A 72,089-nucleotide genomic window follows, 5' to 3' on the forward strand; every position below is an offset into this window, starting at 1 on the left:
AACATGTCTGAGGAACAGGGCAGCGCGTCACTACAGTCACGTGACTTCACGCTCGAGCCGGAAGAGAAGACAATGCTGAATAAAGTCGTAATTCTGCAATTTTTGGACCAAACTGTATTTTCGATGCATCAACACAATCTTACTGACCCACTGATGTCACATGGACTACTTTGATGATGTTTTTATTAACTTTCTGGACATGGAAACCATACATAGGTTTTCAATGAAGGGGAAAGCTCTCGGACTAAATCTAACGATAAAACATCTTAAACTGTGTTCCGAAGATGAACGGAGGTCTTCCGAGTTTAGAACGACATAAGGGTGAGTCATTAATTACATTATTTTCATTTTTTGGCGAACTATCCTTATTTAGTAGTCACGCTGTTCCCTTTGGAGGCGGAGGCGAAAACACAAGCTTATACAGTATGTAAATATACACACAGACAATGACGCCCCCCGCTGCAAGCTAGAATCTCCGGAAAAACAAGCCTATTTTAACCGCAAAATGTACGCTTTTAAATATACAAAAACTGCTATCTCAAACATGGAGAGGCTTCTTCGTGATCTCAACTAACAGATTCTGCAATAAAACGAAAATCACAAATTTCGAAAAAAAAACTTTGTTTCTCATTTTCTCGAAACTTGTGCTGCCGACTTGAGTCCCTGGTTTCCGTGACGGGTCACAAATGGTGTGCTTGGTTGCTGTATTGTTGTGCTGTGTTCTGTTGGTGGTATCATGTTGTGCTGTTTCTGCTGTCGTTACCACGGAGGAATTGTAGAAGAACTGGGTGAAGGAATATCGCTAAAGTGAGTAATTTGGTCAGCTCAGTGAAGACGTTTGCTGTTTTTGAAGCGGACAGCCGGGAAACCTCAGCAAGTGTGAGTAAACGAACCCAACCACTTGTTGTGAGAAGTCACGTAGCATTGCGGCCCCACCGGAGAGAGAGAGAGACGTGGGCGAGCCGAGGATCTATTCTGGAAGAAACGCATATACGTGAGTAGCATTGAAGCCTGTGGTGTGTATTGTGAATGCAAAGGTATCACCTGATCCTGTGTTGTGAGTTGCCACGTAGCGTTGCGGCCCCACTGGAGAGGGAAGCGTGGGCGAGCCGGGAAGTATCACTGGGAGTAGAGAACATACGTGAGTAGCATTGAAGTCTGTGGTATCTTGTGAATGTAAAAGTATTAACTGATCCTGTGTTGAGAGTTGCCACGTAGCGTTGCGGCCCCACTGGAGAAAGGAGCGTGGGCGAGCCGGGGAGCCACACTGGAAGTGGAGAACATATGTGAGTAGCATCAAAGTTTGTATTGTGGATTGTGAACGTAAAGTATTACCTGATCTTGTGTTGAGGGCTACCCTGTAGTGTTGCGGCCCCGCTGGAGAGAAGGAAGCGTGGGCGAGTCGGGAAGCATCAGAATCATCACAAGGGGGTCCTGTGTTCCTATCCATTTCATCCCCGCCACCAAGAAAAAGCCACCCAACCACACGGCGGGCCCGGGTTGAGTTCTGGCTTTGTCCGTAATTCACAAAGTGTGTGTGTAGTGCCGTGGGTGAGTCTTTGTCTTCATTTGTGTGTGTACACTTAATCGCTTGCAGTGTCGTGCTGTGTCCATGTTGATAGAAGCCACTTCGAGACCAGAGGAGTCGTGAGGAGGTTCTAGCTGTTGAGGTCTATGTAGTGTGGGTTGAAGAAACTTGTAAGTTGGGATTTCCTTGAGTGTGCAGCAGCGAAGTCTTTCCCTCAACGAGTGGATGGGCAGTGGTGAAGCATCTGGACGGTCAAAGTGAGTAGACCGATTTACAATTTATTGTGCCGAAGGGTCGTGGGGTTGACGGTTGCGAGAAATAACTGCTTCTGTGTGGAGCCTCTTCAAAGGTTCGCCCCTGTCCTGTGTTTCCGACACCGTGAGTGAAGGAAGAACCAGGGAAGCGTTCGGCTCTACACTGTTGATCTCCACGTCCTGTTTCACTTACCCTTGGAGGCCGTGAGTTGAAGTACATCGTGTAGGTCTCCTCGTTAAGTCCACTGCCCTCGAGTGAAGGGGAAGTAAAGAAAGAAGGCTCCAACTTTGAGTAATACTTACCTTTGGTTGGAGCACAAACCTAGAGGAAAGCGAAGAGTCCCAGTCTTGTGTAACACTTACCTTTGCTTACAGCACGGACCTAGAAGGAAGAAACGTTCCAGTTTTGCGTAACACTTACCTTTGCTTACAGCACGAACCTAGAAGAAAGAGATAAGTCCCAGTCTTGTGTAACACTTACCTTTGTGTATAGCACAAACCTAGAAGGAAGGAAAGTCCCCGTCTTGTGTAACACTTACCTTTGCTTACAGCACGAACTTAGTAGGAAGAGCGTGTCCTCACTCGTGTTATATTCACCTCCACCAAGAGCCTAAGGAGAGAGAGAGAGGAAGATTAGACATTTCGTCGACATCAGCCGTTGGAGTACCCCCGGCACAAAGTAAGATACCTTTAAGTAAATACCTTTTTCTTGAGATTGCCTTCAGGAGAAGAGGAGCGCGCCACAGGTACAAGAGAGCAAAGTCCAAGGACCCTGGCCCCCTGCCCCAGTGGAAGCCCCGCCTGGAGGCCAAGAGGAATCATTGTTTTAAATTGGCCCTTTCCCTTTTTCCCCTTATTTTAAGTAATTTAATAAAGATTTGTTTTAATTATAACTTATTCCTCGTGTGTCTGGTCATTGGGGTGGCTTTGGGACCTCCTCGAGGTGGAAACTAGTGGTCCCGACCTGTGACACTTTCATCTAGCAAAAAGATCACATTTCTTGTAATGTGTACTCTGGCACAAAGATATGATGTTAAGCAGAATGAATCATTGACCTTGATTTTACAATCTGACAGCTTGCATTATTTTAGAGTAATTTACCCTGCCATTTGACCTTTTTGTCTTTTGCAGTTGGACTGCAGTGTTTTTGCAGTATCCAAGTGCTGAATATTCACACATTTAGTAGTATTTCAATATTCAGTACAATACTATACTTGCAGTAGCCTACATAACAGTATACAGCAGAGGCGATTCTAGGGTTAGAGCTTTAGGGGTGCTGAGCACCCAATGAGCTCCGCTGCCACCACCCGCTCTTTTTTCCTACAGAAACCAATTGTCACAGTGTCAAACTGTGTTCTGTGTTTGTAATATGTATTAGTGTTGTTCCCCGAGTTAGCCACCAGATGTCTCTTGTCTTCACTGTCACATGTGCCATGAACTGCATATCCCATAATCGTGTCTGTCTTCATTGATCATTGTTCTCAGCTGTTCCCACTCACCTTGTTAGTGTCTGTGTATTTAAGCCCTGTCTGTTCAGTCTTTGTTGTGGATTCCTTGTTGTAGTTACATTGCCTTCTGTGTTTGTGTTCTGGATTGTTTCTATGGATTTTGACCTTCGCTTGTACGGATTATGATTTTTGGATCACCCTTATTAAACTGCTTATGGATCTAACTTTTTGTGTGAGCGAGTCGTGACAGAAGAAATCCACCATGAAAAGATCCAGCGGATTGGGGATCCGGATCAGTCCGCCCGCTACTGCTAGGGAGAGAGGAGAGCGGATAGCCAACATAAAGGCCCTATGCCAGCAGGGTCAACCGGTGGGATGTCTGGCCCAAATGTTTTGGACCTTGTCTCGGGGCCTGAACTATAATGATGCAGCACTGAAGGACCTGTTTAATACCTGCCTGGATGACCCTTTACCTAGGTGGGAGATAAACGGACTGGAGATTTTGGATTTCTGGGGGTTCACCCGTTACTTAGAGCATCGTAGCCAGTGGGATGACACTGCCACACCTGCGATGCCCGACAAGATGGCCGCTACTAAGCCAGCGGCTGTCCCTAAGGTGGCTGTCTGCAAGGCAGCACCTATTTTTGAGACCGCCACTATTATACCCGCCCCTGTTCATCAGAAGGTCTCAATTGTACAGGAGACTGTGTTCGACAGGGCCAGGATTATGCCGGCACCTGTTCTCAAAATGGCCACCCCTGACCCAGCAGCTGTTCCCAAAAGGGCCGTCACATTGCCTCACAGTCACCTGCTCTCAGGAGAGCCATCATCAGACCCGCACCTGTGCTCAGAGAGGCACCAGAGGTATGTGCTTTAAACTCAGTGCTTTCCGTGTTTGCCATGGCTCTGTGGTGCGGGTGGTCTGTCTTCTGCTCTTTTGTTCAGCACGACCCCGAGCCGAGTGAGTCATCTGAGCCGAGTGAGTCATCTGAGCCGAGTGAGTCATCTGAGCCCCCTGTGTCTCGTTGGCCAGTTAGGGTGGTCACCCCAAGGGCCAGAGACTTTTTAATGTCACTAAGACTATGGCCAGTATTGAACTTTATGCCTGTCTTAAGATGGCTGTTCCCAAGCTCCCTGCCCTCACTGCCTGGTCCAAGATGGCTAGTTTCGAGCGCTCTGCCCTATTTAACCTGGCCCAGAGGGCCTCTTTCTATTGTCTCCCTCTACCCAGGTTCCTGACACCACCAGTACCACCCTGGGTTCCGGTCCAGCCGGCTCCGCCCTGGCTTCCTGCCCTGTGTTGGTTCCTGCCTCCCCCCGCGGCTCCGCCCTGGCTCCGGCCTCCGCCCGCGGCTCCGCCCTGGCTCCGTGGCCTCCTGCTCTGCCGGCCCCGCCCTGGCCTCCTGCTCTGCCGGCCCCGCCCTGGCCTCCTGCTCTGCCGGCCCCGCCCTGGCCTCCTGCTCTGCCGGCCCCGCCCTGGCCTCCTGCTCTGCCGGCCCCGCCCTGGCCTCCTGCTCTGCCGGCCCCGCCCTGGCCTCCTGCTCTGCCGGCCCCGCCCTGGGGGTACTGTCACAGTGTCAAACTGTGTTCTGTGTTTGTAATATGTATTAGTGTTGTTCCCCGAGTTAGCCACCAGATGTCTCTTGTCTTCACTGTCACATGTGCCATGAACTGCATATCCCATAATCCTGTCTGTCATCATTGATCATTGTTCTCAGCTGTTCCCACTCACCTTGTTAGTGTCTGTGTATTTAAGCCCTGTCTGTTCAGTCTTTGTTGTGGATTCCTTGTTGTAGTTACATCGCCTTCTGTGTTTGTGTTTGTATTTATGTTCTGGATTGTTTCTATGGATTTTGACCTTCGCTTGTACGGATTATGATTTTTGGATCACCCTTATTAAACTGCTTATGGATCTAACTTTTTGTGTGAACGAGTCGTGACACCAATATTATGTCTATTGTAAAATAGCTATCATTTTAACATTGGTTCAACTAACTCCAAAATAAAGATTTTTTTGGAGACCTTTCAGGCATGAAAATGGGTCAGGGGTGAAAAAGATGAGAAGAATATTACCCCTCTAGGGTCCGGGAGCATGCTCCGCCTTAGAATTTTTTTAAATAACATATTTTAAAGCATCAATCAGATGAGTTTTCAGATGCATTTTTTTTTTGCCAACCTTTTTATTTCTAATTAATGTAGAGCTAGCACATTTTTGCCATTAATGCCATATTAAAGTCTCAGGACAAAAGGTGGGCTACACCAGCAGTGTGGGTATGGTTTTATGTGAATATACAGTGTATCGTTTTAAGCCTTTGTCAAAATGACAAATCTCCTAATTTATAACTTGCCTACAACATATGGTAGGTTTATTAATAGTTTGTTAATTTGTAGCTTTTCTTTTAACAGTCCTTTAATTGAACCATTACCTTTACTCGATGTCTAAAACGAAACACTTGTGACTCCTGCACTAAGGGTTAAAAACGTTATCCCCTTCATATTAGTCTATATGTGACAAACTAAAAAAATATTTATTGTCTAGTTTGATAGTCAGACAGTTAGTGATTTCACATATAACTTACCGGTAGCCTACTGGTGGTATACAGTGATATGTAGTTTGTTTTCACTCTGTTCCAAACGCCATGTTTTCATGACGACTGACCAGAAAAGACGCACGTGATGTCATGTTTACATGACTCCCGATTTTTAAAATAAGCCTCAAATTAACAATAAATCATACAATAAACTTTAACAACGGAGACACACGCATGCAACTACCCACTGAGACGCACTGCATGCGTCTTGCGGAAGAACATTGTAACCGGCGCTACTTCTCTCCGTTTAAGTCTATGGACGAGTCACCCAGGTACTTTGCTACTCCGCAGCGCGCGGGTACCCGCCGGACTAAAATAATCCGAAAATAAACACTTATTATACGTGTACCATGGTGATTCACTATAAGACAAAAACACGGCTTGAAAGATTGATTCGTGATGTACTCGCTCATTATAAACATAACGTAAACATTTTGTAAGATTTAAACAAAAAACTTGCATCACAACACTTTTAACTGATTCTCACTCTGATTCTCAGTGTTTCGCACTGAATGGTCGGGCTAAGCGATGCAGGTACAGAGAAGTAGAAGAAGAGGATGACACCATTTGCTAAGCGGGAGGTTTTCATTTTCTACCTTATTATTCATTTTAAACCACAAACTACGGAGTATGTTTTGGACATTATTTAACCTGGTCAAAGACGAACGAACATTTTAGAATAATTACATTTCTTGCCCCAAGTTTTAGGGGTGCTGAGCTCCTTTTTAGGGGTGCTGAAGCACCCCTAAAAAGGGGCTAGCCTCGCCCATGGTATACAGTATACTTACATTATTTGCACTTACTATACTTTTTTAACACAATTGCTTATATACTTTTTTCAGCGTATGTGATCTGAAAGCATTGTTTCATTTTAAAGCTCCCATTCTTTCTATGTTTTTGAAGCTTTGATTGTAGTTATAGTGGGCAATATAATGTGTTTATGTTTCACGTGTAAAAAACACGGTATTTTTCACACAATCTACTTATCTGTATAGCACTGTTTTCACTGTCCTTAAAACAGGCTGATGTCGTCTTTGTTCTATGAAGTTCTGATTGTGTAGTTTGTTTAGTGTTAGCAGAGCCGTTTGAGCCAAAACTGGTGACTGACGTATTCCTGTGGGCGGAGGTTAGTCAAAAAACTGTTTTACTGACGTCATTAAAGCAGGAAATAGAGGGCTGAAGTCCAAACCGGCCGTTCGCTGTAGGCTTTAAAAGAGAAATTCTATTAAAGAAAATAAATCGCCTGGCAGTAAACTTTCAGCTTTATGATTTTACAGGTATTATTTATGCTATTATAGCAACATTACACACTAACTAGGGTTTAAAAAATGGGATCAGGAAGAACGTGACCTTTAAGTGCAAGTGAGATGGTTTTAAGTGATTGTTTGATTTTGATAGAGTCAGAGGTTCTGTGAATCTAGTTTGGATATTTTGGAATTTTGTTTAATGTTGTGATAAATTGTGTGAGGGTTTCACACAAAGGAAATGTGCCTTAGCAATTTTGAGAAACTGTAACGTAAATAACGTATATAAAATGCAAATTTCCTGAAAATATACTGCTCCTCAGGCCATCCATCATATAGATGAGTTGATATAGATGTTTCTTTATCAGAACAGAGGAGGTGGTCTGTGGGGAGTCCCTCTGCTTTTGTTTAAATGTGAGAGTTGTGTGGATTACGTTAATTAGTGTGATGTTTTTATAAGCTGTTTAGACACTCATTTTGACAAAAAAACAATTCTTTTTAGAGGGTCTTGGATGGTCTGAGGGAGTCATTTTTTTTTAGGAGAACTCCCCCTATAATAACTACATACAAACTTTGATAGCAACTGTTTACAATTCTAGGAATCAAACATGGAATCAGGAATATCAACAAGGAGTGACAGTGGAGTTAATCACCAAATATTAGAAGAATTGAGGGAAATCAAAAGTGTTCTTAAAGGACAAGTTTGGTATTTTACACTTAAAGCCCTGTTTTCAGATTGAGATTTATCGGGTGTTTGTTTTCACCTCCCACCTCTACAATGGGTGTATAGGTGCACTGGAACAATCCTTCCTAAAATGCATTAAACTTCCGTTTACAAAGACGTGAAACTCACCGAGTGGTCAGGGGTGTTCACTGATATGCTCACACAAAAATCGCTGCAAAAGATGCTTTCTAACAGGTGTTTTAGCATTTGTTGTAAACTTATGGACCTGTTTTCCAAACGCCTCACACCCGTACATTCTTCCGCAGAGAGCTTGAATAATAAATACTCCAGCCCAGTTGGTGGCGATAATCCGCCTTTGCCAGTTGCAAGAATAGAAACAAAGTTCCCGACACGGAGTAATACTACGATAAAACCTGTTGGAATGCATCTTTTGCAGCGATTTTTGTGTGAGCATATCAGTGAACACCCCTGCCCACTCGGTGAGTTTCACATCTTTGTAAATGAAAGTTTAATGCATTTTAGTAAGGATTGTTCCTGTGCACCTATAAAGCCATTATAGAGGTGGGAGGTGATACAAGAAACACCCAAAAATTCTCGGGCCAGCATGTCGAAATTTCAGTCAAAACCGTTCTATTTCATCATAAACAATCTGAAAACAGGGCTTTAAGTGTAAAATACCGAACTTTTTTTAAAGAAACTCTAACACTTTAAAAAAAATGGTAACCTGTCTAAAGCTTTTTATTTTACTAAATAATTGCTTCAAATGCTATATAAAGTTATTTTGTTGTAGGCTGCTCTGCATCAATGACAGCACCAGTCCAGACATCACTGGTAACTCCCCCTGGAACTACTTCAGATGAGCGACCACCACAGTCTTCCCTAGTGGTACAAGCCACAAGTTCCACAGCCTATCCACAGTCTCTGCATGTAAAAGAGGTAAAAATGTTAAGTAACATTATTGTTTCCTCTAGGATTATTTTTCAGCTGTGGTGGCATGGGGCATCTTTCATTGTAATTTTAATGTTGTGTGCAAGTTTGTGCTCATTTTTAGCATTAGGTTACTGTTCCCTGTTGCAGAGTCATCTACGGATCCTGTTTGATAACCCACAGTGATTCCATACCCAGCCCATATAAAGACCATGACCCTGACGCACCGCAAATCGCACAATAAGTAGAAACATTAGATAGAACACACAGGGCCATTAAAAAACAGCTGCTATCAGCATGGACAGAATCTAGTCGAAATGGTCTTGGATGTTAGACCTGCAGTCTGATTCCAGAGTCCAGACCCACATCCGCACCAAAAATGACACGTTAATATTATTCCACCTATTACATCAAATATTATGCGGGTACATGCCTGTGTGCAGGACTCTGCCCTGCTATTTCATCTGAAAACAGATAAAACACAGTCTCACCGTCTGCCTCAAGTTTAATATTACCAAACTTCCTTCTCTTCCCAAAGGAATAATGTAGGTTTCCTCTGAAACAGATTAATGTAGACTATTTTACTATTAGTATTAGTGGTTTCTTTTATAGGTTTATTTTTATTTTTTATTAATTTAATGATTATATGCTGGCCCATTGCCTACAAAATCAGCTGTCCTCGATTAAGAGATAATCATTTCAACTTGATTAAAAAAGCCAAAAGTAACAATTGAATTGAATAATATATTTACCACATGAAAGGGTACATGGTAATATGTATCAAAAACTACAAACAGTGAGTTTTGATCAATATTTACTATTATTTTGTGATTGCTCAAAATGTGACCCACATATTCGTCACCACCGTCAGATATTTATAAAAAGCAATAAAATCAGACTACAGGGTCTTTTCTGTCAAGTTTTATGTATTTTAGGAAGTTATGATTTGATATTTGTTCATCACAGTGCTCAGGATTGTTATTTTTTGGACCAAATATTTACATAAAGTTTAAGCAAGAAGCCATTGACTTGAGTGGTATACATTTTGGAATAATGAGGCAAATGTCACCACTGTCAGATTAGTGTCACCACCGTCAGACAGAGTTTTATTTGTTTTAAATGAATATGCTTACAATATGTTTCTTCAGTGCTGTTGAGTTAATGGTTACACCAATAAATTGCTGAACATCCAAGACCTTGGTCTTTAATGATATACCTTCAGATTTTGTAATTTAACTAACTTTTTTTTCAAAATTTAAACCTGTTTTATCCAAATTCCCAAGAATCACTGATGTGTAACATTGGGTCCGGACTTTGCTCTTAAAGGGGAAGTTACCTAATTTTGCTCCTGTCTGTCACTCATGTTTATTATAATCTCTCACTGCTCTTGTCTAAATCACTTTTCTACCTTAAATAAGAAAAATATATACATACATACATACATGTTTGTTTATTATCATTCCTTTATCATTGACTGTTTATCTTCAGAGAGCTTGAGTTTTGTTTGTTTTTATCTTCTTTTTTTGCTTGTATAAGGTTTTTCTGAGAATTATGAACATTTCTATGTTATTAAAGATTTTAATAACAGAAAAACCTTATAAAAACATAAAAAACCTCTACTGTGATACATATCGTTACCATGATATAAATTGAATCCTACCGTGATAGAAGATTTTGGTCATATCGCCCACCCCTAGTTAAACAGAAAGCACACAGCACGAGTACCGCCACTAATAGTCCGTCCAATCTCATATACTCTACAGTAGGGCTGAAACGATTCATCGAGTTACACGATTAACTCGATTTAAAAAATTCCTTGAGGCAAAAATTCTGCCTCAAAGCCTCATTAAATTCTTATGACGCGCACTATACGCGCCATGGATCTGAATCACACGGACCGTTGTTCAATGTTCAGGAAGCACATCATAGCGGGTGATACATTTTGAATATAGTTGCTGCGGTGGCGGAGATGTCCATAAACGGCAGAGAATGTCTAAAGTTTGGGATCATTACATTCTTATCATTACATTACATTAAGCATCTGAACCGACAACATCCACTCCATGCTGTTTCACCATGCGTCGTTGAAACAAGGTAACGTAGCCGCCTAAGCCTATTGATGTTCGCTGATTTTAATCCCATACTGTTTTTGTAGCGATTTCGTTGGGTGTGACTAGATATGATGTTTAGCTTTGATGTTTTTAAGTAGTAAACGTATTCACGTTCAATTGCAAGAGAGTATAGCCAAAAAAAGAACCCCTTTACACACACACACACACACACACACACACAAACACACGCATGCACCCTCGTCTCTGTCACACGAGTCAGATCAATCGCGCAATGCATCACATATGCTTAAACTTTTATGTAGCCACGCAACAATAATTTCAACATGCATTCGCTGTATACACCGGGATTAGGGGTGTCACGGTTCTCAATTCGATTACATTTTCGATTCTAAGGTCAGGATTCGATTCTCGATTTAAAAAAAATTTTTTTTTTTTGAAAGACAAACAATTATTTGCCTTTATTATTTTTATTATTATAGTTTCACATTAACATGCACATTGCGTGCTTTTCCTCGCATGGGGGTTTGTGGGCTTTATTTTACACGAGAGAGCTTGTAGAGAGAGGATTCCTTCTTGCACGCACATGGACTTAATGCGCGCGTGTTAGACTCCTCCTAGCATCTGAAATAAAACCGGTGCGTCATAAGCAGCTGCGCTTCTCTCTGTCTCACGTGCATGCGCTCTCGCATCTGTCCAAAGTCTAAACATAAACTAAAGTAGTCATCCTTACGTATTTGTTCAGTTTTATGAGTTTCATGCGAGCTGAGGCAAAATCCCTTTTGTTTAAAATATAACCCGCTACATCTTGGAGCCTCTCTCACTCTCGCGTACGTGCAGAGAGCTGGGCTCTGTCCGAAAGCAGATCACTAGGTAGTAATCCTGTTTATGATATGCATTACAAGGAGTTGTATCAATACATCCCTTGTGTTTAAAATATAAATTGCGTTCCACTGGACCTATGTTTTTAAAGGCTCCTCTGAGAGGTTTATTTTCCCCCGCTTGACAATCCGACCGGACGTGACATGGGGCGTGGCAGCATCGATGATCCCATTTTTTAATTCGAAGTTTGAGGTTGTGACTTAATTTCGATCAATTTGATTTAAAATCGAAATCGTGACACCCTTAACCGGGACGTGATGTTGTGATTTTTCAAACAGATGCTTCACCTAAAATCCACCGCAATGCAAGTGATGCAAACCAAATGCAGGGTTCTATTGAAAATTAGTGTATGTATTTCTGCCGTGCCAAACTGCAATGAAGCAACTGGTCTGACTGGGGTTTCACTCTTCCTCACAGAAACATACGTGGACACACACACACACACACACACACACACACACACACACACACACACACACACACACGTATCATAGCAAAAAGGTTCACCCAGAAATTATATATTATTTGTTAGTAGCCTAATGGTAAATGCTGCAGGTGTAGAAATGTACATAAACCATATTTACTTTGATGTCAGGGCTAGATTCCAGCATGAAACCTGCTGTGCATATTAATAAATTAAATTGCTTAATTGTTAGCACTGGCACTTAGTGTTGTCACGATACAAAAAAATATATATATATTGTTTCAGTGCCGATACCACGTCAAGAATCGCTGTTGCGATACCTTTCTTGAAAAGAGAGAAACACTCTCAAATCTCATTGCTGTGCTTTATTTTAAAACCAGGACAACATTCTAATAATATAACACACTAATAAATTAACATATGAACAGCAGATATTAAACATTTGAACAAAATATGTAAAACATCTCTATATGCAGTGGATATAGTGATAACTGCTAACATTCACTTAACCATAACATTACCAATTAATAGGAAATAATGAGCCTTAATAATAACCATATGTTATTTAAACTGTGATATATGGATTAATATAGACTAATGTTTCCTGTACTTCAATGTCTGATTTATCTGTGGTTAACTTTATATTTGAGTCCATAATTTCTTACAATGCTTTTCACACATGAAATACACCTCCTTTGTGTAGGTCTGTGCTCTTTAAATGCTTTAATATAATAACCTAATTTAAATAAATCACTGAAAAACATGCACATTCTCTGATTATAATCATATAGATCATTTTAGCTGATGTTTTGTATGCTTTATTTTAGCAGCTTGCAAATTATTAACGTTATTTATGAAAGTTGCGTTTTTAGAGATGTTGAATTAGCCATTTACTAATTACTCTATTCTTTTTGAGGAGTTTAAAAAAAATCATTGAGTGTATGTCGAGTATTCGTTAAAATAGCGGAGATACGGTTTAGTGAAACAAACTGAAAGAAAATGACAACAGTATATCAGAAGCATATAAATACGTGCCCCGTTGCACGCGCACCATGCACGTGGATCATCTCTTTATGACGCACGCGCGATCAGTGGAAGCTCACGTTGCGGACCAAAGAGCGAGAATTAAAAAAAGCTTGAAGGCAAGAGAACGCATCCTGTTGAATTTCAGAAGTTAGACTGAGCTGCAGCGGGCAGTATCACTTAGTGCTCGCACATGCAGCCATCTCGCTGTTGTGTTTGTCACATGACAGCTGCAGTTTTGGCTGCGTGTGTGAGGATATAAAACACAGACGTCCACAGGAAGGCAATGGAAACGTGCGTTGCACGCACCAACATGAAATGTGTCATTTACAGATCTGGGACGCGTTCATTTTTAAAAGTATCGATACTAATACATTTGGGAACCGTGTCATTTTTTATTCCTGAGAATCGCGGTACTTTTGAAGTATCAATGCATCATGCAACTCTACTGGCACTTATAAACACTAAATGGGTAAAAATTGAAATAAATAGGCTTATTTTACCTCTGTTTTTTAGAAATAAAAGCCAAATGCTTGATCATTTTACAGCCACGTCATTTTCGTTATGCATTATTGGTTTTGGTTGTTTAAAAACACACAAAATTTTTATCCGATTAATCGATCGATTCAGTGCTAGATTACTCAATTACAAAAAGAATCGATCGCTACAGCCCTTCTCCACAGCGCGTCTGCTCGTAAGCCGAAACACGTCTGTGAAATAAACACGTCCAAACACGCACAAAGTAGCTGTCTTGCCTGGAAACATTAACCAAACAAACGTCCATATCCTTATCTGATGCAGAAATGTTATAAAGAAAGCACACAGCGAGAGTATAAGCAGTAGTCCGTCAAGCTCATGCCAGTCCGGGCTTCTCTACGCAGCAGAGGCCGAGGGTTGCGGTGTCTTCCCCAGGCTCCCGGCCTACTCCTCCGGCTTCTCTTCCTCCTATTGCCTCAGCTCTTTGCTGTATTGTGGCTCATAAAGGGGCAATGAACAGCGGATTAGAGCATCACGCTTGCAAAATCACCCTCTTCCATATCATATTGATTACCTTCCGCTGTTATTGTAACATGAAGTCTGGCTCGTTCCACAACGTCTGTTTAGCTTAGCTTAGCATAAAGATGGCGGCTGATCATTTTTTTTTTGTCTGTTATCGTATATTTTCGTAAGTCCCACCAACTGATCTGTAATAGCGTGAGTGGATCCCACCCATAGCCCCCACCTTGGAAAAATAAGGAATGAGAGTCTGTGGTCTTTCACCCTTGACAAAGACATTTCCTTTGTTTTGCCTCAAAAAGTAATGTTTTTAGTAAGGCATGTTTGTTAAAACAAGTTTTATTTCCTAATAAAACTAAGAACTAATCCTGTCTTAAGCTAATCCCTGTCTGGGAAACCACCCCTTAAAGTTTTCAAAAGAAGCCAATTTTGGCTTCTGTTTCGGTTTTCGGCCAAGTGAATCCTACATTTTCAATTTCGGACCAGATTTTTTTTATATTGGTGCATCACTAATAGAAGCCAAATGGGGTTAAGGCTAGCTTAATATGCTTAACCGAGGTTGCTGAGCTGAATACTGAAAAATTAAAGGTAGCATGCCATATAGCCTACAATAAATAAAAAATAATGTGGAAAACAACTAATGCAATATAACTGGTTTATCATGGAATCATGCATAGATTTGCTACCAAACTTGGAGGCTGGCAAATATTAATGTTAACAGACTGGTTAGTGTTTGCTAACTTTATTAATTAATGTTGTGTGTGTATTAATGTGTGTATGCCATATTTGTACTTTTTAAATTTCAAATTGTGAATTAATTTTTTTGTGGGGGGCGCCAAAATTGTTGCTGCGTACCCCTCTGGCACTGAATAGTTGCGCCCCTGGTTATTGGTCTACTCGATCTGTAATAAACGGTATTGACATTGGACCTGAAAAACACATAGTGGTCGAACTCTAAATTGAAGGCAAATGACATCACTGGGCTGCAACAAAGGCTGTCCCAATTCGAAGGGTCCTTCACATACAAGCCTCCAAATAGCCTTTTTCCCCTCCATATATGTATTCTTCACAGCGGGTGCATCCCAATTCATGGTCTGGATCCTTTTAAGGTGGACTTGGAAGGGAACGAAGCAAACTGAAATGTGACGGTCTAGCCTACGGGGGGGAGTTGCGTCACTTGTTTGTACCGCCCACTACGCTTGTCATCATGACAAAACAAATGAGACATATCAGACTTTTAAAAATAAATATGGAGGGAGATATTTTTTGTTGTATTTTAGAAAATATAAAACAATGAAGTAGATTAAACTACCCAACAGTGTGTATAATTCACCAACCTTAAAAAAATATACAAAATGTAACACGCACAATATTGCAGCAATAATATTAATTCAAATCACTAAAACATAATTTTTTAATAGTGATGCCTGAAACACAAGGACCTTTAATTTGCAAAATATACACTTTTATTTAACTACAGTTTTGATATTTATTTCAAAATACCCCGAGTCAGACGTCACAGGCGCACATTGAATCTTGGTATAGCCAAGGCTGTGAAAGATACATCTATATATCCTTGGTTTTAGGGGAAAAAAGGCCACATTTGGAAGCTTGTATAGACGGTTTCAGCAGTAACAACATAAACAAGCGGCTGTCGTAGTCCGAATATAACTTCCGGTAAACTCCGCTAAGAATAAATAACAACAAAGTTCTTTAAACATAGTTTATTTAAATAACAAGCAAAAGAACAACACAAAGATTACCTAGGAAACCATTTGTTATTTTTGACGAGGAATTTGTTCAATAGGGCTGTCAAATTTTAATTCGAATTTCGAATATTCGTCGAATGTAAAAAAAATATACATATTCGAACGTAAAACTTTGCATTCTAATTTTACCTGTGTCAGGAAGCTCACGCAACGTGATGATGACGTAACTGACGCGGATTGTTATACAGAGCGCGGCTCAGCCAACTATGCGGAGCAAGCCAGCGTTATTCATTTGAAAAATAGCAAGAAATGACAGTGGGGCAGTAGCGTAATGAGCCAACACCGGGCCCCTAAGCAGGATTATCAAGGCAGGCCCTTTACTACAGCACGTGATGACGCAATGTCCACAAGCAGGCTACAATGAATGGGACAGGACAGGATCATAGAGACATGAGATGACTGACAAAATCAGAAATAGCCTACGCGCACCACAACAAAAACATAACATCGGTGACAGCGCACCTAACCACACTGCTGGTGATAACACACTATAACATTTTGAGAGAGTTGCAATGTAACGCCGCGGTGGTTTTTTTTTTTTTAACTGACTGGAAACTTGACTTTCACCTGGACATTTGATATGCAAGTTTTTCATCAACATTATTTGCGTGAAATATAAACATGACGATCATCTGCCAACTCGACTATTTCAGCACGTCCTCTATTAATTACGGAGAGTCTGCTTTATTAACGGCTTTGCTCTGCGCGTAAGTTAAAAATTTTTGTTCTGTACTTTATTACTCGCATATATTTCTACATATTTTCAACCAAGGAACACACAAAATATAATATAAGTTGCTGTGAATAGCGTTTAAGCTTGACAAAATTTAAATGACTAATGATCTTTCCCACTTATTTTGGCTTAAATAAAGATTCATTCATTTTCATACTTTATTAGAAACACGTAAATTTATCTACTTATATATTATATAAAATGCCCTATATTAATATGTGTTGTCTATGTATGGCATTCGTTTTGTACATTTACAGGTGCACAAATATACTGGTTAATTTTGATTTCATTAAGACACCGTGTGCTCTGCATTGACTGAGGCTCTGTACATTTTTTAGTAAATTGAATTAATGTATGGTACATAAAATTATTTGTAAATGTATTCATGGATAGTTTCTTGACTATGTTTGTGTTAATAGCCTACACACGCTGGCTGTTGAGGCATTTTGCACTTTTGTTCCTTTGCATATGAATTTAAGAAATTATGTTTAATTTATTAGTGTTTATAACATTAGTTTTAACAAAAAATATTCTGTGCATGATTTGTTTATATTATTGGGGCTTTGTGCTGCGCCCTCTTGTTGGCTCTTAGGAGTATTTTCTCCAAGATAAAGTAGGTCTTTATAATTCGAATATAATTCGAATTTTATTATTTTTCAAGGACGAATTTCGAATTTACTTGTTCAGCCATTTTGACAGCCCTATTGTTCAAGAGATCAGTTTAGCAACTAGGCAGACCATAAAAAAAAAAAACGAAACCAGAAGTAAAGTTCGGATCCAGACGTGTATCGCGTCAGCGCACGTGCGTCTATGAAACCGTCTATATGAAGAAGGCTTAGAATTGGGACAGCCTTCGCCGTGGCCCGGTGACGTCATTTGCCTTCAAATACAGCATTGGAAGGCCGCAGCCCCTGTATTGGGATGCGCCAAGCCTTGGCTATCCCAAGATGCAATGTATAAACATTCTAAATAAACATTCAAAACTGAAGTTAAATTAAAGTGTATATTTTGCAAATAAAAGGTCCTTGTGACTGTTTTACTATTATAATTGATGTCCCACCCAGCAAAATCTGGTTGAAAAGACGTCGAAACGACGACTTCTCCAGACGTCTTAATGACGTGAAATTCTGGTTGAAAAGTGAAAGGTGAAAAGACGTCTTTTCATGGTCGTTGAAAAGACGTCTATAAATCGACGTCTAGAAAAAGGCTAAATTTGGTTGAAAAGTGAAAGGCTAAAAGACGTCTTTTCATGGTCGTTGAAAAGACGTCTAGAAATCGACGTCTAGAAAAAGGCTAAATTTGGTTGAAAAGTGAAAGGCTAAAAGACGTCTTTTCATGGTCGTTGAAAAGACGTCTATAAATGGGCTAAATTTCGATATTATTTCCTATGTCTTTCCAAGGGTTTAACCTCGTTTCAAGAATGTATTATATAATATTAATTATACTATTATTATTATTATTAGGCTAATAATTATCTCAAAATAGGACAGCTAACAAAAAGGTAATACGCATTTATATGTCAAACACACATATGACATGAATATTTCATTAATTGGTTTATTGTTTTTTTCAGCCATAATATATCCCTCACCTGGCATGGTTAAGATTCTTACCTTCATGATCTATTTATACCAGAAACTGCCTTTCACATGCATATGATCTGAGATAGCCATACATACATGGAATTGTTTTAAAATTCAAATTACTATCACAAATTCAGATATCACAAATACAAAATACTGTGTGGAAAAATTTATTTAAATACAAATACGTGGGAAAAATGTGGGCATACTGCGGGAAAATTGTGGGACACCACTGGGCATTCTATGGGCAAACTGTGAGCACATGTCTGTGTCTTAAAACCCATAAAAGCTGTTCATTTCTTAAAGTACAAAATAAGCTTGGCTGAATAATTAGTCTTGTTAAAAGTAGCAGTAACAAAAAAAGACAAACTAAAAATGTTTAACATATACATTTCTTTTACCCCTGGGTAGGGATGTGACCGAAGCCGAATACGTTATTCGGAAGGGCACGGATAATAGCTTCAAAACGAACAACGAATTCATCCGAATAACAGAGAAAATATTCGGCCAGACATAATCACATGTTTACTGGAACAGCTCTAAATTATAAACCCCTTAAAGCAAGAATAATATGTGTGTGAAGTGAATGAGTGCAATCTATAAAATGACATTTTCGGCGCAACCCTTATTTAGAAACGCGAGCTGTTTTGGAATTAGTTTAAAATCTTAAAAACGCTGCTAATATCAAACTTCTTTTAACCCAACTTTAAAAAAAAAAAATCCGTTTTATTTAATTAGGACAGAAAACCTTGATAAAATGCTGCACTCTGATAATAAAATATTCGTTAATAACTCTGTATCTCTGTGGCACCGGTAGATGATATTTTAATTACTTCTAGTCGAAGCAAGCTTTATTGTCAATCTAGGTGAATATAAAATAAATAAGTAAATAGATAAAAATATGAAAATGTAACATTTTAAAAGCAAAATTTAAACTGAAGAATACTATGACATGAATTGCAATTAACATAAAAATAAAGTAAGCAAATAACAACTGAAACATTTGAATTAAATATTTCTAATTACATTATTGTTTTAAATCATGTTGCTGGTTTTGAACTAAGTCAAAACAGATTTTTAATAGAGCATACTGTTATTTAAAAATTTAAACAACTATCTGATTATATATTTATTTAGATGAAGATTAATAAGAAAGTTTTTTTTAAACAATTCGTTATATTCGCGCAAACGCTATATGGACATAGATAAAAATGAGCTCAGCAAGTTTGTTCTAATGCTTATTATGCTTTCGTAAATTCTTATCAAAACAGATGTTTTTGAACTATTCTGTGCATATACTGCGCCACTTGCGTGTCCCTGCGTTGCATTTCGGATCTGTCAGTCAGCGCGAGTTTGTCGATCTTAATAACTTTTTAACATAAATCAGTTCCCGAACTTTATCTCCCTTAATAACTCTTTAAGCATCAAGCAAGTCCTGCATTTTATTTTCAAATTCCTGCATGTTTTTAAACTAAAACCAAGATGTCAGACATGGATATGAGTAGTATTAGGTTATATTTCACTCTTTTAGAAAACTTACAAATAACGATAACTTTAGATGTTTAATTACTATATTTAAATCGCTAGACTAGGGATTAATGTAGGCTACTTATTTTTTTCTGAAAACATCGCACTCATTTAGAAAGAATGGGTCTCATGGAACTGTGCTGACAGGCACAATAAACATTTAAAGGTGATCTAGCCTACAGTTTTGTCAACGTGCTTTCAAGTTTGTTATTTTAATGCTACAATACAATGATGCATAGCACAAGCTGTATGAGGCTTTAAAAATGAGTTGTTTGCTTTCCATGAGTATTACTAACGAGAATCAAGTTATTTGTCTTTTTGATTAAAATTTTGTATTATTATTTTGAATAAATATTTACAGTTATTTAAGTTATAATTATAATAAAAAGCAAAAATGCATTTAAAATGCCATTTTAATGTAATATGAGTTGTCAACCCACCCACTTCCGGTTTAATCCGAATACAAATACAGATACAAATAATTTTGAGACTGTTACAGATACAAATACTGACTCCGCTGCACACCCCTACCCCTGTGTATAAAAATGTTAAAGGGGTACTTCACCCAAAAATGAAAATTATGTCATTTACACACTCTCTAGTTGTTACAAACCCGCATACATTTCTTTGTTCTGATAAACAGGAAGGCAGATATTGTGAGAAATGTTTGTAACCAAACTGTTTGTGTAAATGACAGAATTTTCCTTTTTGGGTCAACTACCCTTTTAAGAAAATGTAGGAAATTTAGCTTGTGGATTGAATATTAAATTACTTTTATGTAACCACATAAAACCACTTATTACTAAACAGAAAAAGCAGGTCCAAGAACAATATGTCTCCTCATGGGCACCAGTTGATATTTTCTCGTCCGATTCTTTCTTCATCCTGCTCTCGGTCACTCCAGGTGTGTTGTCCTGGTTGCTTTATGGTTACAGCATCTAAGTGAGAACATAAAAAAAATTAAATGTTAACATTAAAAACAGGGGTTGTCTTAACAAAAAGTAAAGCATGATCAATCCAATTAGGTACACTAATATTAAAAGGAATTTATATTTTATTTTTCCTTTGTTATTTAGTCCCAATTATGTATTGCTATACTCCATTTAAATATTTAAAGCAATGCTTCAGACAGATTTTAAAATTACCCCGTGATGTACTCACACTCAGTAACTCGACATACACATGTTCAGACGAACACATTGAGTTATTTTAGTAAATGTCCTTGCTTTTCCGAGCTTAATATGGGAAAAAACATGGATCAGGGTACATTTTCCCAAAGAAGTGCAGCCTTTAAAGAAGTAATCCACACCGCTCCAAGGGGTTAATAAAGTTCTTCTGTGGGTAATCGATGCTATATAGTAAGAAAAGATAATGTTTTAAACTTTATAAACTATAATAACTAGTTTGCGGTAAACATTTGAATATGGATTACCTCTGTGAAGGATGAATGCACTTTATTGAGGTTTGAAGTCAGAAGTTGTTCCCTAATTTATATTTTCTGCCATTATAAAGCTTGGAAGCGCAAGTAAAAAATGGGCTATTTTCACTTGGTATTAAGATGTGCTGTTGTCGATCGGATCACAAGTGGACGATGCTAAAGACATGTGTAAATGATGTTCAAAACATCTTGAGGTTGTCCACTTTTGACCACATTCAGAGGTAGTTGAAAACACTTTTAATCGGATTGCTTATGTAGTGTAAGCGTGCATGTGGTAGAATGTGTTCCAACACCCACAAGAGAATATCAAAGAAATATCAAAGAAAGCTTTTACATATAAATGTACAAAACACTGTGCCACATGTTTACTTACAAGCAGCAGACTCTGGCATAATATTAGCTTCGTCCATTTAAATCCCGTCATTACTCCTGCTCATGTTTAAATGACAGCAGAAGGAATCGCCCACAGTCTCCACAGACCATCCCCTAAAAGTATTCAGAACAGAAGAGGTTGAAAGGGGACAAAACTGACGGATTTAAATACCAGGTGTAACAGAATGTGTCCTTCTCATCCGCTTATGATCCGATCGACAAAAAAAAAACACACACATCTTAAAGACACACTATGCAGTTATTTTACCTTAATGTAACAACTTCAAAGTTATTTCGGTGGTAAACAAAGTCATAGTAGGGCGAATCATCCTCCTGTTGAAGCTCGGGGAGGACGGCGCTACCAAAACCAGCAATGCAAGCTTGAGAGAACCGCCCCTGACAAATCTCGCGAGATCACGACTTGCTTTACGGCAACGACGTCACACACGTTAGGCTTGTTCGACGTTGTGTGGCGCTACAAGAACCGACCGCTGGATGACGTCAAAGTACCGCGAGAATGATCCGAGACGGCACTTTGACGTCATCCGGCTGTCGGTTCTTGCAGCGCCGCATAAAGTTGATCAAGCCTATGACAACAACTGCACGCGCGAATTTGAGACGTGAGGCTAAACAATTTAAAAGTTAAGAAAGCGCTTTCGGAAGAGAGTTGGAAAAGGAAAAGAGAATCTGACCGCGTTAGTAACCGGACAAGAGTCCCACTCGGTCAGGTTTTTACTCGTTGGCGTGAGCTAAAAGACAGCACTGGATGGGTTGCTGATTTGGCGATCTTGTTGATGGACTAGTAAGTAAATCTCTTATTTGTAAACTTGTTTGCGGTCTATGTTGTATGTTGTTGCGCTTGCTTGTAGTATGTCATGCGATTATCATGACAACAGTTGTCAATATCTCACATAATTATCAGGACATAAATAAGCCTAGAGGTTGTAAATAGTGTGAACATGCACAATTTGCAAACTATTATGATAGATAGCAATAATCATGTATAGTGACATTATAGCGAACAATGTTAAGAAATAATGCAACGTACACAATTAACTTTGTCATGGCATTTTGTAATGTTTACTTGTGATTTAGCTGCAATCATGTAAAACGTTACAAGCTAGCAAACGCGGTACTTTATTATTATATGCACTCTACACTTGGAATAAACTTCTTATTATCCTATTACCATCATCTGTAGTTTAGTAGACTATGCAGTAGCCTAATATTTGTATGAAATTGTGAAACATTACCTGGTCATTACCTTTGGAGTACTAGAGTGGAAAATTACGACAGTTGCAAGTATTCTCCAGCGACTCTAGGGGTCGCTGTTTGACAAAAACGCCGAAATGCATAGAGCGGCTTTAATACCAAGTTTAAACAGCCCCAAAAACACAATCACTTCACCAAAGTGTGTCATTCTGCTTATAAAAGAAATGTGCATGCAGTGAGCAAAGACGTTTCTCATGATGATGACGACTCACCTTTATGGATTCAGTCTTGCATAAGCCATTTGACACGGAACAGGAATTTGCAGAAATACTGATAGGAAAGGAAAGAAACTGAAGTAAGTTTTAAGTTGGACTACTGTTCCCATATTTATCAAGCTTCTGAAAGTGCCATTTTTGTCTTAAGTACTAAGAATTCATGAAATATACTCCTACTTTCAATCTTAAGTATAAAAGCAAGTTGTCAAATTTCTTAAAGCTAAGAATCACTCTTAGTGGCCAATCACACCAAACGCATTTATGGCAGTTGCAGGCGCCTTTTTTAATTATATTCTATGGGCAGGGAGTATTTGCGCACTGTTTATGCGCGCCGAACGCCTTGCGTTTTTTGTCACCAGCCGCAGCACACGCTTTTGAAGGAGCACTGAGAGCGGAAAACCAGCCGACGTCATTCGCATCTTTCTATTGTCCAATCGAATGGGGGGAGAGGCGGGCCTTACGGTGTGGTGAGGGAAGTTTACAGTTGCTTTGAAGAACCGGACTCCACTCGCTCACTCTCCTACGTGTTTGTGCACCTCTCACCCTCAAACAAGGTCAGAGCAAGCGTCCTCTTTATAAAGTTTCTGCTAATATGACAGTTTATAGCAAAATAATATCACGCTTCAATATTTGATTGACAAGACAGCTGACTCGTTGGTTGCTAGCAATATGAAAAGTCGCGTCACACTGCTCTTTTTTAAAAAGCGTTTGGTGTGATTATTTGAGAAAAATAAAACTGAATTCGGGACAAAAATGTAATGGATTTCATAGGGTCCTGCTAGATGCCGCTCCTCCATGACTTTAAAGAATGATTCTACAGCCCTAGAAATATGACATCAAACACGGAACAGGAAAGGAGATTCCTGTGGCAGACACCCTCTCCAGAAAGACCATAGCAACAAAAAATGACAATCTCATCAAAGATATGGACATGTAGATTCACTTAATTATAAAAACTTACTAGTCAGTGACACAAAGCTCCAACAGATCCGTACCGAGGCAGTTTTCAGCAGCTCAGATAGATGATCTTGGATGGATGGCCTGCAAAGAGGAGACAATTTCCCACATACATTATTGAATTTTAAGACAAACTTTTATTGACCAGTGAAGATAAGAAAATAGTCATAATATCTGACCTGAGATATGCGCACACGCTGAGAAGTCTAAGCTAAGAGCACGAAATGTTATTCTGGCTAGAAATGTGTAAGCAGATAGAACACATGATCGAAAGATGGAGTACTTGCCTGGTTCAACATAATTCAAATACCAAGGAACCCATGATTCCTAATGAAATACCAATCAGACAGTGGCAGGTATTAGCTTCAGACCTCTTCACCTCGAACAATGAATAAATGGTTAATGTAGATTACTATAACCATTTCTTCCAATTAGACAAACTCAACACTACTATGGCTGCCACTGTCATCAGCAAGCTTAGTCACTTTCGCGAGACATGGCATACCAGTGAAATTAAAAGGTCCACAATATCAACACAAAGAGTTTGAAGACTTTGCAAAAACATTAAGTTTCACACACATTGGCCCACATGACTAATCCCTATCTCATTTTGGTAGAGAGAGTACAGGAACACACCTGTTAACAACCTCTTCATGTCTCCAGCCCAGCTCCTCATGAGTCGCAGACTGTGATCCATACTGCCAACCACAAACCAGCAGCTCCTACCTGAGATTGGCAGTTTCACAGAGACATGCTACAATGGAGTAAACAGCAGCATCAGAAAAAGTATTATTATCGTAGTTATACGCGCAAGTTTGGTGGTACAAAATAAAACGTAGCGCTTTTCTAAGCAGATTTAAAAGAGGAACTATATTTTATGGCGGAATAGCACTTTTGGGAGTACTTTGACTCGGCGCAGTAACACCCTCCCTCTCCCATTATGAGAGAGAGAAGGGGAGCAGAATTTTCAGGCGAGTCCAAGTACTCCCAAAAGTGCTATTCCGCCATAAAATATAGTTCCTCTTTTAAATCGGCTTAGAAAAGCGCTACGTTTTATTTTGTGCCACCAAACTGGCTCGTATAACTACTCGTCTTAAATAGGAAAACTGTTGATGTGTTTGGTCTCTTCTAACTTTATCTCTGTTTGGTACCATTGAATGAATGAGGCTAAGCTAAATGCCATCGAAGTGTCGCAGCGCGCCCCAGCGATTACGTGCACGCACTAAGATGATACAGGGATGTATCAACTCTTCTTAGTTAAGGTAATAACATATGGATAGACTATTCCTTTAAGTATTCATACCACTTTCATTCAAAGTGTCTGTTATTTCTTTCAAACGAATGGCGATGTAATATTCACGTCAGTACTAAAAGCTCAATTTGTACTTACTCTAAGTCTCCTTATTTGCACTACAAAAAATGAAGAACAAGACAGAAGCAATAAGAAGAGAAGTGCTTAGGATACCATAGTTCATATCTACACTGTACTAGTTTTTCTTACCCCATAACAAGTATGTTTACTGCTGTAACTGTAGATGTTTTACTGGCTCCTAAAGGATTATCTTATAGTTGTCTTTGCTTTATATATCGCTATGCTTTTATTGCTATAAAAAAGAAAGCAGACATATAGCCAGTGTCACTGTTTGATTTGTATGAATGAGCTGTGTTTTGACCTCGAGCAAACTGTACATAAAGTCAAAGTGAGATATGACTATTTAATTAGTTATAACTATTTTATTTATCATTGCATTGAAGAGACCAACATGCTATTTCACTTTTGAGCACTTGACTTGAGTCTGATTCTGGTGGCTGTAAAAATATGAACAAAGTAATACTTACTCTTTAGCCAATAGAAAACATCAAGACACACCAAGAAAAGGATCTGAAAGAAGTAACAATAAATATACAACAGTTATTTATTCAGAATGGCCTTTAACATTTAAAGTAGAGTAGTTAATGTAATTTTGATAGGGAGCTGAACAAAGCACACATATATTGCAATACATGGAGTAAACTTGCGATATAATTTGTTTAATACACTTAAGAAAAAAACGTTTCAAAACACGTTTTTATAAAAGATATAAAACAAATATCCACTAACGTTAACTGTTAGCTCACAGCTGTGCCACGGGCTCAATCAGGCTAGCCGTAAACTGAAAAAAGCCCACACTACATGGAGTAAACTTATTATAATTAACTAAACAATTTAAAATACATTTAAAAACAAGCATAACACGATTATATAGAAGATATAAAGACAAATAAAAGATGTCCATTAGCTCACACCTGCGCGACGAGCTCAGTCAAGCTGACAGCGCTCGAGCTAACATTACTAACAAACGATAAACATTCAAATTGATCATTTATTAGTCGTATCGACATACTGACAACTGAATTAACATCCCTGTGAACTAATTTCAATAAAGTAACAACGAATTTAAGGAAACTTACCCCAGAATCGACCACAAAACAGAAACACTGGTCTGAGGAGAAAATCCCTAACGCGCGTCTCCGGTTGAATAATCACGTGACCACAAAGCATGAGATGGTCGCGCGCCTCTGCCAATAATATCATATTAAAAGAAAATAAAGATATTTGTTAAAAGATGAAAATGAAGTGCTTCTATCAGTGCTGTAGTGGACCAAAATGACCTGTTTAGAGCACATTTAACATATTTATTTAATTAAAATAAACAGAAATATTAATAGACTTTAAACAAAGCATTTCATTATCGTTCAATGTGCTCAGTATTTATTTTTTCTGCGTATACATTCATGCATATTTTGTCTGGATTATTATTGAATGGAGACACGTTGAAAAGTGGTCCGAAAAAGACGTCTAATTTTAGGCTAAATTTGGACTGAATTAGACGGACCAAACAAAGACCAGTTTTCAACGTCTTTTTTTGGACTAAATGAAGGTCATGACGGGCCGACGTGATTTAGCCCAAAAAACAACGTCTAAATGACGTCTTGTGCTGGGTGGGGTTTTAGTGATGTGAATTAATATCATAACGCAAGTGACGCAACTCCCCCATAGGCTAGACCGTCTCATTTCAGTTCGCTTTGTGGCCTTTAGAGACTGCCACCTTGAAATATTAAGCCTTGCGTTCAAAGTTTAAGGCCGCAGCCCCTGAATTGGGATGCACCCGAGGTGTATTGTCGTAATTGTGTCCCCTCACAGAATTAATGAATTAATTGTGCCTAAAAAAATAGTGTTTTTTCCATGGTATTGATAACTTCTGCTCTTGGGTAATTCTAAATCTAGACTCAAAGGTTTTATAATAACAAATAAAATATTACTAAGTTTTTATTGTTTCACTGATTTTAGGTGAGAATTGGCCCCAACACTTTGATCATGGGAGAATAATTTGCCCATGTTAAATGGACAGACCCCAAAAAAGCCACAAAAGATCTCCTAATGGCAGTGTTTGGAAGAAAAACACTTGCAACACACTGCTACACAGGAAGATGCTCAAATGCATTTAAAGACAAAGCCGCTAAGCCATCATTGGACTCTGAAAAAGTGTCTGACATCATTAGTAAGTAATTATTATTATTATTGTCAAGATGGTCATATTTAAGAGATAACAACAGGATACAAACACATTTAACAATATACTTTTTCAATTTCTGAATGATTCCGACACTTAGATAGAGGTTACTATGACTACAATATATACTAGTACACGTACAGGGATTCTAATGTACAAAATGTATTTAAAAAAACCTGTAAATATAGATTAAGTAAAGAATAATCCATGGCTAGCTTTGCATGTTAATGCCTAACGTGAACCAAATTTGTTAACATTGTTTTATGCCTGGATAGTTGTGTATTGTTCTGCACATACCATGTTCATTTGCCAGCACTTAACCCTATGGGGTCCGACCACTTTGGGACACTATCAGAGGTTCTGACATGCTCTTACATTTGGTCTTTTTTCGGTTGATTTAAAACATAATAATGGCAAGTGTCTCATACCACTGTGTTCCGCACAAACTGGGCTAAAATATTATATGAGCTACATGTATGTACATGTTTGTATTTTTGAGAGAAAAAGGTTTATGCGTGGTTTTTAAAAAAGCAAACATTTTAAGTCACTGATATAAGTCCACAAAACCTTTTCCTTTAAAATGATGTGAAAATCATCCTGCCTACTCATTCACATAAACCAATATATTGATTTAGAAATTGTAAGACACTTTTTGTTTAAAGGGGCCGTGTGCGAGAAGGATTGATTGACAGCTAGCAAACAATGAGCTGCATAATGAGACAGTAATGTGAGAGGGTACTACAGTAAAGAATGTGAGGACAAATAAATACATGTTTGTTTGAGGTTTATTAAGAAGTTAACAATATAATCAAAATAGAAATGAAGGTCAGTAGGACATTTTCAGTTTATTTGGAAACGAACCCTATTCAAAAACTTAACTTGTATAAGAAACTGATAAACAACAGAGCTGTAAACTTCACGTGGCTCATGTTACCATATAACTTTATGTCCAGAAGTGTGAATTTGTTTTTCCACTTCATAGTTTTGTACTGATGAGAGGGATGCAGACCTGTAAGAGAGTTATGAACAGCTGGTAGCATAAATTGTCCACAGAAATACCCTTACATACATAACTGATGGGTAAATGATAGCACTACATTCAGATAAATGATCATGTACATAAACTAAATTAGTATCTCAGATAAACATCTGCAATGATTAGTTATATAAAAAGCTGTTTTCAGTTGACTGTTTTCAGATGCCTATCTCCTTATTGTCTAGCTTCTGTTTTAAACGCGTTTCTGTAAGCGAGTATGAACTTTAAAAACACATCGCATATGGCGTCCATGTGCGCGAGCTCGCATCTCCGTGGAAACAACACGGCGCTCATAATAAAACGGTGTCGCGTGTAAAGCGCAATGTATGGAATGCATTGCATGTAAACAATGTCATATTACAGCAGGTCCCGCAGTGCAGCATTACTCAAAGTTGCCATGAAGGATACGAAAGTGAATAACTGTATCTAACACTGTACAGCATCTAACAATGAAATCCGCCATTACGTGATCACGCGAAGTCGTTTGTAAATAATCATGTAAACATGGAATCATATTACAGCACACACTTAAAAGATACAGCAGTGCAGCATTACTCAAAGTTGCCATGAAGGATACAAAAGTGAATAACTGTGTCTAACACTGTACAGCATGTAACAATGAAATCCGCCATTAACGCATACTCGTTTGTAAACAATGCGAAAGTTTTTCAATCCGAAACGTGCAGTCTGCTGAGGTTGCTTATGTAGGCTGAACTGCACAAACCATAACATATTACATGATAGCAAATATAAATGAAGACAAATGACTTACCGTTTCTTCAGGAATACATCCTCCTCCATTGTGTCTTCCATTGTTCTTCTTCTTAGGTAACGTTAAAGATAAACGCTTCTCTTCCTCAATGTCCAGACATAAATGAAGATATTCCTCACGTGTGTGTATAAAGTTTATAATCCAAACATGCGGTTAAGTCTTTAAATCTGATAAAACTTTACGCTTTGTTTATTATTGTTGGAACTGCTGGTCTCTTCATTACCATGTCAACAGCCTGTGGGTGTGACCGCATTAGAGATATTGAGCTCAGCCAGGAAAAACTGTACTCTCTTTACTTCAATGCAGATTATATAAACAGGAAATATTTGTTTTTGATTATAATTAGCTTGTTTAAAAGAAGACATTTCAGGCTTTCTTTGGACATGTGTATCATTGTGTGACGAGTATTCGCGGAGTTTCAACTGATTTTTGTAACGTGATTTGAGAGATAGCTGGCGGAGACAGAAATGTCTGAATGCGCACCCTGTTTATTTTCTTTATTTGACAAAAACACAAAGATCTCTTGTTATTGTGAATGTAAACTTATTAAAGAGGACCCTTCAGAGTTTCAAATGATGTCAAACACGTGAGTGTATGATTATTAATGATGGAGTATTTTAAGTTGATTCTGCTATGATAAGGAGAAAACACGTCAAAACGTGTTAGAGCTAGCATTCTGTCCACTTTGAATCAGACACAGAGTTAAAGTAGTGCACATTGGTTACATTTAAAGAATAGTTAAAGAATGTATTTAAATTATTGAGAGAGAGAGAGAGAGAGAGAGAGAGAGAGAGAGAGAGAGAGAGAGAGGTGTACCTGCATCTGTTTAGCATCTTTCTCTGCATAAAATAGCATTTTAATCCCCTCTTTGCTAAGAAATAGAAAGTAAAGATTCTGTAGTGAACTTTTTTTTTACAAAACATCACAGGAAACATCTTTCCAAAAGTTGTTTGTGTGTACATCTACAGTGTGATCTTTTTTTTTAGTTGCCACCCAGTTTTAGTTTATTGCCTTCAAGAAAAATGTTCTTCTTTATGTCAGTCAATGTCAATGTCACCTTTATTTGTATAGCACTATTCACACAACACATGTTGACCAATGTGCTTTACATCGTTTCATTATATAAAAAAGATAAAATACATTATAGATTAAAAACAGTATTACATGCATAAAAAACATCAACAGGAAGGATAAGCCATGGCAAACAGATGTGTCTTAAGTTGTTTCTTAAAAATGTGTACCGTGTCAGCATCTCTGATATCAGTGGGTAAACTATTCCACAGTCTGGGCGCTACTGCAGCAAATGCACGATCCCCTTTCTGGCTTAATTTAGTCCTAGGAGTTTTCAGTAGGTTTTGGGTTGTTGATCTCAATGTTCTTTCCATTTGATGTTTAATTAGTAACTCAGATAAGTAAAAGGGTGCAAGGCCATGGAGAGATTTATATACTAATAAAAGTAACTTAAAATCAATTCTGTGCTCTACAGGGAGCCAGTGTAGGGATACCAAAGACGGAGTGATATGTTCGTATTTCTTAACATTCATTAATAATCTCGCAGCAGCATTTTGAACCTTCTGCAACCGTAGGATTGAGGCTTGACTAATTCCTTTATATAACGAATTACAATAGTCCAGTCTTGATGATATGAGGGCATGAATTGCAATTTCGAGACTCTTAAATGTCAAACAGGATTTCATCTTGGCTAAATTCCTCAGATGAAAGAAGCTTGACTTCACCACATAATTTATCCGTTTGTCCATCTTCAATGAGCTGTCAATTAAAATACCCAGGTTTTTAACACAGTCTTTAACGTTTATTGACAGTGGTCCAAAATTTAAATCTGTAACACCCTTTACTCCTTTGGAGCCGAACACTACAATCTCTGTTTTATTTTCATTAAGGTATAGGAGATTAGAAGCCAACCATACTTTGATATCAGAGAGGCAAGACATTAAAGGTTCTAAGCAATTTCCATTTATTAAGGGTAAGTATACTTGGATGTCATCCGCGTAGCAGTGGAATGCTATATTATGGTTTCTAAAAATATCCCCCACTGGGAGCATGTAAAGTGAAAAAAGCGTAGGGGCTAAAATGGAGCCTTGAGGCATACCGCATGCAAGCGATATCCTTCTCGATGTATATGGTCCCAATCGTACTGCCATGCCTCCATCAGTTAAATATGATTTGAACCAATTTAAGGCCTGACCCTGCATCCCTACATACTGTTCTAGCCGTGAAAGCAGCACTGTGTGGTCTATTGTATCGAAGGCTGCTGTTAGGTCTAATAAAACTAACACTGCTGAATCCCCGGCATCCACTGTCATCAATAAATCATTAAAAACTTTTACAAGGGCTGTCTCCGTAGAGTGGTACTTCCTAAAACCAGACTGGTAAAGTTCATTAATCTTATTCTGTTCAAGAAAAGCATGTAGCTGATTAAACACTACTTTTTCAAAAAAATTTGACAGAAAGGATAAGTGCGAAACAGGTCTAAAATTTGTTAAGTCAGTTGGGTCTAAGTTAGGTTTCTTTAGTACAGGTCTCACATAGGCCTGTTTAAGCATGTTAGGAAAAACCCCTGTACTTAAACTTTTATTTACAATTTGGAGAATACTGGGTCCAACGGCCTCAAAGTTTTCCTTTAAAAACCATGAAGGGACCATATCAACGTCTGACCCAGTAGGTTTCAACCTTTTTACAATTTCCCTTAACTGCTGGAATGTGATAAGTTCAAATCGATTAAAAGTAGAGGTCCGTATAACAGTACCTAATGGGTCACAGCTCGGTAGTGGTATTGTCTTTCTCAGATTCTCAATTTTATTTTTAAATGAATTTAAAAATTTCTCACATATTATAGGGGATGAATCTACATTTGTATTTGGAGGATTAATTACTGTATTTATAATATTAAACAGTGTCTTAGGATTATTAGCGTTGTTTTCTATTAACTCGGCAAAATACTTAGATTTGGCCATTTTTACAGATCTCTGAAAGTTTTTTAGTGCTTCTTTAAAAATATTGTAATTAATTTGCAGCTTATTAGTCTTCCACTTTCTTTCTTTCTGCCTGCCTACAGATTTGTCTAAGACCTCTTATCTCATCATTTAACCATGGATCAGACCTAACTTTGCGCTGTTTATTTTTTTGAGGAGCCACTGTGTCTAACATCTCTCTACAGGCTGAGTGCAACCAGGACAGGTGCTCGTCAACACCCATATTCTGAAGGACGGACTCAGACACATCACATCTCTCATTAAACATTGCAACAAAATCCATACTAGTCGTAGATGAAAAACTACGAAAGCTTTGCAGAGATTTTACAGGATTTACAGAACAACATGATAGAGGAATATTAAACAGTACAGGTTTGTGGTCTGAAATAGCATGATCATTTAGTTCTAGGTCTTCAATAAAAAGCCAATGAGTTAATACCAGGTCCAACGTATGGCCTTGAATATGGGTCGGACCATTTACAAATTGTGCTAGTCCAAAGGAGTCGATCAGATTTAAAAAGTCCTTCGACAGCGCATTTTGTTGGCAACACACATGTATATTAAAATAACCTAAAATAAGTAATCTATCAAATTTTGAAAACAGACCTCCTAAAAAATCCCCAAAATCATTAATAAAACCTTTCTGCCTTTTTGGAGGTCTATAGATAATAGCAATAGCAATCGGACTGATGTTGCCCGTGTCCAGTAAAAGCAATTGTCGTTCAAAGGAGGCACAATACTCTGTTGTTATTAGTCTGCAACTAAAATGATCTTTGATTATAGAGACCAGTCCTCCTCCTCAGCCTGATACACGAGGTGTATTATAGAAGTTACAATCCCGTGGTATGAGCTCTGAAAAAGAACTCATGTCCCCACTTGTAATCCAAGTCTCAGTGATGAACATAAAATCTTAGCCTCGTGCAGTAAAAAAGTCATTTATCAAATAAGTCTTATTGATCACTGACCTCGCATTAATCAAGCCGATCTTCAGTTTTATTTTGCCCTCTTCAGTACAAGTTGTCCGGTGCAGCAGTTTTATATTCCCCAAACTTACCCCGCCGAGTTGAAGACGCGGAAAGCGGGTCACTTGCGGCGATCCAAAAGAGGTAGGGAAAAGCGGTACATTCCAGTTATATGATGGTTCCATGGAGCACCATCTCACAAAACGGGAGCAGTCCACTCCGTCAACAACCAAAGTTCGAGCATTATATCTCTGCTGGTTACTTCCAAGGGCAAGTTTAAGTTTAACAGCGAAACCACTTCGTTTCCCCCCGATGCTTCCGTCGTTTCTTTCCTGGTGGCAAACATTGTTCTCGACGGAGATAGGGCGGCACGGACGACAGCAAAGGCGGAGGAATGCCTCCAAAACCCGGTGATAACCGATATGTTTGTCCATCTGATAGAAATCCAATATTCAGCAGAGTTTGCTGGTCGTAAACTATCCCAGGTGACACATTTTGACTTAAGACCACAGATGAATTTATAATGCCATGATTTAAAAGACAGTTAAAAAAACCACAATACAAACAAACTTAAAAGTCTCAGAGCGTGACGGCATGCCAAGAACACCGGCGCCATCTTTAAATAAACATACAATATATCAAATGAAAGAACAGACCCTCCGCTTTAAAAAAACAAAACAAAAAAACAACAAAAAAACAGTTTCATCATACCTTCATTTGTTCTCTTATCACCTCTCAAATTTTCAGCTAAATGCTGAGATAATTCAATTTTTGTGAAGAACTTTTCTAAGAAATCTGGGCCCGGTTCCCCGATAACGCTCACTCTTAGCACGCTAAGAAGATTCACAAAGATATATCTTAACAAAGTTGTTTATGTTCCTAAGTGTGCCCCGAAGTTTCCCTTAGAAAGCTTCTTAACACGCTGCCTCTAAGTTCGACGTTACAATGGCGCTGTCCCAAGTGAAGGTGCTGAATTATTTGCGATCGATCGCTTAGGGATCGATTTTCTACTTTACGCGAAGGTGCATTACGGCGTTAAGAAAGACAACACGTTCTATACAAATGGAACATTACTCAAATTATTCCAGTAACATTTTTTTTAACATAGTTTAAGTTATCCGTAAAATATAGACTATTAATTAAATGATCAAATTGTCAGTAATATTTGTAGACGAACCGGGTATCCCCCTCTAATCATCCACCCTCCTTATCCCGTTGTGCCACTTGTGCCGCTTCTTGATGTGGGTTTAACGACTTTTAAAAATTATGTAATACACTTTTATACTAATGGTAAGGTACTTTACAATCAGAATTGATTGGCAAGCAGCTTCAGCGACTTCTGTTTAATGCAGTATTGCTTGCCATTGGTTAATGTTTTCAATAAAAAGCAACCTATCTACAATGAACAGAGAGAGAGAGAGTTAGATACAGAATATGGTCTGAAAAGATCCGGCAGCTCCATAATGAGTTGTCCTGGGAGGCAATTTTTTTTTATTTAGTCACATCAGGCAAAATGTCAAAAGGGTTTAAGTGTTGCCAAATAAAATAATTGGCATGGACTAAACGGTTACGCGGCCGGTGTCGAAGTCTGTTCCCCTATGTTTCCCTTTAGTGTAGTGTTTTTTATAGCGTTTTTATCACATTATACGTTTATTCTTTATATACATTGAAAGTTTCAATGGCTACTGAGATATATGTGTGCATTTATGTAATGTATCTTTATTGTTTTTTTATGTATAATATATATTTATTATGTATGCAAACATAACTTTTTAAAACAAACAGTATAATAATAATATGTTAAAAGACATACCCTAATACAAAACTTTCAAATGTCTGAAATATTTAATAAATTGTATTATAGAATACATGATATTATTGCTTTTTAGTATAACCAATTCAAATCTTTAAACTTTCTAAATAAATTATAAATTTAATATGACGAAAAAGCTACAAACATAGAGGGAACAGACTTTGATGGGGAACAAACTTCGACGCAACGTCGCCTTCTTTGATTCATTAGTTCTGATACCAAATAAAGTCAACTGCATGTCCTTTATCCATTGCAAACATATTTTATTATAAGTCTTAAAATGCCCATAACATAAATCATTGTCAACATACCATAGTTTGACTTGTACTGCGCTGTGCTGATTTCTAAAGACAGCTGCACAGTGACGGCGATAGTGTCTTGCGCTCAAACAACGCTAAGAGAGAGCTTACGAATGGTCCAGGGCCCGGTTCCCCAATAACGCTCACTCTTAGTGCGATAAGAAGAGTCAAAAAGACAAACTGGGTATCCCTCGCTAATCATCCACCCTCCTTTTCCTGTTGTGCCACTTGTGCCGCGTCTTGTCATGGGTTTAACGACTTTAAAAAAATTATGTAATACACTTTGAAACTAATGGTAAGATACTTTACAATCAGAATTGATTGGCAAGCAGCTGCAGTTACTTCTGTTTAATGCGGTATTGCTTGCCATTGGTTAATGTTTTCAATAAAAAGCAACCTATCTACAATGAACAGATAGAGTTAGATAGAGAATATGGTCTGAGAAGATCCAGCAGCTCCATAATGAGTTGTCTGCAGCGGGAGGCAAAATTTTTTTTAATTTAGCCACGTCAGGCAAAATGTCAAAAGGGTTTAAGTGTTGCCGAATAAAAAAATGGACATGGACTTAACGGTTACGCGGCCGATGTTGTGTCGAAGTCTGTTCCCCCTATATGTTTCCCTTTAGTGTAGTGTTTTTATAGCGTTTTGTCACATACATTTATTCTTTATATACATTGAAAGTCTTAAAGGGATAGTTCACCCAAAAATGATAATTCTGTCATCATTTACTCACCCTCATGTTGATCCAACCATGTAAGCATTTCGTTCATCTTCGGATCACAAATTAATATTGTTATGATGAAATATGAGTGCTGGAATACTCCTCCATTGGCTTTAAGGGGGCTCAAACTTGTCCGTCCAGAAAGTCAGTGAAGAAAATGTTTAAATAGTCCATGCCACTACAGTGGCTCAACCCTACGTTTCTAAAGCGACGTTAATACATTTCGTGTGAAAAAAACAAACAAAAGAACGACTTTATTCACCTATTCATTTTCTCTCATGTAGGCCTCTGACGTTAGTTCACAAGAGCTCCATGACGCATGCGCGAGAACTGAACTGACGACGGTCTTCTTCTAATACTACTTGTTACTGGCGGCTCACTCCTTAGGCGTATTACCGCCACCTAGTGTGCAAGATGAAGTGGTGGCATAGCCGGAAGCGCTAAACTTTGTTTACAAGCAGGTGAACGCGCGCGCAGTAGTTAAAACCATTATTTGTAAATATGTCGGCCGATTTTGACGTAGATGAAGACTTAAATTTTTTTAACCAACCTTACTTATTCGAACCTGAATACACAGACATTGAATTGCAAGAGATGGAAGAGGCTGCCGCTGCAACACAACCGCAGTGTCAGGCTTCCGAAAGACAGAGAGCATTGGAGAGCTGGTGGTGTAAATGTAATCAGTGCCAGGCGATGCCAACTGAACAGGAGAGCATGTGCTGCATCGAGTGGGACATTGTCATGCCACAGCTTGAAAGTTTGGATAACGCAGAAAATGGGACAAGTGTATTTACCTGTATAACCGAGGATCCTGGTTTTCCGCCCCTGCTAAGTCAAAGTGTTTTAGAAGTTTTTTTTTATTTGCCCAAAGTGAACTGGAAGAGACGTCCGAGGCCAGAAGGACCGGCTGGAACTTTATCTATGGAGTAAGTAGGTTTGTTTTGACTGTAGAATAATTACACGTGCAGCCTAGCTTTTTACAATGCGTTTTCTTTATCATCTATCCCTATGTGTGTAAACACTTTCTAATTCTTTTTTTTCCCCGTTTACAGTCAGTACAGACTGGTGGCATACCGTGTGGTTCTCGAATGGATATTGAAAGGTGAAAAACTTGGAAGACACAACAGAAAAGTTCTTCCATCTTGTGTAGTGCGAGCCATACGGGAAAGATATCCCTCACCCTCGGGAGTATATGTTGGTTTCAAGGATGCCGAAGAAGCTTTTATGCTAATGTAAAGAAATTAAAAGCAAGTCAGTACACTAACTTATTTTTATTTTATTTTTTTGAATATTTACATTTAACATTTTTGTGTATTGCTGATATACTTGTTAAATAAAAATGTTAATAACAATATATTGTCTTTTGTTTTTAATTAAGGTTTCAGGTTTACCAAACAGTTTTACTTTAGATGTTAAACAGAATTTTAGTCAGAGAGCTGTCTTTATTACTGTAATAGATATGCACAATTTTTTATTATCAACAGTTTCAAACACTATATACAAAATTTTCTAGCGAAACAAAAAAATATGTAAATATGCATCATGAGATAGCATTTCACCAAACGAAAAATCTAACAAAATAAGAAAAGGCCAAAATATGTTTTACAGTACCCTGTTGACAGTGTTTTACTTGGAAAACCTTGACACATGTTTTGCAATAGCAGCCTCCTTGTCCGGTTTGGGTTTTGTTGCAATATTGCACGGTATATCAGGCAAAGAAACTTGAGAGGAAGGGTCCTTGAAAAGTACAGTAGGGTCACTGCGCCGTTCGTGTACCCTTTGTAGAAGTTCATCCCTGAAGTTTTGTGTTGTTGGTTCATAAATCTTCCTTGCCAACCAATCTTTAATTTGCTTGGGGAAAACAATGTTGTATCGCGGAACACCTGTTAAATTGAAATATATACAGTTGTAAGGCATTATTTTTTGCCCTAACTAAATTACCTTGTCTATTTTGCTCTCGGTCAGTGTGCATGTATAATTCAATTGTGCATTTTGCATTGTCAGCACCCCACTTTTGGGAAGTTGATTACTTGCCTGAGCTGGTTGTGGCCTGTTGACGGTTTACATTTTCATTGTGATCCATGACAGCAAGTTGAGAACGAGCTGTCATCGAGGAGTAGTGAAAATGCAGGTTCTTTCTGCAGTATTTCAGAAGAACAGAATGGTAAACCTCAAGACTGCCTGAGGAAAAAAACTAATTTTTAGGTTTTCCCTATCCATGTGAATTTTTAAACCATTTGTTTTCGCATTTACTTGCCAGTGTGCTTGAAGAGGGCCATTTGCCTCATGTCCTTCAACAGATTGGGATGTAAAACCAGTGTTGATAGTGTGCGGAAGGCTGTGGACTCTTTTCGTAGCCATCGTTTCCTCCTTTGCTGGTCATGGGTGAGGTCATCGTGGGCACACGTTTGTTGACGTCCATTTTCTTCCCACGTGTGTTCACCGCAAATGTGATGGAGCAGAGATTTCCACTTTGCTGTCAAAACCTGTTTAAAACATTTTTACAATGAAATTTTTGATTAAGGGTTTGTCTACATCAGATGTATAAAATAAATATTAGATAACAAACCTCTGGGTCACCGTTGCAGGATGCACATGCATACCACAAATGGTTGCATATGCTTTTAATCCATGGCTGAAGGTCTACATTTTCTTTCTTTTTAGAAACTGATAGTAATTTCTTGAAGAAACCTGCAAAACATTATGACAGTTATTTATTATACATTATGAGATTGTGGGGTAAACCTAGTACATACAAACAGTGTTAATATTATTGTGAAACTGTAGTTTATGCAAAGCCGCTTTTATGTACAACAGTAGTTAAGAAATAAGAGTTATTAAAAAAATACATATGAATTAGTATGGAAAGATGTATACCCTTCACTACGTGCCAGATGTCAAACTCATGATGAATTTGTGGATAATCAACCCTCATGATCTTTCTAATAGATGGGGATCTGTCCGTAGTCATCACGTCAATGTCAATTCCCATTTCCAAAAGAGAGTTTAGACCTCTTTTAAAGCCTATGGGCTCCATGCCAACAGAGCTTGCTGCTTCTGTAACCTTGAATTTTAAAAATTATATAATTAGATAAACAAATGTTATTCCTTCATTAGATTAAAAGGTGCTTTAATCAATCTCGGTTGGCGTAAACAATTGTTGATTTTTGTATTATTATCAAACAAAACAGAAGCTAGCTAGAGCCTCTCTCCAACTCATCCGTGTACTAACCCCCCAAACCCACCCCACATCATTCTAGTCGGTTACTGGCTGGAACAGTTGGTTATGTTTTGTGCTACGGGTCACTCTGTTTGTGTTGATTAGGCTGTCTGTAGAGAACATGTTTTTTTAAAAAGTGTGTTCAGGAAACAGACAGCTAGTGGATACCTAGGAGATGTTTGTTGTATGTAAAAAATGTGTGAGACCGCTTAGAGCACCTTTACTAATAATACACAATTTAAGTAAAATAATAATACAAAACACATTACATATAAATGTTGATCAATTAGTGACAATATCTGCATGTACACTGACCTGCACCAACTCGTAGTGAACAACCTGATTCGTCGAATCATCCATTATACTGTATGTACAGTACTTTGCTGAGAATCCAGGGCTGCAAAAAAACACCAATAATGATTTAAATTTAAAAATGGCTAACAAGGATAAAATAGTTTGCAACTTGTTATACTTATACACGCAGTTTAGATTTAAACTTACCTGTCATTTCTCCCATCTTCTGACAAATGAACTCCTTTTTTCAGAATGTTTTGTGTCCGCAAGCCTTCCAGCAATTTCTCCTGTTGTTCTTTGTACATAACGTCTACAACCGGGATTAAATAAGAGGACTGGATAGCGTAAAAGGTGGTTTTCTTTGGTATTTGGAGGTTGAGTAATGAAGCCCAGTCATCAATGTCTGCATATGTTGCCCCAGTGAAAAGTATACACGCTGCCACAAGAAGGTTGTTAGCTGGCATGCCTCTAATTTCATCACACGAGTTCCATGTTCCCATGGATTAAAGTTTTCCGTCGCTAGACGGATTTCCGTCAATTGCGAATTAAATTCACTTTTCATAAAGACGATGTGTATTCACCTTTTTTTAAGTTGGATGTGATCAAAGCCTGGAGTGGATCCAAATCACGTTCCTCTCTCCACTGTAAGTGTTCTGTAATCACTACGCACCGGATCCACTCCGGGTTTTCTGGCTGTATCACGTTAAGCTGAGGTAAAACTTTATTTCGGCTAGCATGGACAAACTTATAATGCAGGAAGGCTCCGATGTTTTGGAGATCGATAAAGGTGTAAAAGACCAGTGCAAGCCTTTCAGTTCGTGGGCTAAAACAACCAATACATCCAGGTAACTTACGTGTCTTTGCACAGTATTGATTATATGATTAGTGGTCCTGAATTTTGGGGGTAAATTATTTCTCCCGTACGTGATCATCCGCGTCACGTTTTTGATTGCTATGCTCATCTAGCCAGTGGCTGATACAACAGGTTTGTTAAACTCGTGGGTAAACTTCATGTGGCGCCACAAAAACCAGGGGGCAGATAACATCGCCGTGAGAGCGATTCGAGGAATCATTAGAGGAGACTGCTTCCGAAATGCTCTCGCGGCACTTTGATGTCATCTACCTGTCGGTTCTTGCAGTTGCATTTGCGTGTGGTCACAATAACGTAAGATTTGTACATATATTTAAGCACCGCAGTTTAAAAACAAGTGATTTTAAGCCATTCAAACACAAACAACAGTAAATGCGTTCGCTGTTTAGTATGCAGAGGAGTATGCAAGTTGCGCATTCGCTTCTCATTGAGCTTGTGAGTATTTTTGCTACTTTATTGGCCTTAGATACAAATATGCGTCACAAATCCTGTCTTTGCTCCTCATATAAACACAACCATTTAGGTCTTAGGAGAAAGTAAACAGCAGAAACATTGCGCATAAAATAGCACATCAGCGCTGCCTCTATTGTAACATAATAATTTGTTGATAAAGGTACAGTCATTCAATTTACAGCTGTCACTATGGTTACAGACATCCTATGTGAATTGTACACGAGTTTAACTTGAGTTGGTCGTTCAGGGTTTATATACATAACGTTACTGTATAAGAGCTGTGACTGTAAGCTGTTGTGTGAACAGAACAGACCCTGGATTATTCGTTTATGTGTACTGAATAATATGATATGAAAAAGTTGTATTTGTTCACATTTGTAAATGCATTATAAAACATGAACAAACAATGAAAAATATAGAGTATATAAGCATTAATTAATTCTTGTTTATGTCATTACAGTAATTGACAGTAGTTCATGGTGCATTTACTAATGTTAACAGTTTCAACTTTGATTAAAAAAAACTATTAGTAAATGCTAAAATAAATAAATTTAGAATTCATAAATAATTAATAAAAGATTAATTAAAGGTGGTGATATTCATGTTTTCTTAGTGAGTTATTTAGCTGTTTTGCCTTCATCTTAAATGCCAGGCAAACTACAGCTACAGGAGACTTTAATATGGAATTAATGGCAAAAAATCTCCCCTTAAAATGCCATTAGTCTGGCCTACATTAAGTTAAAGGAATATGACTTGGCCTGAAAAAAATTTCAGTCAGAAGAATTTTTTTCACTTTAATCCATGTTTTCCTTGATGACCATTTGAACATTCCCAAGCAACACGTATGAGGCTTCCACAAGTTGTTTTTTTAGTTTCAGTGACTGATGCTCCACAATGATGACATCTGGTAAACAGCTCCATCAAACTGGACTCATTGACGATCCATTTTTTATCTCTGAATCTACAATTTGCTTCTTCTTCTTCTGTAGTTGGAGTTGATGTTGAGGTCGAACTTAGAGGAACAAAACTTAGGTCCTTTTCAGTTGTAGGATCCAGGGAAAGCATGCTGACATCAAGACTAAGGTCTTCATTGATGTTCTCACTTTCAGCATATGTTTGTTCATTCTAAATAAAATAATAATAAAAAAAATTGGCAAATTAAAACAACAACATAGGATTATAGTAACAAATATATGATACAAGTACATTTTATGTCCCTCATACAAATTACGATTTTATTATTAAAAACCACAGAATAAGGACATTAAATAAAAAGTTAACTTACTGACTTATAGGACTTTATGGCTGGTAAGGCGTAGTACGTCCCTGATGTAGATGGCTTTGAACACTGTATAGATTTTTCAGGACTTGATAACACCAACAGAGGTCTTGAAGGAAATGGAGAGTCAGGTACTTGCGTAGAACTATTAATTCTATTTGGCTTAACTGGGGTTGACTGAGGAACACCAGATAAATTTACAGCTGACGATATTTCCTCTGTAACTGTGTTTTCACTTTGATCAGTTACTTGTGGAAGAAGACCTGTAAGGAGTGGACCTGCTGACTGGATATCCTGACTGAGTTGTGATGGATCCTTTGATTCCTAAAACATTTCAAGTCAATGTTGTAATTCGGCTTTAATTCACTGTATCGTGTATTCTGTTTTTTTTTATATATATACACATATAACCAAATACTAATAAAGACAAAACTAAATAAGTGTTTCATGACTTTAACAATTACCACATACTGCTTCCACTTACCTTGTTGGTCTGTATAAACAAGTTGGGCACAGCTGTTGATTTCAGTAATCTTTTTTGTTGAACTGATTTGAAGTCGTCTGGAGAAAAATGTTCACTGCACAACTTCATGTGCTTGACGAAATTAATCGGTAAATTAACATCCAGATGAACAGCCAGCATCCATAGATTCAGTCGCTCACGATCATTTGATGGGAAACGGTGAAAGGTAAGCCGTTCATTTTGTGGCAATGTTAAGGCACCTTTACGTTTACTCGTTAGTTTTTCACGATTCGGACATCCAGGAAATGCACACTTTCTAACCATTGTAAACAATTACTTAGAGCGAGACCAAAAGCACGCTCAATGTCGAATTCAATAGCTTACAGCGCGCGCGTTCACCTGCTTGTAAACAAAGTTTAGCGCTTCCGGCTATGCCACCACTTCATCTTGCACACTAGGTGGCGGTAATACGCCTAAGGAGTGAGCCGCTAGTAACAAGTAGTATTAGAAGAAGACCGTCGTCAGTTCAGTTCTCGCGCATGCGTCATGGAGCTCTCGTGAACTAACGTCAGAGGCCTACATGAGAGAAAATGAATAGGTGAATAAAGTCGTTCTTTTGTTTGTTTTTTTCACACGAAATGTATTATCGTCGCTTTAGAAACGTACGGTTGAGCCACTGTAGTGGCATGGACTATTTAAACATTTTCTTCACTGACTTTCTGGACGGACAAGTTTGAGCCCCCTTAAAGCCAATGGAGGAGTATTCCAGTACTCATATTTCATCATAACAATATTAATTTGTGATCCGAAGATGAACGAAATGCTTACATGGTTGGATCAACATGAGGGTGAGTAAATGATGACAGAATTATCATTTTTGGGTGAACTATCCCTTTAATTGCTACCGAGATGTATGTGTGCATTTATGTAATGTATCTTTATTGTTCTTAATGGTAAGTAAATTATTTTTAAAGTATGAAGGAAAGGAAAACTCCTATCTGCGCCTAGCCTACACCAAAGAACCGGCATCAACTGTGATAGAGAGAGACAGAGACAGAAAGAGACTTTTCTTCCTACCCTTAAAGGGCGTGTTGCAGGTTAACCACCACTGTCGATTAATGGGTACATAAATCACTCAAGATATGTATATCATTTTAAAATGTCTCAAAAATGGACTTAAAGACCTTTTTTTTTTTACGTTTTTGGTTGTGCACTTTTATATACTTTGTTGAGCAGAGAGGCTGCACAGTTTGACCAGCGGGCTGCGGGAACCGGCTGCACATGAGACCGACAGACGGTGTTGCTAATATAACTCGCAATGTATAACTATTATAAGACCGGCCCACCGGGAAAGTCCCGACTCTCCCGATTGTCACTCCGCTACTGGCTGTAGGGAAGTGAGTGGGTTTTGGTCGCTGTTCGAGGCGCTTACCCCCAACCAGATGTGAGGTGCCTCACTCAGCTTCTAGAATTTGAGGCATGCTGCCTGAATCCATATGCTGAAGATCGCATTCAACCATTTCAGCAGGATCATGGTCCCCCTCAAGCCAGCACTCACAAGTATGTTAATTGTTTGTTTACTTTCTACACGAAGTTATGCTAACGTTATGCTATCTGGCTGTCTGCCTATCTCTCTATACTAGCCTATCTATCTATCTGTCTGTCTGTCTATGTATAATCTGCGCTATCTAAATACTGTACTTTACTCGTCTCTCTAGTCACTCCTAATGCTCTCAAGGCGGCTTTGGTAAATTCTCTCCCCAACGTGATGTAATGCAGTGCGTTGTGGGGGAAAGGAGAATCACTGCAAACCACTGTACTTTTTCGTATTATATTCCGTTTGTGATACCCAACAACATAAAATACAATGGATAACAGTTTAAACTTAGTTTAGTTTATTTTCAACAAGCAAATTGCACAAATTCGTTGAAAAATTTACCCTGCAACAGGCCCTTTAAAACCTAAACAGGCTGCCAGCTACTCTAGTGACTACTCTGTCTCAGCCTCTAGCCTACCATAACACAGAGTAAGAAGTACAGACACATAAAACACATCATACACTAAAATAAGTTTTACTTTGAGGGGTCCTGTTTGCAGTGGTGTAGTCTAGATTTTTGTAGTGAGTATACTGTGATTTTTCCCTCTCATCCTTATGCTCACTTGTCCCAGCGCGACACCTCATAAGCACCACAACACTCACAGATGCATACAGTATGGATCTTCATGTAACTAAGAGCATTCTGAAAGTGTACTCATGAACACATAAACTGAATGTGTTATCAACATGTCAGTTTATTACAAGAAAAAAAAGACTTTAACAGCCAATGGGTTTAAAGCTGGGGAAACTGGATTGATTTTTAGACTGGTTTAGTGTTAATCAACATCTAACTCAGGGACAAAAGTTACTTAACTGTTAATTAAAATTAAATTAACTGTTTACAATCTTCAATTCGTGGCAAACACATGCATTGAAGGTGAAAAAAATATCCACTCCTTCAATAGCTATTATCTGACAACTATTGATAACATTACCATGTGTTATTTAATGGTGTAAATGTTTTTAATTAATACACATTTAAGATGACCATGAATTAACTCTTATTTGCATAGTTATTGATATAAAAGCTTATTTTTGCATATAATATAAGCATTGTCTAAAACTGAAAATAGGCTTATACTTAATTATTATTACAAGACCATCTAGCCTAATATTTGCAAGTCTGAACTGAACATCAACGCAGACATGAATTTCCTGCTTCACTTGTTCACTTCTCCACATGGACTGTTTGTTTACAGTGTCGCGTGAGCAGCTACACTCCAGGTTCGACTTCATTTGGCGTAAAGCAGACCTCTTGGTGATGTCAAAGTACCGCGAGAGCGATTCAAAGCAGATTTCTCCATGTGATAACTGGAGTCTCTCTAACGGTACTTTGCTATCACTTGCTTGTGGCGCAACACCAGTCTGCTCCCCAGTCACTTTCGCGTCATTATAGTAATTTGATTTCATAGAAATTAATACGCCGATCGGATCGCGCAGTTCGACAGGAAGTATATAGCCTATTATGTATTTCAACCAACCCGCTAAAGTAGCAAGTGTAGCATGCTAATGGTCAGTGCTTCACATGTATATTATGACTAAAAGTTTAAAAATGTCACAAAACCATGCTGTTCGCGCTATTTTTAGTGAGTATACGGAAATCCTTGACAATTTCTAGTGGGTATACGGCGTAGTCCTGCGTATCACGTAGACTACACCACTGCCTGTTTGGAATGCCTGGACGGTATAGAGGGGTTTCACGACACTGCAGCATGTTTGTGTTCACAGACACTTGAAACACAAAGATTAAAAGGTTAAAACAAATATTAATGATTCTTTCAGGTAATCAGTGTCAGATCATATCAGATTCAGTTAGAATGACCGTATGAATGAGGGCAGCATTTTTGTACTCTGCACAGCCTAGCCTACACCAAAGAACCGGCATCAACTGTGATAGAGAGAGAGAGAGACAGAAAGAGACTTTTCTTCCTACCCTTAAAGGAACACGCCCAGATTTGGGGAATTTAGCTTATTCACCGTATCCCCCAGAGTTAGATAAGTCCATACATATCTTTCTCATCTCCGTGCGTGCTGTAACTCTGTCTGACGCAGCCCCCGCTAGCTTAGCTTAGCACAAAGACTGGAAGTAAATAGCTTCAGCTAGCATACTGCTCCCAATAAGTGACAAAATAACGCGAACATTTTCCTATTTATGTGTTGTGATTTGTATAGTCACACTGTGAACAAATAACAAGGTCATATGAGACACAGCGATCTTTTAACAGTATACATACTGGGAACTATATTCTCAGAAGGCAAAGCACTGCTACTTGGGCGGAGTGATTTGCACAACTCTGACCAAACTCTTTGCTCCTCACCAGGGGGCTTCTCAGGTGCAAATTATAATAACATGTCTTAAAAGTCTCTTTTCCTTATTTTAGACCCCTTTAAATTTACAGTAATTTAAAAATTGTTAGCTGTTAAATAGCACCTGTGCTTTTTGTACTATCAAACTGGCCAAACTTAAAACTTTAAAAACACTAAACCTCCAAAAGACTAAACGATTAACATTTTGAGGCGTCCGAAGGAAACACAGACATGTTACAATGTTCCCCTCGTGCTAAAAACCCTTTCTAATGGGTAACTTGTGGCCGTGACACAAAGGCCTGCAGCCTCTGGAGGTTGCATTTCTAAGCGGCACATAATAAAGACTGTCTAATTTCAAAATATTAACAATTATAAAGTTGACTACTATTTTTAGTTAAGCATAAATTGTTGTAGTATGTTTATGACTTGCGAATGTAATGCTCCGTTAACTCAAATGAACCAGGCTTGATGACGTATGCAGCCTGCATATGCGACCTCCGGAGGCTGCAGCCTTCCAGTTAAGAAACGTCCGGAGGTGACTAATTTCCTTGCCTTCTTTCGGAACCAATGTTGTTGCATCGTCACTTTCTCCGTCGCCACCAGAATTTTCCACAATGACGCTCATTTATCCTCTCTTTTTTTGTAAAAATAGCAGCTTTAAATCCACCAAGTAAACGACTGTGTTTAGGTCTGCCGCCTTGACAGCGGAACCCATGACAGAGGAGAGAAATGATCGGGTCTGATTGGTGAATTAATAGGTTTGGTTTTACCCTGTATGAGTGTGTGTTAGCAAGTTTGACTGATATTATAGCATCTTGGATTGTAATGTAAATATGTGAACACGTGAATGGAGCATCTGAATAAAGGGAAATATGTGACCAGTCACGGAAAGTAGTGACACAAGTCGGATCTGGGGCATTTTGAGTTATTCACAGATTCTGCAGTTTCTAAGCTTTCCAACGATGTGTAACACATGGAAATCCGATAAGATTTGGAGAAGTTGTGGGCATTTGAATATAACACATTCAAGAAAGAGAATGCTGAGAAATTTGAGAAAGAAGAGTTTTCCCGGCCTGGAGAGACAATAGGGCTCATTTACATCTCATTTAGCTAAGCCATACCCCCTGTAAAGCCGTTTTGAGATACAGATGTTTTAGCATCATATGTAGTATTTTGTTAAAGTCGGGATGACAACATTCAAAAATAAACAGAAGTTTTTACCTTTGTGGGGATCACAAGTGGAATCCAGTCTGTTTCAGATGTGTGAATCATCCAATGATCTTTTTGTCCACAAATGCGTATTATCCGTAAAATATAGATATATAGTCTATTGTTTACATCAGATTTCGCATGACCATCTGGTAATAGAATATAATATACAATCTGAGGACTATTTACACGTAACATGTAAGGGTATATGCTATTACACTTCGGTAATTTACGTTCCGTTAAACACATGAACCCGCCTTCAAAGTTTGTATTTAAAATAGGGAGGTAGTATAATAGTTAATCCAAACAGCGCAGTCATAAATGTGAAGTCCTTTATGGATTGTAATCATTCTCTCGCTCGTTCCTCCACCAGCCAATGACTACATGGAAAATATTGATAGACAAAACATGTAGCCAATTATATAACGAATTCTCTCTGTAACTTATGTGTATTTGGAATCATGCTGAGCTGCAAGAACTGACAAAGAGATTAAAAGATCAAAGTACCGCGAGAGCGAGTCGAAATTAAACTACTCCGTAAGATTTCTTGAAGAGCTCTCGCGGTACTTTGACGTCATCCGACTGTGGCGCTGCATAAAGTCAGTGATGCGACTGACGTACGAGGCGGCTGACTGTTATTTGTTCGCCCCAGCTTCTTTTATTTTTCTTTTGTTTTGTGCGCCCGAGCTTTGTTTACAGTCTGGGGAGACGCACAATTTTCTAGGGATGCACCGAAATGAAAATTCTTGGCCAAAACTGAAAAAGAGGAAACCAAGGACGAAAACCGAAACACCGAAATAAATTATTATGCCAATTATTAGTACAAATGCATTTATGGCTATCACCGTGTACTAACTTTACTAGGGGTGTGTGACGGATCACAAAACTCATGATTCGGATCACATTTTTTTGTTTACAGCTTACAGTTTTTGAGGCAGGGATCAGATTATTTTTCGGATCAGCAAAAAGGGGGTGGGAAAAAACTAATAACAAATAAATAAATTGCAAACATTTATAAAAAAGAACAAAGTTGTACATTAATAAGGTCTGAAATTAACATTAGGTACAGAAATCAAATTAAATGAATATTAACACTGTCTTTATTGTATAAATTAAATATAACTAGATATTAAAGTTTGAGGACAAACTTTATGTTGGCTTGAAAAAGCGTAGCCTGAACATTTAAAATGGTTTGACAGAAGTTTGTTTTAGTAGGCTATCTGGCTGTTAGCATGATTAGCATGAAGTTAGCATGATTAGCATGAAGCTAGCATGATCAGTATGAAGCTAGCATGAAGCTAACATGATTAGCATGAAGCTAACATGAAGCTAACATGATTAGCATGAAGCTAGCATGATGCTAGCATGATTCGCATGAAGCTAGAATGAAGCTAACATTTATTCCGTTGCTAGGGTACTAAGTTTGGTTGCTAAGGTGAAAATTGGCATCCCATAATGATCAACCTTCAAGCCACAAGTAAAACGGTCCAACCCCCGTGTCTCTATGATGTTCTGAAGCGGAGATATAAGGCTTTGTTTATTCCGTTGCTAGGGTACTAAGTTTGGTTGCTAGGGAGAAAATTGGCATCCCATAATGATCAACCTTCAAGCCACAAGTAAAACGGTCCAACCCCCATGTCTCTATGATGTTCTGAAGCGGAGATATAAGGCTTTGTTTATTCCGTTGCTAGGGTACTAAGTTTGGTTGCTAGGGAGAAAATTGGCATCCCATAATGATCAACCTTCAAGCCATAAGTAAAACGGTCCAACCCCCGTGTCTCTATGATGTTCTGAAGCGGAGATATAAGGCTTTGTTTATTCCGTTGCTAGGGTACTAAGTTTGGTTGCTAGGGAGAAAATTGGCATCCCATAATGATCAACCTTCAAGCCACAAGTAAAACGGTCAAATCCCCGTGTCTCTATGATGTTCTGAAGCGGAGATATAAGGCTTTGTTTATTCCGTTGCTAGGGTACTAAGTTTGGTTGCTAGGAAGAAAATTGGCATCCCATAATGATCAACCTTCAAGCCACAAGTAAAACGGTCCAACCCCCGTGTCTCTATGATGTTCTGAAGCGGAGATATAAGGCTTTGTTTATTCCGTTGCTAGGGTACTAAGTTTGGTTGCTAGGGAGAAAATTGGCATCCCATAATGATCAACCTTCAAGCCACAAGTAAAACGGTCAAACCCCCGTGTCTCTATGATGTTCTGAAGCGGAGATATAAGGCTTTGTTTATTCCGTTGCTAGGGTACTAAGTTTGGTTGCTAGGGAGAAAATTGGCATCCCATAATGATCAACCTTCAAGCCACAAGTAAAACGGTCCAACCCCCATGTCTCTATGATGTTCTGAAGCGGAGATATAAGGCTTTGTTTATTCCGTTGCTAGGGTACTAAGTTTGGTTGCTAGGGAGGAAATTGGCATCCCATAATAATCAACCTTCAAGCCACAAGTAAAACGGTCCAACCCCCGTGTCTCTATGATGTTCTGAAGCGGAGATATAAGGCTTTGTTATTCCGTTGCTAGGGTACTAAGTTTGGTTGCTAGGGAGAAAAATGGCATCCCATAATGATCAACCTTCAAGCCACAAGTAAAACGGTCCAACCCCCGTGTCTCTACAATGTTCTGATGCTGAGATATAAGGCTTTGTTTATTCCGTTGCTAGGGTACTAAGTTTGGTTGCTAGGGAGAAAAATGGCATCCCATAATGATCAACCTTCAAGCCACAAGTAAAACGGTCCAACCCCCGTGTCTCTACAATGTTCTGATGCTGAGATATAAGGCTTTGTTTATTCCGTTGCTAGGGTACTAAGTTTGGTTGCTAGGGAGAAAAATGGCATCCCATAATGATCAACCTTCAAGCCACAAGTAAAACGGTCCAACCCCCGTGTCTCTACAACACTCTAAAGTGAAGATATTCCATCTGGGACGCTTTTATTCCTTTATATGGGCATGTTTCCTGCCCCATTATAAGTCAATGGGAAATTTTGGGGGCCTCTTACACCCCAGGGGTACAGCTTACACCCCATTGTGATGTATGTTCTTACACAGCCTGTCAGCCTCCTTAAATGTGGTAAGCCACAAGTTTCTACAAGTTTCTCACTCACAGCTATGACCCGTCAAAATTTGTCTCAATGTTAAGTCAATGGAAATTTTGGGGTGTTCGAGCCCCCCGTTTAGGAATTCGGAAGGTCCCATCAGTTAGAAAAGATATAGCACACTCCGTCAGACCAGTCTGAAGGTCCGTGGAAAATTTGGTGCATGTAGCTTGAAAGCTCTAGGACGAGTTAGTGTTCGTAATTTTGGTCTCAGAAAAAGAATAATAATAATAAGTTTAAAAGCAATAACAATATGTTGGCTTTTTCAAGCCAACATAATAAGTTTAAAAGCAATAACAATATGTTGGCTTTTTCAAGCCAACATAATAAAGATAGTAAAGTTTGAAGACAAACTTTATGTTGGCTTGAGAAAGCGTAGCCTGAACGTTTAAAACGGTTTGACATAAGTTTAGTTTAGTAGGCTATCTGGCTGTTAGTATGTTTAAGTATGAAGGTAGCATGATTTACCATGAAGCTAGCATGATGTTAGCATGATTAGCATGAAGCTAGCATGATGCTAGCATGATTTACCATGAAGCTAGCATGATGTTAGCATGATTAGCATGAAGCTAGCATGATGCTAGCATGATTAGCATGAAGCTAGCATGATGCTAGCATGATTAGCATGAAGCTAGCATGATGCTAGCATGAAGCTAGCATAATGCTAGCATGATTAGCATGAAGCTAGCATGATTAGCATGAAGCTAGCATGATTAGCATGAAGCTAGTATGATGCTAGCATGATTAGCATGAAGCTAGCATGATGCTAGCCTGATTAGCATGAAGCTAGCATGATGCTAGCATGATTAGCATGAAGCTAGCATGATGTTAGCATGATTAGCATGAAGCTAGCATGAAGCTAGCATGATTAGCATGAAGCTAGCATGATGCTAACATGATTAGCATGAAGCTAGCATGATGCTAGCATGATAAGCATGAAGCTAGCATGATGTTAGCATGATTAGCATGAAGCTAGCATGAAGTTAGCATAATTAGCATGAAGCTAGCATGAAGTTAGCATGATTAGCATGAAGCTAGCATGATGTTAGCATGATTAACATGAAGCTAGCATGAAGCTAGCATTATTAGCAGGAAGCTAGCATGAAGCTAACATTTATTGCGTTGCTAGGGTACTAAGTTTGGTTGCTAGGGAGAAAATTGGCATCCCATAATGATCACCCTTCAAGCCACAAGTAAAACGGTCCAACCCCCGTGTCTCTACAATGTTCTGATGCGGAGATATAAGGCTTTGTTTATTCCGTTGCTAGGGTACTAAGTTTGGTTGCTAGGGAGAAAATTGGCATCCCATAATGATCACCCTTCAAGCCACAAGTAAAACGGTCCAACCCCCGTGTCTCTACAATGTTCTGATGCGGAGATATAAGGCTTTGTTTATTCCGTTGCTAGGGTACTAAGTTTGGTTGCTAGGGAGAAAATTGGCATCCCATAATGATCACCCTTCAAGCCACAAGTAAAACGGTCCAACCCCCGTGTCTCTACAATGTTCTGATGCGGAGATATAAGGCTTTGTTTATTCCGTTGCTAGGGTACTAAGTTTGGTTGCTAGGGAGAAAATTGGCATCCCATAATGATCACACTTCAAGCCACAAGTAAAACGGTCCAACCCCCGTGTCTCTATGATGTTCTGAAGCGGAGATATAAGGCTTTGTTTATTCCGTTGCTAGGGTACTAAGTTTGGTTGCTAGGGAGAAAATTGGCATCCCATAATGATTACACGTCAAACCACAAGAAAAACGGTCCAACCCCTGTGTCTCTACGATGTTCAGATCCAGAGATATAAGGCTTTGTTTATTATGTTGCTAGGGTCTTCATATTTTGTTGCTAGGGGCGTGGCTTAATACCTCAATAAGAATCCTAAGAGACTGATTGGATGCCTGAGTAAAATGAGCCCACCCCTATGTCTCTATGACACTCTGGTGCAAAGATATCCATCTGGGCTTTTTATAATGGTAGTCTATGGGAGATGTTGCTAGGGTACCCAAAATTGTTGCTAGGGGCGTGGCTTAATAGCTCTGGGGTGATCCTAAGAGACTGATTGGATGCTTGAGTAAAATGAGCCCACCCCCATGTCTCTAAGACCCTCTAAAGTGAAGATATTCCATCTGGGACGCTTTTATTCCCTTTTATGGGCATGTTTCCTGCCCCATTATAAGTCAATGGGAAATTTTGGGGGCCTCTTACACCCCAGGGGTACAGCTTACACCCCATTGTGAGGTATGTTCTTACACAGCCTGTCAGCCTCCTTAAATGTGGTAAGCCACAAGTTTCTACAAGTTTCTCACTCGCAGCTTTGACCCGTCAAAGTTTGTCTCAATGTTAAGTCAATGGAAATTTTGGGGTGTTTCAGCGCCCCGTTTAGGAATTCGGAAGGTCCCATCAGTTAGAAAAGATATAGCACACCTCGTCAGATCAGACCGAAAGTCTGTCCAAAGTTTGATGGCTGTAGCTTGAAAGCTCTAGGACGAGTTAGAGTTAGAAATTTTAGTCTCAGAAGAAAAGAAGAGGGAATAATAACTAGATATTAAAGTTTGAAGACAAACTTTATGTTGGCTTGAAAAAGCGTAACCTGAACGTTTAAAACGGTTTGACAGAAGTTTAGTTTAGTAGGCAGTCTGGCAGTTAGTATGTTTAAGTATAAAGGTAGCATGATTAGCATGAAGCTACCATGATGCTAGCATGATTAGTATGAAGTTAGCATGATGCTAGCATGATTAGCATGAAGCTAGCATGATGTTAGCATGATTAGCATGAAGTTAGCATGATGTTAGCATGATTAGCATGAATCTAACATGATGGTAGCATGATTAGCATGAAGCTAGCATGATGCTAACATGATTAGCATGAAGCTAGCATGATGCTAGCATGATTAGCATGAAGCTAGCATGATGCTAACATCATTAGCATGAAGCTAGCATGATGCTAGCATGATTAGCATGAAGCTAGCATGATGTTAGCATGATTAGCATGAAGTTAGCATGATGTTAGCATGATTAGCATGAAGCTAGCATGATGTTAGCATGATTAGCATGAAGCTAGCATGATTAGCATGAATCTAACATGATGGTAGCATGATTAACATGAAGCTAGCATGATGCTAACATGATTAGCATGAAGCTAGCATGATGTTAGCATGATTAGCATTGAAGCTAGCATGATGCTAGCATGATTAGCATGAAGCTAGCATGATGCTAGCATGATGCTAGCATGATTAGCATAAAGCTAGCATGATGCTAGCATGATTAGCATGAAGCTAGCATGATGCTAGCATGATTAGCATGAAGCTAGCATGATGCTAGCATGATCAGCATGAAGCTAGCATGATGCTAGCATGATTAGCATGAAGCTAGCATGATGTTAGCATGATTAGCATGAAGCTAGCATGATGCTAGCATGATTAGCATAAAGCTAGCATGATGCTAGCATGATTAGCATGAAGCTAACATGATGCTAGCATGATTAGCATGAAGCTAGCATGATGCTAGCATGATTAGCATGAAGCTAGCATGATGCCAGCATGATTAGCATGAAGCTAGCATGATGCCAGCATGATTATCATGAAGCTAACATGATGCTAGCATGAGTAGCATGAAGCTAGCATGATTAGCATGAAGGTAACATGATGCTAGCATGATTAGCATGATGCTAGCATGATTAGCATGAAGCTAGCATGATGTTAGCATGATTAGCATGAAGCTAGCATGATGGTAGCATGATTAGCATGAAGCTAGCATGATGCTCGCATGATTAGCATGAAACTAGGATGATTTAGTATGAAGCTAGCATGATGCTAGCATGATTAGCATGAAGCTAGCATTATGCTAGCATGATTAGCATGAAGCTAGCATGATTTAGCATGATTTAGCATGAAGTTAGAAAGATTTATTATGCAATTAGCATAAAGCTAGCATGAAACTAGCATGAAGCTAGTATGACTAAGCATGGAGCTAGCATGAAGCTAACATGACCCAAAGACCCAACCCCCATGTCTCTATGATGTTCAAACCAAGAGATATAAGGCTTCGTTTATTATGTTGCTAGGGTGCTCATATTTGGTTGCTAGGGGCGTGGCTTAATACATCAATAAGAATCCTAAGAGACTGATTGGATGCCTGAGTAAAATGAGCCCACCCCCATGTCTCTATGACACTCTGGTGCAAAGATATCCATCTGGGCTTTTTATAATGGTAGTCTATGGGAGATGTTGCTAGGGTACCCAAAATTGTTGCTAGGGGCGTGGCTTAATAGCTTTGGGGTGACCCTAAGAGACTGATTGGATGCCTGAGTATAATGAGCCCACCCCCATGTCTCTACGACATTCTAAAGTGAAGATATTCCATCTGGGACGCTTTTATTCCCTTTTATGGGCATGTTTCCTACCCCATTATAAGTCAATGGGAAATTTTGGGGGCCTCTTACACCCCAGGGGTACAGCTTACACCCCATTGTTAGGTATGTTCTTACACAGCCTGTCAGCCACCTTAAATGTGGTAAGCCACAAGTTTCTACAAGTTTCTCACTCGCAGCTATGACCCATCAAAGTTTGTCTCAATGTTAAGTCAATGGAAATTTTGGGGTGTTCGAGCCCCCCGTTTAGGAATTCGGAAGGTCCCATCAGTTAGAAAAGATATAGCACACTAAGTCAGACCAGTCTGAAGGTCTGTGGACAATTTGGTGCATGTAGCTTGAAAGCCCTAGGACGAGTTAGTGTTTATAATTTTGGGGGGATAAGAAAGAATAATAATAATAATAAGTTTAAAAGCAATAACAATATGTTGGCTTTTTCAAGCCAACATAATAAGTTTAAGTGCAACAACAGTATGTTGGCTTTCTCAAGCCAACATAATTATTATTTTTAGAGCCACAGATGTGATTTTCTTTTTGTCTTGGGTTGTTTGATTAACATTAATGACACAGACTTAAGTAAGTTAATTGAGGTTACTGTCTCTTAAAGATCAAACAAGCACATACTGGTTTCTGACTGTAATCTATACAAACACTTAAGACATAAACAAATGTTTTTATTAGAAAAAGAATACTGTGGAGTTCATTTTGTTTATATGTGCCCTGTCAAGTTTGGTTGTTTGTATTTCTCTCGAGTGTGCACTATTGAGGGCACTTAAACGCGCGCACACAGAGACAGAGGGCGAATCACAAACAGCGCAGCATAAACAGTCGCTCCACATAAAAAACGTTACGTTGTTTTTCAGTGCTTTATTCGCCAAAAGTATGTTACGACTACAGTATGAGACACGTTAGCGGGACTCTCTCTTAAGTTTACACATCAAGAGTTCTGATCTTTGAAGGGCATACTGTGATTATCACGTTTGGACCAGACACATTCAACCGTATGTGCCTCTGTGGGTACAGAAAACTGATCACTTTAGTGCCTTTTTGCGGTTAAATACATCCACACCGCAGACATGTTGCTTCAGACAAGCATGTGCATGTCGCGGTTTCTGTTTGATCACGTGATCGGAAATCGGCCCCGATCACGTGGTTTCAGACTCGATCGGAATCGGACGTTACTTTCCGATCAGGACTCGGATACATAGACTGAAAGTCTCGCTCTGCTCCGCGCCAGTGTACGCGCTGCGCTGGTGCGTGCGAACTGACGCGAATAATGACGTGTTTACATTCACACACTCGTGCATCAGTGCATCCACGACAAAACCGGGTTTTTACCGCTCATTTAAACGACGCGTCGATCGTTTTTGTCACTATGTGCTCAGTTAATCTACATCAGTACGCAGCTCCGTGTCTCTCTCAGAACCTCAAGAACGCGCATTCGCGCAGGAGGATAACATTATACATTGTAGAGATGAGAGATAGAGAGAGAGGTAAGAATGGTGCACACATCGAAAAAAATGAATATAGGTCTAGAAACAAAGTATTAAAGTATGTATAGCCATGTCAATCTTCTTATTACAATATGTTAACTATATAACTGGATACAACTTATTGTATAGTTTAATAAGATGATGTATTTTGATTATACAAATCAATTACGACATAACTAGTGATTGACATGTGCAACAAATGCATATAGAGTGTCAGACTCATAGATGTGCATAATTTAAAGTTCAGGTTTTAAAGTGTGGGTCAACCTGTGGCACAGCTTTAAAACTGAAACTTATAAAATCCTATCAGAGGTCCAAAATGTCATTGAAACACACCAGTGGCTTTGCTGTCATCAGGATTAAACATGTTACCCCTCCCTCCTAACAGAGCATCCCCACAAAACAAACCCCAATTTAACCCCTGAACATATACTATACATATTCTCATTATTTTTTAACACATCTAGTTATGTGCTGGCACAGAGTTAGACCCTTTTGACTCCACACAGAAACGGCAATGTGTGCGGCATGACATAAGGAACATCCTGGATCTGTTTTTTCGCTCTTCTTTTTTTAATGTATTATAGAAGTATCGGATCGGGACTCTGTATCGGCAGATACTCAAAATCAAATGACTCGGAGGCAAAAAAACCTGATAGGGACATCCCTACTTACTATCGTTAGTCCTCTGAAGGAGCCCTGGAAGAGGGTGGCCTGGAGGCTGCTGCAAAGCACACAGGCCTTCATTATTATCCGGTGTCACTAGAAATACAGAAAAACTAAATTATAGGAGTAACAGTTAATCAAGTTTATCACAATTAGATAAACTAATGTCAGTGGGCTGAGTAATTGCCACACATTTCTATCAGCAGCAACTCATCATGTGAAAAGGTCAAAATAACAGAGCTAACCAGTGTCACTCCACATCAGTGGTTCTCAAATTTTCTATCATTCGCCACTTTGCATAGAACTGTGCTGTGCTCTCTGTGTCTTTGTTTGCGAGTATGTGTGTGTCAGTGTGTTCTTGGTCTGTGTCTTAAGGAATGCCTCCAGTCCTCCAGTCCCGGCGCCTCTTCTTGAATATTAATTGAGGTCTCTTGGAAAGACAGAAAACCTTGGCTTACTGATCACACTACTAATATAAAGTCAAAAATCATTTGAAACATCAAACTATGGTATGCGCTGTGGACCTGTGCCGTACACTGTGTCTGCTTAAGTTTAGGGACCTGATGCATTTTACCGTAGAAGGGACACTAACCTTCACTATATGATGATGTGGAATGGGTTGGAGGAGTTAAACGAGGGGTGGGAGGGTTTGCCAGCTTTCTTACTACTGACACTTCAAGAAGATTAAAAAAGTTACAACAGAAAGATCAAAAGGCATATCAACCATAAGATTTGATCTGATATTATCTGTATGAGAAGTGCAGCATTATACACATAAAATGTCTTACTAGGCTGGCTCCTTTGATTGAAACCTGGGTGGGCTAGAGAAGGCCACTTTCTGTTTGTCACTGTCATGGCCATTTAAAAAACAAGGATTAAAATTTAAAAAAAAATGTTTAAACACAAATATAATAAATTCTTATCAGGCATAATTACAAGTATGAGTGTGTAATTCATTTTCTATTGGACAAAACTTTGTGAAAACTTAAGATCAAAACAGTTATCCCACTTGCCAGCTGTTATGTTGTTTCCAGCCATAGGTAGGAGGGGAGGAGGTTTTTTTTGACAAGGTGTTGTGTGCGTTTTCTTCTACTTTCTCTTTGCCTGTGATTTTTGTGGTGCATTTTGGGTGTCTGATGAAGGGCACGATGCAGGGGATGATGGTGGTGATCTTAGTCGCGATGTTCTGTAAATAAGACGTTTTTACAAAGATTAGTTTTCATATTGATCACATCGAACAGAGAGACATATACATGGGTACCCCTCTCGAGGATCCGCTTCACTACCTGGGAGCAGGAAGATTGTGGCTTTCGAACCATTTTCTTTAGAGTCTTCATAAAATTCTCAAACTTAAATGCACTGAAACAATCCAGTGTTCATGCACCTTGGCATCTTAGGCAAGGTGCATAAGATTGTGTACATTGTAAGAAATGTAGGTATCACTATACATCTTCCTGAAGTGCTGCACAAAGAGAACAAGGACATTGTTCGCATAGTCTGTGTAGGTGGCAAACAGCTTTTTGCTAGACAGGATCAATATTCCCACATAAAAAAGCAGGAAGTGTTTGTAAACTGCTGCATGCAGAAAGGACTTCAGGAGCACAGGCCCAGTGTAAAGAAGGAGCTGCTGGAACTCGGACGCCTTCCACCTGTCTATCTCTTTCAGTGTTCTTTGCCGCCGGTTAAATTCTACTGGTGTGTATCTACTTACGTTCTCTAATTGTTCAGAGAGCATATTCACCTGTGCACTTAAGAGCCTCCATGACAATGGACCCTTAAGCCAGAGGTAAACTAGACTGATTCCCAAGCAGACAAGGTGCATGAAGTCCAAATGGGAAACCACTGACCAAGCCTACAGAGGTGGCAAGCAGGGGTGAGGACCCAAGGTGATGAGCTTCATCAGTTATGTCAATGAAGTCCTCATCTCGTCGGAGAGGTGAACCAGTGATGGGGAAAACCACACGGTTATTCAAGTATTCACCTTCTTGGGTGCACTTTTTACACCCCGAATAACCAGTGTGGCCTTTAACACACTTCAAGAACACACGTGGTGGTGCATCACAAACCATGGCCTCCAACTTAAGAGACCACGGAATTTCTTTGAAGAAGCCCTTCTCCAAATTGTTGATGTCCTCAACAAAATCCTCCATGTACTCATAAAGTTCAGGTTTCCCATTTCCAGCAAAAAGGGAAATCACAAATTGTTTATGGTTGGAGAGGTTTTGGACAAACCCAAGTATTGAGTTGATGAACTTCTAAACCATGGTAAGCCATCAACATTGATCTGAAGTTTAAGGCACATTCCACTGGTCAAGTTACTGTGATATGCCTCTAGGGTCGACCTCATCGACGGCAGGATCCCAAAGTAGTGGGAGAAGAATTCGCAATAATTTGTTCAAAGCACTGTGTGTAACATTTTCTTTGAGTGCCCATGTTGCCAATTCATCTTCTAAATTGTTTATCTTTGTTTCACTCTCAGAATCACAGAAAGACTCATCAGACAAAATTGCCTCTAAATCTATCTCTTCAACATCACATGGAAAACATTCAATGACTCCATCTTCATCAATGACTCCATCTTCATTAATGACTCCATCTTCATCAATGTCTGCATCTTCATTCAGAACATCAAATTCAGCTTGAATGGAATCCAATTACTCTTTAATCCCCTGGGGTCCAAAAACACGGTGCCGCGTTTTGACGTGTTTTCTCCTTATCATGGCTAAATCAACTTAAAATACGCCATCACTAATAATCATACACTTTCGTGTTTGACATAATTTGAAACTGTAAAGGGTCTTCTTTAATATGTGTACATTCACAATAACGTAAAACAATAGAATCACGCACATCCAAGTTAAATGTGGGTGCAGGATCAAATCAATGAATAAGTAACAAAAAAGAGAAGGATCTGTACACCAAACAGCTCCCTTTCATAAATTTATTAGGAGTAACGTTTCGGGTCTCTACAACCCTTCCTCAGACTACCCGGAAGTTAACACAGTTGCCTATTTATATATAGTCAATGTGTCATGTGATTACACCACACTCACATAACACAAATACACCAAAATTCATCATTTACAAAAAACATATACCAAAAATATAAATATATACACCATACAATTTTACATATCCCTAAAACGTATACCATACCATTAAAAAAATATACATATATAAATCTTCATCTGAATATATTGCACCATGCCCGTGTAAAACATATTACATATCACTCAAACATATTAACCGAATATACATGATACATGGACATCATAATTCTCACATGTGTATAATCACATATCATCATGTACATTAACATCAATCCATGTCTACAAGTTTACTACGTACATAATTCAATTAAGTTGAGAAAGGTGAACCATTTTCTTCTATATATCATAATCAAGGCATCTGTTATTAAATCACATTATTATGTATAATATTATTATTATTATGTATATAGGAACTGGTGGAAGTTTCCAGGAATCCTTACAGCTGGTTGTGAGGAGGGGTGGGTGTGAGGTGTGAAGGGCTTTTTATATGTTAATGACCCCCAGGTAGAGGTGCTTTGTTTTCAGAGCTGATGGGGGGGGGTTGAATTAACTCTCTCTTCAAGGCAGCACATATTGTTGTAGCCTACATAAAAACTGTGTTTGCTAAATAAATGTATTATTAATATAATTAGTCTATTTAAGAAACTTTGAATCATTCAAATTAACTGAAATTCAATGGACACAATTACCATTTTATTGTGTAAAAATTATGTCTCTGAATTTTAATGTTTAATGTAGTCTAGAGGAATGCAGCAAATGTTATTTCAGAATATATATTTCCAACAATTTGAAAACATGGCTCCAACTGCCCTAGGTCAGTAGGTTGCGCATGCTAGTAATATAATTTAATTTGTTATTTTGACTGTTGCAAAAATGTTCTCAAATAAACAAAGTCAATAGACATGATTACCTTTTTAATGTGTAAAAAATACTTTATATGTCTGACTCTTCATGGGTTACATTAGTCAAGAGGAATACAACAAACATTGTTTTAGTATATCAAGAAAAAGGTTTATTGTAAAGGTTGACATTAACAGATATTGACAAAAATGAAAATAGACATTAACAATGACAAAACAAATTTCTAAATTTCTACTACTAAATCTCAACCACAATGAATAGTGGAATTACAACCGAGACTTTCTCTTTAGTGTGACTTAACTGCACAGTTGATGTACTAAGTACACATCTGCCTGGAATATGCTCCACAGGGAGAAAGGCTGCAGCAGTATCAGTCTGTGTGCCCTGCAAACTCCATACCTCAACAGGACTCCCAAAGAAATGTCTGTCTGGATAAGCGTGCAACCATGTAACCTTTGCAACAATATGCTGAAAAGTACATGCTTTAGATTTTAAAGTAACAATCAGAAACCTCTTAATAATCCCAGGGCGGACATCAGCATTTGGATCGAGTACTGGTTGCTCAAAACTTGAATTACCAGCACACCATTTAGCCAAAACACAAGCAGACCTTTCAGTTCTGCAACTATTAACTGATAGAGTTAATCCAAAACTCTTAACTCTAAAACAAGTCTTTGCCAAACGAGCCACCTGTAAGACACCGTTGTAAGGATACAGTCTATTGTACATTAATAACAGATTTTCTCTGTCAGATTCTTCTAGCACAACATCCTGAAATTGAGGCAGTGGCTCAATACTGTCTACATCATCTAAAAGAAGCGTTGTAGATGAGATCTGGGAATTTTGTTTCAAAACCATTGTGTCAGTGGCTCCATAAAGAGACAAAGTATCAAATTTTTTTGCTTGCTAGGATGTTGATGAATTCAGTCCCATATTTACAAGGCCATGGCATATAAAGTTGTAGATTCAGTTGAAAATGTCTCATGATTTGAACTTCAATGTTTCTATTGTTATTATGATATTGCCCTAACAATCCATTAAATCTTTCAAAAGAGAAGCACCAGAATGAATAGACAGGTCCATAATCTAAAATGCTCTTAAATGTAAATGCAGATGCATGTTAGGTGTGAAATTCAGTGGCCCATAGAGACTGACAAACTTAAGCCCTTTTCACACAGAGATTCCGTAAAATACACGTAAAACGTGTCTGGGTATTTCCCAGAATTAGTTTGATTTTGGTTTGTTCACACAGACAGTCTTTTTCCGGAATCGGTGTAAGCGTTCATACACATCCCGGATAATTCCCGTATAGACACGTGACATTAGGGTGTGACGTATAATGTACGAGTCAGAAACGTCCCGCCCTAAACGGAAACATGCGCGGAACCGGATACAGTTACAGTTTAAACAACATGGCAGCGGGTCACGCGTTAGATGTGGAAACTCTGTTGTTTGTTTACAATATGTTTCTTGCTCAAAGCAGAGTGTTTTTCTCGATTTTGACTTCTTTTCAACGTGCCAATTCGATAACGAATGAGCTCCAACAAAAAATAGCGGACAGCAGAAAGTTATATAATGCAGAGACACGCAGAGCACGGAGGCGCCATCGGATGCTTAAAGCTACAACTCTTGCAACGAGGCTCACAGAAAAGAGTGTTTCCAAGAGAAAAGTGTGGGTTTTACCAAGACCTCAGGGGCCTGTGTTTTGGTCAAATATTTTGGAGAACTTTAACGACGACCAGTGGCAACAGCATTTTCGCATGTCAAGGAACACCTTTGAATTTGTTTTGCAACAAGTTGAGCAAAGCCTGACACGTAAGTCTACCAACTGGAGAAAGCCCATACCACCACGCCATCGATTGGCTATTGTTTTGTGGTGGTATGCAACCCCTGGGGAGTACCGTACGATCAGTTGTCTTTTTGGTGTCAGACTGTCCACTGTTTGTACACTGGTTTACGAGGTCACCGCGACATTAAAGATAATGCTTTTAAAACGTTTCATCGCCTTGCCCAAGGCGGAAGCTCTTCAACAGACGATAAATGGGTTCGCTGCACGTGGGTATCCTTTGTGTGCTGGTGCAATAGATGGCAGCCACATCCCTATGATTGCTCCACAAGAAGATGCGACGGCGTATTATAATCGCAAGGGATGGCATTCGATTGTACTTCAGGCTGTTGTGGACCACAATTTCTGGTAAGAATACATTTCATAATTCATAATGATCATAACAGAAAGTTGCTCAATGTTTTGTTTGTGTACACATTTTAACGCAATATGTTTTGAACTAGTTTTACAGATATATATGTGGGCTGGCCTGGTCGCACGCATGATGCTCGTGTTTTATCCAATTCTCCCATCTTCAAAATGGCAGAAGAACAAGGCGGATACCTGTTTCCTCATGAGGTATGATATGTTTGTTTTACTTTTACGTTTTATATATTATAATTTATTACTTGTGTCTCTGCAATAGAAACCATTCAAAATGTTTTGGCATGGATATTATCGGGTATCTAGCAGAGAGAAAAAAAATACACAATTATTAACAATCGAAGTGGATCCAAACCCAAAATATTATTTAAATCAATAGACATTCTTCTCTTTGGATAACTTGAATTAAATGTTTTGATTCACTTCAAATTGAGCAATTCAAGTGTAATGATGTTTGTCATAACATACAAAACAGTTTATTTTTACTTATGCAATGTATTGCTTGCTAATGGTGGCAATATAATCGTGCAACTTATGCCTGATTTGTGGTTCTAGGTTTACATTTATATAGATGTACCTGAAATCATGTAAGACATTAACAGCTGTAACAAGATTGCATTGTTTTTCTTTTTTTACAGAACTCCATGTCAGTGAACGGACTTGACGTTCCTGTCCATTTAATTGGTGATGCTGCATACCCTCTCAAGAACTGGCTTATGAAGGGTTTCACAAACCACAATACGCTAACCCCTCAACAACGTCATTATAACTATCGACTGAGTTCAGCACGGATGGTTGTGGAGAATGCCTTTGGTCGCCTTAAAGGTCGTTGGAGGTGCTTGCTAAAGCGCAATGATGTCGACACTGTTTTGATGTCGGATGTTGTTGCTGTGTGTTTTGTTTTGCACAATATTTGCGAGATAAACAAAGAACATTTCTTGCCTTACTGGAACATTACAGATGTTTTGCAAGAGCCAGAACAAGATATGTTTCAGGGGGTTGGAGGACCTAATTCACAAGCTATTCGTGCAGCTATAATGACTCTCCTGTAATCTTGGTACCATGTTTATATGGCATGTTGAAGCAGTGTTATCCTTAAGCCAGTGTTATCCTTAAGCTTTCCGTTGTTTACTTTTTTACTGTTTATACGTGTGTGGTAGGATTGATGTACAGAATAAACATGTTTGAGAACATATATTTTTGTTGTTCTTTAATGTTGGTAACTATATATGACACAGAATTTATGTATAATTGGCTGAAGCACCCTAATTGCCATAAACAATGGCAGCATATTATATTTTATTTTGTGAAGTGTACTTGGACTGAACTTATACCAGACACTAAATGAAATGGATGTTTAAGATGCCTTATTTGAAATGTACCTTACTCATGTATTAGTATCATAACTTTGTCTCAAAATCCACAATAGTATTGTATTTTATTATCGGAGGTAAACTCTTTCCGGGCCACTTGAAATCAAATAGGTTTGAAAACACTTTATTGTATAAGCATACTGTGGAGATTACATTAGAGAAAAATAATTCTTGTTTATACAGTGTGACCAGTAATCCTTGTCTTTCTGTAAGCGCCTACTTTCCTAAACAATGCTCTTGAACCCAGGTGAGAAACAAGTACACTTCCAAAGTATACTTAACATGCTGTATTTTTGCGCAGTTATTTTGTACTTAATATACCAAAGATTCTTGTTGAAGTGTACTTCACTGTGCTACTTTTGAGACACCTTAAATATGAACTAAAATGTGCAAAAAATTTATTGAGGTACCACTTGTAGTAAACTTGAAACCATCTTAGTATGAAAGTTGAGTTGAAGTTTAATACAACTGTTAACTTAATGTTATTAGAGATAGTATGTTAAAATTGCTCTTTATTTCATATTCATGGCATCTCGAAATAGCACAAATAAGTGTTATCTACAGAACATCTTAAGTAATAAAGATGATTTTTTTTTAGTATATTACGTACAAAATTAGTGTGCAAAAATAGAGCACTTTAAGTACACTATGGAAGTGTACTACTTTGCACTTTGGAAATATGAGGTGTTTTAAAGCAGTCTATCTCCTGATCAAGTGCATCAATTGTTTTGTTAAAAAATAAATTGATACGAAGTTGATTTTTTTTTTAAAGTGAGGAACAAAACAGTTAAGAACAGAAAATCATGTAAAGGCAAAATAATTTAATACACCTTATTTAAGTGTCAGCGCCATGACTGTCACATGTCAGCTGCATTGGTAGCAGTAGATTTGTAGTTTTCTAATGCAAACTCATGGTTATATATATATATATATATATATATATATATATATATATATATATATATATATATATATATATATATATATATATATATAGTACCGGTTTTACTTTGTTTTCTTAAGTTTCTATGATCCCCTAATATATATATATAGTACCGGTTTTACTTTGTTTTCTTAAGTTTCTATGATCCCCTAATGATTTAATCTGATTTCACAATGAACTGACAACAAGTTAAATGTGTGTACAACTTGCTTTATTTTAATAAAATATTTTTAAACAAGCCTTTCTCGGAATTAAATATGTACATAGATATTTATAGACTAAAAATAAAAAGTACTAAAAGTAGTTAAGAGCAATGTGGTGCTCAAATAAGTCAAATTAAAATAGCATTACTACAAATAAATTTACCACACACACACACACACGTTTGGAACAAATTTTTAAAAACAACAAACTCTTCAATGTTTGCACACTGTTAAAGCAGCAGTTGAGTGCCGTTATGGTATTTATATACAAAGATTGCACACCACACCCTCAGAGTACAACAGTCCAAAGATAAAATGTTTCTTAATGTCCATCTACTCCAGTTGTAGGTAGGACCGAGACGACACCAGCCTAAACACTGTGTTGTCCATGTCCTCCAAAGTACTTGTACTTGGATACATCAAACTAGTACGGCGAGGTGCCACATAGTATGGTGTGGGTGATGGTGAGGGTGTGGGTGATGGGGATGATGATGGCATACGGCGAAGAAGTTCGCTTAAGAAGCGGTTTTGTGAGTCTTGTAACTCTCACATCATCGACATCTGGGTTGCTATTTCTGCTTCCCTGGCTTGATGTGCCTCCCTCCTCATTCGCTCTTCATACTCTCGTTGCTCTGCCAAGCGAAGGCTTTGTCTCTCCTCAAAGTCTCTGTCCATCTCCAAAAACAAGGTCCTTGACCTCTTTAACAATAAGCTCGTTTCTGGAAAGTGGCTTTTTGGCCTTCTTAGCAGGAGGCGGTTGATGGCATTCTGAAAAGACATAAGCAGGTATTATTGTTATTGAATTGTTTAGTCAGGAAAACACATGTAATACATGCCAGTCAAACCTGAAACACACAAACCATGTGGACTATTTTAAACGCCCACAAGTTATTTAATGCGTGAAAACAAAAATACTTGATCAAAGTTTGTTTATTTCTCGTTTAAGAATGTTAATATTACAACATAGGACACCTAATGGTTATTTTGCTCACCTGAACGGTTTTCGATGTTGGGCGATAGTACTGGGCTGGAAGCAAACGTGGACGCCGATGGTGATGAAGATGATGATGATGCAATTACACCGGAACATGCCAGCTCTGGTGTAACCTCTTCTTCGCCACTGTTAATCGAAGACTCCATGCTTCCGAGCAATGCAACTGGGTTTGCCGAGTGGCTGGTTCCCCAGATACTATAACACAGGTCATAGAAAGGCCAGTCTAGTCTCCCGCTGCCGCTCTTGCTGTTACTGTCGTGTACCTGGTGAAATTTTTTGCGCAGCGTCTTCAGCTTGCTGATAACTTGCGATTTCGCTCTCATAAAGCCACGCTCGTGCATCTTTTCCTTTATGCGTTCGTACACCAGCGCAACGCATACCGTGCCATTAATCTGGCGAACGATCTCTGCCTCCGCGCGGATACTGAGAAGCTCCCTGGTCTCAATTTCACTCCGATTTGCAGACATGTTGTCGTCGTCGTTGTTATCGTCTATTGTTTCACTACGAATGTAATTCTACATTTAAACCCCCCGGGAAAATAGTCGCTCGATATCTACGTCATTACAATGACGCGCGCGTCCTCACTTCGACACGCCCTTCACGGCATGATTGCGGCTTTCTGTTCACACAGAGGGTTACCCGTGTATCTTACTAGGTCCTCTTTCCGGCAACGATCCCAGAAGATTAACGGAACGAGTTTTTGTTCACACAGATGCTTGTCTGGCAATTTTATGGGTATTTTCTGGGACCAGAGGTCTGTGTGAATGGGGTTTTAGATAGAAATGTCTGCAGATACTTGTCTGCTACTTCCAGTCTATCTGTGGAGATAACTCTTGAGCATATGATAATGCATGCTTGTACAAAGTCTGACCACATTTCATAATGGTTGTCATCAATCAATCCCTTTAAGCAAAAAAAATAATAGATAGTAGTCCAATTTTTCCACTGTTGAGCACTAAATCCACTAAACCCAGAGGCAATTTTCTGAGGAATCCTTCCCACATCATGAGGCACCTTTAAGGAGTCTATTCTTTTTTGTATTTCATCAAGATTTTGGGTGCTTAAAACACCAAGCTCAGTCCATAACCTGAATATGTGCCTGGCTGTCCCAAGAAGTAGATTATGCATTGGGTCAATGACAACAAATCTTATGGCATTGTAACAGATGGCTCGGAGTCAGATCGAGGCCATTGGGCATCTGGATCGTAACAGCTCTAAAATTGTGACTTTAGATAAGCCTGTGTCCTGATAACATAATCACCCAGATCTCTATCACCTATCAAGGTTGTAAAATGGGCAACAATTAAAACAAATGCAGTCGTCAAAGGAGGTTCAAAGGAATTCCACCCGAGAAACCTGAGAGCCGATCGAACGACAATCGCCAGAGACACAGCAGGGGGCACAGACTATAGGTCTCTGATGAAACCACGTTTAAAGATCACAATGAGCTGTTTAAATGTATATATATTTTATATCCCTTTACTGCATGATGGTGTATATGTGATGTAACTGTGTGTTAACACTTTAGTTAGATTTTGTTCACTGTAGCATGGTTCATATCTTAAGTACGAAATTATTATTCAACGTGATCTTAAACCCATGTCTTGTCTAGTATCAAATTAATCTACTTTTTATTTCCTAATCATTGCTAAGTATCATATTACCATAAGCCGCATCAATGTAATTTAATATCGATTTGAAGAGTTATGGGAACAAACTTTTATCATTATGCAATTACGCAAATGTGATGTCTGAAAGAACAAAGACTTGTTTCCCGCGCGATCGAACACTTCGCACATTGGTCATTCACCTAAAATGGGCTGGGCGCGTCAAGGGTCAAAACGGCATATCGCCCAAGCCATCACTACTCAGTTCGCTCAGTTACTCAGGTAACCTGTCAGCGCAGTTTGGAAACTCGCTGAGACTCACCCAGAGTCCCTCGGATTCATCATCTTTGCTCTGAGCCCTGTCTCTTCGGGACAGTCTTTCCTGGCTTTGTGCTAGTTCGGAAAACCAAGCGGATCAATCCGCCCTACGAAACAACTTAACGGACTCTTTCATCTTACGAACTCACCTGGATTCTCTCTCTCTCTCTCCCTGCTTGCACCGCGCGCATCAGAAACTTCGCACCGCATCACAAAGAGCCAAATGCAAGTATAAAACTTGTTTTACTCGCTGATGTTTAAGATTTACCCCTTATGAAAATTAAGGCGATCCTTAGAGATTTTCCGATGGTTTGTGCAGATGTTAAGCAATAGTGCTATTGCCAATCTTTTACTCTCTCTCTAGCTTTTCAGTCTTTTCTTTCTCATCTATGTTTTATGTTATTGTATGTGTGTATGTTAAGTTAGTCGTTGTGTGTACTTCGTTTTGTAGTTAATAAACCGGTTTTGCATTTTCACAATTGAATTGTTTCTGTGTTCAATGCTCACGAAATTAAAGTCACTATTTCTGCCTTTTGATCCAGCTACAAGCTGCGAGTAGCACTGTATATCAGTGAGAAGGTTAATTTTAAAGGCCATGAAATTAACATTTCTTAGACGTTAATCTATGATTATGGATATATGTCTTCGGTGGATGAACATATTAATTAATTGTTATTATTAATTGTTATTATTAATTCTGCTACGCCAGGTAAAACCTGATAAATTAGTTAATTACAGTTAATTATACATAATATTCCCTTTTGAGCTGAAATCGAAGATTCCCTTGGGAAGTAGTGTTCGGTCGGAGGCATTATAATACTTGAGGTGAAAAAGTTCAGACCACCTGGCACCATATTGACCTTCCAGTCTTTTTTGTGCTGCCTTTGTTGTTGCTTTCTCAGTCATTTTTGCATACCGCTTGTGTTCCTCTGAAGAGCGTGGGACCCAAGATGAACGTTCAAAGTCAGAGTAGTCAGTTTTACCCCCAAAGGAAGTCTTCTTAAATGTTTTCAGGCATTTGTTACATTCTATAAAACACAAATACAACAATATTAATAATGTATTTTAAGATTCACTTTTAAGTTTACAGATGCACTTTTAAGTTTGAAACAACAGATGAAATGGTACAATAACAGAAAACTAACCCCTAAGAGCTGCATGGCCCACAAAGCCACCACACTTGCGTAAAGCTGGAATGTCTGATGAAAGGCAAAGAAGAGCAGCTCTGTAGACTTGACACCCCAAAAATGAAGAATCCAATATGGGAACTCCATCCCACAGCTCACGGAGCTCATCAACCAAAGGGTCAAGATAAGTGTTGAAGTTGTTCTTCGGTTCTGTAGGCCCTGGTATTACTCCAACTAAAATGATGTTCTCTTTCTTAAAACGCTCCTCTCGTGGCAAATTTAAAATGGCCAGATGTATTACCCCTACTGAGTATGGGGAATTCTTGAAGGGTTGATACCAATCAACATTCATCATGAGAGCAAAATTGTTTGGTTCTGCTAAAAATGGCTTTCCATTGACATACTGGAAGTGTTTCAAATCTTTCCATCATATACATCTGCCATCACGGAGTTAGGAATTTGTCTTTGTCTCCACTTCTCACACTTCTCCAAAAATCTAGGGCCCGTATGTATAAAGCCGCTCAGAGTAAAATTTTAGTCTTAAGTGTGTCAAAATTCTAAGAATGACATCATTTTACTCTTATTCCTAGACTTAAGAAAAAGTTTGATTTATAAAGCCTCCTAAGTGTTAAGACTAGGTCTCAGCTCCTAAATTATTTAAGAGAGCTGGAGAGGTCTCTTAACCTGGTAAAGAGTAACACGAGGGCAGCAGAGAGGTGAAAATCATTCACTTTACAACAAAGAATGTGTTAGAATGACTTTAATTCAAATGTATTTCTATAGCTCTTTTGAAAACAATTATTTTTGCAGAGCAGAAAATGTACAATAAATATATGTTAGTAGTATATAGACAGTAGATAGGAATTAATATAACATTATGAAATATAAAGAGTATAGGGTTTTTATACAATGTATATTATATTACACAATATAATATACAGTATAAGATGTATATTAGTAAAAAAAGCACATTCAAGTGCTTGCACAGTACCAATATTTTTTATGGGATTATCAAGACAGCAATGGTATAATGTATATAAATTTGAATAATATACACTGTAAAAAGTTAAAGTTGGATCAAATTATTGATAATGCCTAAAATGTAATGTTTTTTCAACTTAAATTTCTCAGTTTAAGTGAAATAATTAAAGTTAAAAATGTTTAAATATTAGCTGTTAACAATTGAAGTAAGTTTTTTAAGTAGAGCCGCTTTTACATTTTACAGTTTATGAAAGGTAAATAAAATACCATAAAATGTAAATAAAATCTACAATAAAAAATGTGAAGTACAAGATTGCAGTGACATCATTACATGTAAAGTGATATTAAGAGTATAAAACCCTGACCCAAAACATAATGTTAGCAATGTTAGCAGTGAGCAAGCCAAAGGTGAAAGTGACAAAGATGGCAAATATTACAATTGTGTTTAAGTGGAGAAATCCAACCTAACTTGATCATCTTGTTCAGGCTTGATCATCAAAGTATTTTTTATCTAAGTGTTTGCAAACTTTAGTCTTTTCTTTATAAACAGCTTGTGAGTGAAGTTAAAATAATGTGATTAATCGTCTTAATTTTTTAAATAACATTATGTTTGTCTATTTCATTAACATGTTAAAAACTTAATCAAAATGGTGCAAAATGGTTATTTGTAATATTGTTAAACATTTTTTGAAGCAAATTAAAATATCTAAATACTAATATAATTTGAATGTCTTCATGATTCATAAATGTATGGTGTCACATGCTACTGTGACTGTATAACATTGCCGGTTTTCTATTGGCTGATTCAGAGGTTAAGGGCGGCCATTTTAGGTTGAAATCTTTGTAGTCCTCAGTTTGCGGCACTTAAGTCAGCACTTAAGAATGAGTCTTACACTTTACTGAAAGTTGCTTTCAGCTTCTTTATAAACGTCTTCTATTCTCAAACTGGTCCTAATCCTTACTAAGAATTTTTTGAACCCGACATATACAGGAGGATGGTAGAGAAACTGAGGCAGAAGAGGG

The 72,089-nt window shown here is 38.5% G+C and overlaps 1 protein-coding gene and 1 long non-coding RNA gene across 6 annotated transcripts; both read right to left on the bottom strand.

Annotated features, from left to right (window-relative positions):
• Positions 1-20,485: 20,485 nt before the first annotated feature.
• On the bottom strand, positions 20,486-26,914 carry LOC135783563 (uncharacterized). 5 transcript variants are annotated; one of them, XR_010545669.2, is made up of 7 exons: positions 26,389-26,914; positions 25,777-25,819; positions 24,117-24,663; positions 23,942-24,021; positions 22,978-23,035; positions 21,495-21,607; positions 20,494-20,621 (listed from the first exon to the last, which is right to left on the bottom strand). It is a non-coding gene; the product is annotated as an uncharacterized lncRNA (long non-coding RNA). The 5 variants fall into 5 exon arrangements; XR_010545671.2 differs by having other exon boundaries at positions 24,117-24,691; XR_012335091.1 differs by having other exon boundaries at positions 24,117-24,691; positions 26,039-26,914.
• Positions 26,915-37,713: 10,799 nt separating this feature from the next.
• LOC135783747 (uncharacterized) lies at positions 37,714-40,074 on the bottom strand. The gene is made up of 7 exons (XM_073813338.1): positions 39,809-40,074; positions 39,623-39,704; positions 38,965-39,151; positions 38,657-38,778; positions 38,341-38,573; positions 38,122-38,264; positions 37,714-37,970 (listed from the first exon to the last, which is right to left on the bottom strand). Exons 1-7 carry the CDS (start codon positions 40,063-40,065, stop codon positions 37,714-37,716), a joined length of 1,281 nt encoding a protein of 426 aa, XP_073669439.1. The 5' UTR covers positions 40,066-40,074.
• Positions 40,075-72,089: the final 32,015 nt, after the last annotated feature.

This window comes from Paramisgurnus dabryanus, chromosome 2 (assembly GCF_030506205.2).
Source record: "Paramisgurnus dabryanus chromosome 2, PD_genome_1.1, whole genome shotgun sequence".
Lineage (NCBI taxonomy): Eukaryota > Metazoa > Chordata > Actinopteri > Cypriniformes > Cobitidae > Paramisgurnus > Paramisgurnus dabryanus.

What these genes read in the sequence shown, in the direction of transcription:
- LOC135783747 (XM_073813338.1), bottom strand. Translation starts at nt 40,065, where the DNA reads ATGCCAGCTAACAACCTTCTTGTGGCAGCGTGTATACTTTTCACTGGG. An exon ending in GAAGATGGGAGAAATGACAG is followed by an intron (nt 39,705 to 39,808) that starts GTAAGTTTAAAT and finishes GTTTTTTTGCAG; the next exon opens with CCCTGGATTCTCAGCAAAGT. An exon ending in TTCACTACGAGTTGGTGCAG is followed by an intron (nt 39,152 to 39,622) that starts GTCAGTGTACAT and finishes TTAAAATTCAAG; the next exon opens with GTTACAGAAGCAGCAAGCTC.